General features: G+C 47.7%; 1 long non-coding RNA gene across 1 annotated transcript; it reads left to right on the top strand.

The window, feature by feature from the left end:
• The first annotated feature begins 31,713 nt into the window (after window positions 1-31,713).
• Window positions 31,714-42,554, top strand: LOC144230542 (uncharacterized). The gene is made up of 3 exons (XR_013334785.1): window positions 31,714-31,902; window positions 37,024-37,169; window positions 42,248-42,554. It is a non-coding gene; the product is annotated as an uncharacterized LOC144230542 (long non-coding RNA).
• Window positions 42,555-72,089: the final 29,535 nt, after the last annotated feature.

Raw genomic sequence — 72,089 nt, 5'->3', positions numbered from 1 at the left:
GTGCTAGCTGAGCAGGCAGAAGATGGCTGAGATGTGGTTTCTTCCTGAAAGAACGTGGGATCAGCCGTGGAGAGTGCCCCTCGTGAGTCCAGCATCACTGGCTCGGTGACAAAGGGCCTGAGAGAGGGACTTCGGGGCTCAACACCGCCCAGAGCGGCGGACTCTAAGTTAGACTGCCCCTTCTCCTAGGGACAAGGAGCCAGCTGAGGCTGGACTTTGAAGATCCCAGGCCCCTCTGGGTTCAGGTTCGGTTTAATCCCGTGAGAGGCGCCTACCCTCTTACCCACATTACCGCTGGGACTTCCTCCAGCTCTGGGTTGGCTCAGAACATGTCAACCATGAGTCCTCTGTTTGGACTTTCATAGAAACCTAAGCCCAGTGATTCTTGAGCTTTGACAGACATTATAGTCTTTGGGGGAAAGTGTTAAAAGTCATGTTTAAAGTCTGGATTTCACCCTTAAGAGATTCTAATTCAGGAGGTCTTAGGAGACTGGGGTTAGGAGGATTGACCCTCTCGATTTGCCCTTGACCAGGGGGGGTTCCAGGGATGTGAGACTTTTCCATTCGAAAACCAGGATTGGCAGGGGGAGCACCTGGGTGGCTCAGTCGGTTGAGCATCCAACTTCAGCTCAGGTCACAATCTCGAGGTTTGTGGGTTCGAGCCCCATGTTGGGCTCCAGCTCAGAGCCTGTTGCCTGCTTCAGATTCTGTGTCTGCCTCTCTCTCTGTCCCTCCCCTACTCTTGCTCTCTAAATTAATTAATTAATTAATTAATTAATTAAAAAAACATTTTTAAAGGCTTAAAAATAAATGTAAAAATAATAATAATAAAAGTGATGGTCCCAGTAAATCTGAGACAAGTCATGCTAGCTGGGCCAGAGACTGTTAGTCTCTGCCCAATAACATTCCTTTGTTCCTGGGGTCACAGAACTTTATTTATTTTGTTTTTAAGTTTTTACATTTATTTTATTACTGAGAAAGAGAGACAGAGAGACAGAGCACACAAGAGCGGGGAAGGGGCAGAGAGAGCAGGGACAGAAGATCCAAAGAAGGCTCAGCGTTGACAGCACAGAGCCCAATGCGGGGCTCGAACCCACAAACTGTGAGATCGTGACCTGAGCTGAAGTTGGATACTTAACCGACTGAGCCACCCAGGTGCCCCCACAGAATTTTATTTTGATAGGCAGTGATATACTTGGGGAAGGTGAGCCATCACTCAGCTTGAGGTGGTAACCCGGGACTCATTCAGTAATTCCATTTCCCCTTGCTACTGCCTCTGACCCACTTCATACCGATGAGTTGTAAAGAGAAGACTTATGGGAAAATATTATATTTGATGTAAAAGAATGAGACCCGGAAAGAGGCAGGGGGAGGTCCTGCTGCTTTTTCTACCCTGGATGTCCTTATATGAGAACACGATGGTTGGAACTGTGGCAGCTATTTTGCAGTCATGAGGCAACAAACCTAAGGATGAACAACTAGAGAAGAAACCCCCCCCCCATTTCTTATAACATAAAGCACCAAACCTCAGATGATCTACCTCCAGTCTACTTCATATGTGATTAAACCTCTTTCTTGCTCAAACAACTGTCATCTGGCATTGTGTTCATTGCAGCCAAATGCATCATAACTGTTACAGAGGGCCTCGAAATTAATATTTTTAACAAGAGTGCCCAGATCATTCTGATGCTCTCCATCAGTCTAGTTAATCCAGTGGTTCTCAAAGTGTGGGCTTTGGATAGGCAGCAATCAGCAGCACCAGGGAGCTCGTTAGCAATGCAAATTCTCAGGGCCAACCCAGACTTTCAGAATCAGACATTCTGGGAGGCACGACCCAGAAGTCTGTGTTTTAACAAGGCCTCCAGAGGGTTCTGACAATTGCTAGTTTAAAAACCATTGAGCTGGGGCGCTTGGGTGGCTCTGTTGGTTAAGCGTCCAACTTCGGCTCAAGTCATGATCTCACAGTTTGTGGGTTTGAACCCCACGTTGGGCTCTGTGCTGACAGCTAGCTCAGAGCCTGCAGGCTGCTTCAGATTCTGTGTCTCTTTCTCTTTCTGACCCTCCCCTGCTCACGCTGTCTCTCTCTCTCTCTCTCTCAGAAATAAAACGTTAAAAAAAAAATCATTGAGTTAATCACTATCTGTGACTCCCTAATACTAGACCCCCCCAAAAACAACATCTAGATGAGGCTTTTAAAAATTCTTTTAATGTTTTATTTATTTTTGAGAGAGAGACTGTGAGTGGGAATAGGGCAGAGAGAGAGGGAGACACAGAATCCGAAGCTGGTTCCAGGCTCTGAGCTGTCAGCACAGAGCCCGATGCGGGGCTTGAACTCACGAGCTGTGAGATCATGACCTGAGCCACAGTCAGATGCTTAACCGACTGAGCCACCCAGAGTCCCCTGGATGAGGCTTTTAAACTTAACCCATGTCCCACCTGCTTCCTTATTTGTAAAATAACATGTTATATCTTCTCAAGAGCCTTCTGTGGTTCTCCTCCTCCCTCCCTAGTCCCTTCTCCAAAATCTTGCACCAGTTGAACGCTTTGGTTCGGATTTACTGACCGATGTGGTGACGGGAGGGAGGGCAGTCTTTGTGGTCAGAGCTGGCCGGGGCGGGAACGAGCCAGCAGACCCAGCTTCCTGAGGGAGAGCAGGCGCCCGTGTCCCTGACCCAGCGATCGCGGCTGAGCGTGTCCACCCACCAAGAATGCCCACTCGTCAGACGCGGCATTGCACAGTGGTGGCCCAGGGGACGGGGATGGAGGGTGGCCCTTCTCTCCCTTCCCCAGGGAGGCTCTGCTTCAGCCGGCCCTTTATACTCCAGGGGGTCCCCCACTCTCCACAAAATGAATTCCTCAAACCCCAGCGAGAGCCCAACAGGCAGCAATGAACAATGGCCTTCGTGTTGCGGGGGAAGTCCATTCTCAAGGAGCTAAAGAAGAAATTATAAACTCCCTAATTACACTTCCATGTTATTGTGCTTTTTTCAGCATGTCGCATATGCTCCTGAATTTTGTTATTCTTCTTCACGACCAAGTACGGTCAAACGATGATCCTATAAGCATTACGCTATTAATGGTAATCTACTAAAAATAAAAATAATAATGATTCTTACCATTAATTTGGTGCTTGTTGTGGGCCAGGGCCAGGGTTCTCTCATGCGCTGTCCCTTTGAGGTCAGACAGCCAGCCACCCACCCAGCAATGTTATCCAAGGCTCATCTTCGTCCCGGTCGGGTTAGGCGTGAGTCCTACAGCGGTAGCTTCCTTTTGTCCAGCTTCCACTCATATGTACCAAATAAGGCTGAAATGCCATAAAATATTTAAGCACTTGCACCACCTCTGCGCCAGGGGCCAGGCTGGTGGCACTGTCGACACCGACCTGCTGGCCAGCAGCCCCCTGGGATGGCTGAGAGCGCCAGTCATCAGCTGAGGCTCTAAAAACGAAAACCAGGGGCACCTGGGCGGCTCAGTTGGTGAAGCGTCTGGCTCTTGATCTCAGCTCAAGTCCTGATGTCACGGCTCGTGTCAGGCTCTGTGCTGACAACGTGGAGACTGCTTGGGATTCCCTCTCTCTGCCCCTCCCCTGCTCACTCTCTCACTCTCTCTGTCACAATAAGTAAACTTTAGAGGAAATGCAAACATAAAAATAAGAACCACATCCAGCACGTGGAAGGCATCCGGTGGTCCTGGAATGTGTTGTCAGAAAGTGACAAATGTGTCAAGTCCTGCCTGGCCCGTCTCCGGTCGGGGGTCCTGGAGTCTCTGCTCCCACTCCCATCAGTCCTGTGTCGGGCTCCCCCAAACCCCACCACTCCCCGTTTTCAGGCCACCAACATCTAGGGACGCTTCTGAGAGGAGTGGGGCTCTAGTAGTGCTCGGGTTCCGTTCACACCCACAAGCAGACACACTTGCATCTCACAGTGGCCACTGACCTGCCCCGTCCTCAGCTGGTCTCACGGTTAACAGGCTTCGACCTGGACGCCCAGTGGCACCCCTCAGTAGGACAATGACATGCCGACTACTAAGGACACGGCAGTTGGCATAAGCGGGAAGGCCAGAAAAGGCCGATGGCCAGAAAGGAGCATCTCAGGCTATCTCAGGGCCCTCCTGCTAGGGGGAGGTGATTCAGAACGGGAGCCCGCACAGCTAAGCAAAGGAGACTCTCAAACACCAGATTTGAGGCTGTCCTTGCAGCCAAGGCCTGGGCATCGAGCAGGCTGTCCGCTCTGGCACCCTGGGTCAACTGACAGCAGCTAGGAGCCTCCCTCCCCCAGCACCCCCTTTCCTTCCACTTGCTCTCCGGGGCACCTCAGCTGCTCCCCTCCCCACCAGCTGCAGAAACACTTCATTGCCAGAAGCCTGGTAGCTCTAAGCCATCCATTGCCCATCCAGGGAATAGAGTAGAAAACCCAGAAGAAGGCGTCTAGGTCTGGCTTTTAAAGCCCCCTCAATGTGCCTCCTGGCACTCAGGTTGGGATGGGGTCAGAATGATCTCACGGGTTAGGGGACACAGCTCAGCAGAGGTTGGCCAAGCCTTCAGAGGGAGTTGCTTTTGAGACACGGGGTTCTGGGCACAATTAAAAGACCACTCTGTGGGAGAGGTGCTAGAGCCCAGGATGGGCAGAGAGGGCCCCGCCCCCCCACAGAGTAACAAAGCCTTCAGGAATCAATCACCTTTTGCAGGACGCACAGCCTGTCTGAACAGCAGCCTTCTCTCCCTCTGTTCTTGCCAGGGAAGGTCAGAGTTCACATCAAATGTCATTAATCATCTTCCTGGGGGCTGGGGGCTCATTGGACAGTCCTATTAATCAGAGGCCTATCACACCCACAGCCTGGCTGGGTCGCCATTGTCCTGTTCCTCACCTATCATCAGAAGATTAGATTATCAGTGACAACTGAGACACCCTTTGAGTCACAGGGAAGCCAGGGAATGAGGTGGCTTTTATTTTTTTATTTATCCTCCCGATTTGAGGATGAGCTGTTTCTTGTCACACTGCATCCTTTTCTTCACAGAATCAGCTTTAAGAATCCAATTTGTCAAACTGGACAATCATTGGCAAACCCATAAAAAAAAAAAACCTCAGCGACTTTATTAAAAAAGGTAAAATAAAGCAGAGGGTTTTCAATGGAGCCTGAAAGGATTAGAAAGTAAGTTGCATTTGACAACAATTAATCTCTGGAAAGCAGGGGCTTTGTGGACACAGGAACGGGCAAGATGTGTCCAAAAAGAGAGTGTGGAAATCCACACGGGAGTCTATCCATTGCCCGGACACGACCCTCTTCCGGAGGGGCATGAAGGTGAGGCCTGGTGCTGAAAGAGAGCAAGAAGGATGCCCTGCGTGTTTTCTCCTGACTTCCTGCCACCGCCTACAATAGCAGCAATAAGACAACACGCAACAGCAGGACGCAGTGGCACAAAGCACGCAGCCCCCCAATTCTCCCAGGGCTGTGACAGTCCCAGTCACTGGGTAACTTCGAGCCCACCCTGGTGGCGGCTGCGCAGGGTCGTCCAGGAAGGGGGCACTTTCCAGCTCTTTCGAAGCGTGGAAGTCAGGTTAGATGGGAATGACCTTGGTGACGGGGAGCCCAGGGTCTACAAAGCCGGATGCCTGTAGAGGCCAAGAGCAGGATGAACAGGGAAGTGGGCTTCGTGTGAACCCGAGGTGAGCCCACTGTGAAGCCGGGTCCGATACTCGAGGTCATGCTGTGGGACGGGGAGTTCAATTCCATCAGATCTTCCAGGTTTTTCTGGGACTCTAGACATCAGGTTTTGATGTGAACACTCTGAATTTTAAGTGTCGACCACTTACTGAAACAAAGAGAAAATCACTGCATCCTAAGCAAAACCTTAGGATGGGTCCATCTCGGACCCCACACCTGGGATTTGTGAAAGTGATCTAATCTACCTGCCTTGGTACAAATAAGGACTGCGGGGACCCAGGGAGGCTAGAAACTGGAGAGCTGTTAAGCTGCACAGCTGGTTAGAAGCAAAGCCAGTTCGAGAGCCTGGTTCTCCAGACCCCATACTAGTGTTCTCTGGTCCCCACCTGAATATATGAACCTGCAAGTGACCAGTTAGCAGGTATAGTCATGTAAGTGCAATGAAAGTGACAGAAGTAAGAAGAGAGCCTAGATTCCACAACTTTGCCTTAAAAGCAGAAAAGGGACTGAGTTAGACAAATTGCAAGTGATTGTTGTACCTTTGATACTGCCTTCATTCAATTTTTCCACCTGATCGGGGAAGCGTCCAACTTCAGCTCGGGTCATGATTTCATGGTTTGTGATTTCGAGCCCCAGATTTCGAGCCCCGCATCAGGCTGTGTGCTGACGGCTCAGAGCCTGGAGCCTGCTTCAGATTCTGTGTCTCCCTCTCTGCTCCTCCCCTCACTTGCATTCTGTCTCTCTAATATGTAACCATTAAAAACTTTTTAGGCCTGACAAAAAAAATCGAGTGATTCTGAGGGTGCTGTAGAGGTCCAGGGGTGGGAGGCCAGGGCAGGCTGCAAGGTCTGTGTGGGGATATTAGCCACTTGACCACAGCTTGGGAGCCAAACTACCCAGTTCAAATCCTGATTCTGCCACTCACCAGCTGTGCGACCTCCGGCAAGTTACTCAATTTCTCTGATCTTCAGTTTACTCATTTTATTTATTTATTTAAAGTTTCTTTTTGGGGGGCACTTAGGTGGCTCAGTGATTAAGTGGCCGACTTCAGCTCAGGTCATGATCTCGCAGTTCGTGGGTTTGAGCCCCACATCTGGCTCTGTGCTGACAGCTCAGAGCTTGGAACCTGCTTCGGATTCTCTGTCTCCCTCTCTCTCTGCCCCTCCTCCACTCCTGCTCTGTCACTGTCTCTCAAAATTAAATAAAACATTGTTAAAAAATTTTTAATTTTAAAAAAGTTCCTTTTTTTTTTCTTTGTTTAAAGTAAACTCTACCCCCAACATGGGGCTTAAACTCGCAACCCTGAGATCAAGAGTCACATGCTCTACCGACTGAACTCACCAGGTGCCCCTCTGTTTCCTCATTTTAAAAACAGGAATGAGGGCACCTGGGTGGCTCAGTCAGTTAAGCACCTGACTCTTGATTTCAGCTCAGGTCATGATCTTACGGTTTCGTGGGTTCAAGCCCCACATCAGGCTCTGCTTGGGTCTCTTCCTCTCTCTCTCTCTCTGACCCTCCCCCACTATAGCTCTCCTCGTCTCTCTCAAATAAGTACACTTAAAAATAAATAAATAATATCATAACAAATAAACAATAATATCTGCCTCAGGAAATTGTTGTGAAGATTCAAAGTGGCAGAAGACAAGGCCCACCAGGTAGCAAGCGCTCACTATATCGATGGTGTTGTTATATTACGTAATCATAATTCATTTCATCCTCCGTGGTGCCTGATATTGAGACACAGCATCATAGGATGTTGCATCTGGAAGGAACCTTCTAGTGCGACCATCTAATCTTGGAAAAGACAACAGTGGCACACAGATGGAAAGGAGTTTATTTTCTGCAATGGGCATGTTCAAAAACTTATGCATTCCTACAGACATAGTTCATTTTTTGACCACGTCCACAGGCCTGTGCCAGCCATTTCATTTTTCTACTGTGGCCTCGCTGGAAATAAGAAAGTTCTACTATAAATGGGTTTAAAGTAAAGCCATGCAAGCCTTGAGGCCCCCAAATATTTCATCAGCGTCAGCCCGGTCAACACCGCACGCGTCCCCACTCCAGTGCTCATTTCAGAAAGATTTGTGAGACAACTCGGGGCCGCGTTTGTCCACAGCAAGTACGTGGCCAGCTTCATTTTTGAAAGGATTGTTCTCCAAGGCGGTTTGTGAGGGAAGGATGAGCCTCAGAGTAATTTTGGTGTTCGGGGCAAGACGTTGTAGTTTTGTGGCTTAGTCGGTTCATTGTTTGTGAAGACGGACCATGCGCACGTGTGAACCGTCGATGACACTCCACAGGTAGCATGTCTGTCTTTATTGGGTGATTTCATAAAGACGTCTGGTGGGGGTGGGGGGTCTGGTATGGAGTGGAGGGCCTAGATTTGGTACTGGATAGATCTGGGGACGGATCTTGACTTCTCACTTGACTGTAAGGCCGTGAGTTGTTTTCTTAAACTCTCTGAGTCACTCGTGTGTGAAATAAAGGAAATAAGACCTACTTCATAGGATTTTGTGACAATCCAACAGAAAAGGTATGCACTCAGGAGCTGTGAGCTCCCTTCCATCACCCTGCACTCCCCTGAGAGACAGAACCTCGCTCACAGGAGGATAAGGTGGGTGTTATCCGTGGGACAGGCATTCACTGCATGAGGCGTGACCCTTGTTAAGTGCTGGGATAAGTCAGCTCGGAGCCAAATTCAGGTTAGTGTCTAATGAAAGGAGAGAACAATGGACACATTCATGCTTTATGCTTCTGTTGAGGCTTGTAATCTAAAAGCCATTTGTCCACTTGTTTAAATAAGAGTTTTACACCCTCCTCAGAGCTCATGTGGAATCTGAAGCTGAGTTTTGGTTCAGGCAGGCTATTTTCGATGCGTTGACCTTTCTATACAACCTTCCGCCAGCAGGAACAGGAGGGGAAAGAGCATGAGGTGCCTTGCCAAGCACCGGGCATAGGGGGAGGTGCTGGCCCTTAGGGCATTCCAGAGGGGATGTAACATGCAGCCTGCTGGGGTCTCGAGGCTTACTCTTCCTGCTCTGGGGAAGGGCCCCCACGAGTGACAGTCCACCCGAGGAGTAAGAAGATGAATGATTCCACTGCCACGTAGGAATCCAGATAGGATGGGCCCGAGTCTGCAGCCTGAATGAGAGATAATCATGACGGTCTGGATGTGTTGAACATTCACTATGAGCTAAGTGCAACGCTTACTGCTTCACACCGGCGTCTACTTCAATCCCACAGCAGTCTCAGGTCCTAATGACAACCATCATGGCTGAGAACAATGAGAAATTAGGCCTCTTGCCCAAGGCCACGTGGCTCCCACGAGACGGAGCCCCAGATGTGACAACACGGCACCCAACTCTCACCTGCTGGCCACACGACTTCCCCAGATGTATGGGATTCCTCCAGTGCCCTAACGGGTACGTCTGGGAGCCATGTCTGCACCAGGTCCCACCTTAGGGCAAAACCTACCTTCTTCCTGGCATAGACACCCTTCTAAGCAGAGGCCTCTGTGCCCCTTCTCCGCACATTGAGATGTCAGAGGTCACCCAGGCTTGTGTCTGAACCCTGCAATACCAACACGGCCATCCCAAAGCGGAGGTGTAGTTCCTGGTGCCCTGCCCCGTTGGAGGAAGGGGCGGTGGCCTCTCTTCCCGTCCAGCCACCCCAGGCCTGCACAAATCTGCTCCCTGCTGGGCTGTTGGAGCCAAGGAGGGCCAAGTTCACTTCCCATTTGCTTCTGGACCTCGTCCTTCCCTGCCATGTCCTTTACAAAGGCTCTTCCCTTATGTGCTGCTTAGGTTCGGGGCCAAGCAGAAAGGAAAAGAGGACCAGCTATGGCCTAAAATAAGTATATTCGTGACCTGGAGAGAAACTCCGGGCTCATGGAACCCAGAGAAGAATCTATAAGTGTTCAGCCTCCTGAAATTGTGGCACTTCCCCCGCCCCGCCCCACATGCTTAATACAAGCTGACAGCGGCATTGTTCTGCCAAGACAAGGTAGCCGTATCCCAGTGATAGGGTGAGGAGAGCAGAGGGACAAAGGCACAGGAGCTGAGGAGGGGCGGAGGCAGGGGNGGCTTTTTGTCTCGATGCAATAAAAAATATAATCTGACAGGCCCCGGGATGGGGCTCGGGAAACAAAAGTCTGCGGGGCGGGGAGCAGGAGTGGGATTGGGCAGAGTTAAAGGTAGCGAGTCTGAGAAAGACAAAAAGAAGCCACTGTCTCTTGGAGCAATTATAGGCTTTGCAAATGACATGTAATTCCAGAGGTGCACGCCGGGACAAAGCCAGTTGTTTTCTGGTCTTGGCAAGAGGAGACGGATGGGAAATGCACTGGACATTTGGCCCCCGAAGGAAGGTGATAACTTTGCCAATTAACCACGACGTGGGCTCTCTGTACCCACGCCACCCCCCTAAGTCATTAGGGGATGATATAAAGATACAGGGCTTCCTGGTGCCATTTAATTGCTCATAGACGGGAAAGTGATGAGCTCTGTCATACTGTGCAGACGCCCTAGAGGAGACCAGATGCCGTATTAATGTGTCTTCTCAGAGGGGGACACACCCCCACCTGCTTCACCCGGAACATACAGACGCCCAGGGAAACAGTGGCACCTCTGTGGCCTCTGGTGGAGCCGTCGATTTTTATTAAGTGATCTCTGCCTTTCAAATCACTGCATGTTTTCTTTCCAAAAGTCGTGGCTGCTGTGCGGACCTGGCACACCACAGGCTCCTCATAAATATTAAACAATGGGTGTAGGTGATATCTCCAGATTTCATTGTAGGGGACAACTTCTCCAGGGAGCAGAGCCCACTGTAGGACCGTGGCATTGTCACCGTGGCGGAATAGCAGGAAATTTAAGGTGTGAAGTTTTAAGGATTCTGAGGCAAGGAAATGGGGCAGGAGGGTCAGTGGCTATTCGCAAGAGCCTATGAGTAAGATGAAATGACAAAGCCAGGAGAGGCATAGTTCCGGTGAAGATGTGAGGAAGCAGATACTCTCATGTGCTGGGAGGGGCAGTAAAGGCTTTTTCAAAAATAGTGTGTCCACACCCCGTGACCCGGCAAGCCCACAAATCCACCCTATGGCTGCATGACAGATGCGTGCAAGACAGTAGGCACGGGGTGTTCATGGCAACTCGGTCACAGGTTTTAAAAAAGGAGAAACAATCTTAAATATTCATCATTAGGGAAATCGTGGGGTGTGTGTGTGTGTGTGTGTGTATTCTGCAGTTGTTAAAACAGTAATGAAGGGAATCTGCACCTACTAATGTGGAAAGACCTTGAAAACATATCATTAAGAGGGAAAAAAAATTAGTCTATAAACAATATACACGGCATATTAGCATGTATATTAAAAAAAATAAAAACTAGGGCTCCTGGGGGACTCAGTCGATTAAGTGTCTGACTTTGCCTCAGGTCATGATCTCACAGTTTGTGGGTTCAAGCCCCACATCGGGCTCTGTGCTGATAGCTAGCTCAGAGCCTGGAGCCTGCTTTGGATTCTGTGTCTCCCTCTCTCTCTGCCCCTCCCCCACTTGTGCTCTGTCTCTCTCAAAAATAAATTTACATTAAAATTTTTAAAATAAAACAATTAAATACCTCTATATGGGTGCGTGAGCAAATATATGTGCATAAATGCACCATGGTGGTTACCTTTGGAGGGTTTAAGCAAAAGGAATGGTGAGGGGAAGCTTGTGAAGGACCTCTTTAATGTTTCATGCTTAATTTTTGTAAGGCAAGTACCTGTGCATCACACAATTAAACATTTTAAATATACATTTGACAAACATCAATCTTTTTAAAAGACTTTTTTAATGTTTTGTATTTATTTTGAGAGAGAGAGAGAAAGAACATGAGTGGGAGAGGGGCAAAGAGAGAGAGAGAGAGAGAGAGAGAGAGAGAATCCCAAGCAGGCTCCATGCTGCCAGCACAGAGCCCAGCGCAGGGCTTGGTCTCCTGGACTGTGAGATCACGACCTGAGTCAAAATCACGAGTCAGACGTTCGACCAACTGAGCCACCGAGGCACCCCAACATCCAAGTTTTTAAACCATATTTTAAGACTGCCCAGGACGCGAGTCCCAGCTGTGTGTCTCTCTTGGTCTATGATTCCATTGAGCCTCAGCTCCTGCACAGTGGGTCGGGGTAGTAATGGGACCTGTGCGTAGTGCTGTTGTGAGGGCTAGGTGAACACAGAAGGGCTCAGAGCCTGACACATACTCGCCCCTCGGTCACCAGTAACGGTCAGTGTGGTTACAGGGAGGGACAGCAACAGAGGAGCCCAAATGCCTGTTGAGCAAAGGTTTTGTTTTTTCTAAGTAGGCTCCACACCCGATGTGGGACTTGAACTCACAACTCTGGGATCAAGAATCACATGATCTACCAATGGAGCAAGGCAGGTGCTCCAGTTTATTTCTCATTTCAAGGAACACCCCCCTCCCCCGCCCAACCTGGGCAAAGGCTTTTTATGGCAACAAAGGTCCTTGGGCCATCATAGGGCTTTGCTCTCATTAGGCATGACTTTCCGTCCCCGAAGAATATTATGTTTGGAAAACCCAACACCTGAGCTATCAACTGAGCAGACAGAGGCACTGACTCTCACAGTTTGTGCTTGTTAAATATATGTTCCAGGACAGAGTGAAAAATAGAGAGGAAAGAGAGAGAGAGAGAGAGAAAGCAGAGTGTGCCCCTGGCTCTCCTCACAGCGAGGCCCTTCAGAGGGGACTGGGAGGGACTGTAGGACAGCTCATTGGGTCTCTATTTTATTCAGAGGAAACTGACCCCAGAAAAGGCAATCATTCTTCTAGAGATGGTTCTGGGTCTCTAGACCAGGGCTGTGCAAGAGAAGGACAATGAGAAGCATTTATGTAATTTAAAATCACTTAAGAAGGGAGGCGCCTGTGTAGCTCAGTCTCTTATATCTGACTTTGGCTCAGATCATGACCTCATGGATCATTGGTTCAAGCCCCGCATCGGGCTCTGTGCTGACAGCTCAGAGCCTGGAATCTGCTTCGGATTCTGTGTCTCCCTCCCTCTCTCTGCCCCTCCCCAACTTGTGCTCGCTCACTCTCTCTCTCCCTCCCTCTCTCTCTCAAAAATAAATAAACTTAAAAAAATCATTTGAAAAGAGAAACGAGGGGCACCTGAGTGGCTCAGTCAGTGAGTTTGAGCCCCACCTCAGGCTCTGTGCTGACAGTGCAGAGCCTGCATGGGATTCTCTCTCCCTCTGTCGCTGCCCCTTCCCCACTTGCGTGCTTTGTGTCTCAAAATAAATAAATAAAAATATTTTTTAAAAAAAGGGAAATGAGACAGGTGAAATTAACTCAATAATATATTATATTTAGCTCAATATATCTAAAATATTATTTCAACATATTATCTATACATGGTGACTAGTTAACAATACTGTATGGTGTATTTAAAGTTGCTAAGAAAATCGATCTTTTTCTAAAAAAAAATCTTATTTATTTATTTTGAGAGAGAGTGAGAGTGCGCACATGAGCAGGGGATGGGCAGAAAGAGAGGGAGAGACAGAATCCCAAGCAGGCGCCACGCTGCCAGCACAGAGCCCGATGTGAGGCTCAAACCCACAAACTGTTGAGATTATGACCTGAACCGAAACCAAGAGCCAGACACAACAGACTGGGCCCCTAGGCGCCCCACTAAGAGAGTAAATCTTAAAAGTTCTCATCGCCAGAAAAAGAACTGTAACTATGTGTGGTGATGGACGTTAAATGAACTTCTTGTGGCCATCATTTCACTATATATACAAATATCGAAGCGTTAGGTTTCACACCTAAAACTGATACCATGTTCTATGTCAACTGTATCTCAATTTTTAAAATAACATTAAAGGTTTTTAAAATTATGGAGTTATTTTATAGTATTCTTTTTCAAACCAAGTCTTTAAAACTCCGCTGCATACCTCATCTAACAGCACATCTCAGCTAGGATGAAGCATACTCCGAGGACCCTGTGGTTAGGGGCTGGTGGCTACCACCTCGGGCATGGCAGCTCTCGAATTCGGGTCAGCTCCGTTTCCTTCAAGGGTATGACTGCAATCCCAGTGCGGGTGTGTTAGGGTGGGGATCAGTGGGGGCAGCCCGGGAAGGGTCCTAAACAAAAATTTGTGACTGGGTGTGTGGAAGGCATATCTGGAAGCTGCAGCCAACAGCAGGCCAACACCAGCCAAGGGGTGTGACTGCAGCTTTAGAAACTGATGCAAATAAGCCCTAAAGAGCTGCAGCCACACCACGGGACAGAGGGAACGCAGGGGCTGAGCAGAGAAACAACCCAGGGGCGTTGAAGCTATGTGAACCCCGAAGAAGGCCTGGCCAACACACAAGGCTTCCAGACACCAGGGAGGGGCCTCTTCCTTAAATCAGAGGCCCCCCGCCCTGGGGGTTCTGGGGGATTCCAGAGAAAGACACTGTTGCATTTGCTGCTTTTCCTGTGGCTAGGCCACCACCCCCTCACAAGCCTTTACTTGTTCAGTCCAAGCCAGAGAGAGCAATGCAAGCTTGAGACAGTGATGCAAAATGTAATCGCACTGAGGCACAGGACACCTGATCAGGATTTGGCATCAGGGAGCCTGGGTACAGGTCCCCGCCCGTCCCACCCCTTACAAGCATGTACTCAGGGAAAGTGACTTTCTGAGCCTCCACTTCCCTAGCTAATCATGAGGATGCTTATCATATCAACACCCCTGCTGACCCCACAGGGCACAGGGCAGCGGGAAGGGATGGGGTGTACATCAAGCCCTCTACAAAGTGCCCAGCACAGGGGACGTCTTTCCCTAGTGGCTGCTCCATGTGGGCAATCCACACTTTCCTGCATTATCTCACTTGACCTTGGGGCTGCAGGCAGCCTTTGCAGTCATCTGGCTGAGAAACAGGAAGAAGCGAGCCCAATGACTTGCCCAGAGTCCAGCAGCCGATCCCTGGCTTCGTGACTGCCACCCCCTGCTCTTCCCATGCTGTTTCTGTTTAGTGTGAAAGGTGGGATCCCTTTTGCTTTCTCTTTGGTTCTTGTAGTCTTGGCTCTTGCTATTTGTTTTTGCTTCTAACAGGAGATAGGGCAGAGCTTCGAGAAGCTGATAGCTCTCCATCACCTCTGTTGGTCAAGGTCATCCTCAGAGGGACTCAGACTGTAGAAGGAGGCCTGCGGGGACCCAGGGTGCTGCCCGAGCAGCTCAAAAGCCAGGACTGCACAAAGGGGTACAGGACAGTGGGGCTCAGGTAGGTGGCGATCGAGGGAGAAAGACGGGATGTCTGGGGGACGCGAGCCGGGCAGGGCTGGGCTCAGGGCCCAGGTCCCGATGTCTTGCTTGGAGGACCCTGTGTGAGCCCAGAAGACCCGGCTCCTCGTGCCACCCTGTCCAGATGAGGGCAGGCTTCTCGTTTGCAGGGCAGGGAGCAGGCAGGCCACAGGGAGGGAGGCCACCACAGCAGACCCTTGTGTTATATTCCCTCTTAATCTGTGTCCTGGAAGCCACCTTGGAAGTCATCTTGTCCAAACACTCTGTTTTGCAGGAGGCAAAAACTGAAAAGAAGAGGGTAGGAAACATGCTCCTAGAGTGACTGAGNGGGTTCCAGGAGGTGGTGGGTGGATGGGCCTGGCGGAGGGTGGGGGGGCGGGGCCCAAGGCCGAGGGCAGAAGGGACGGGAAGAAGATGCTTCTGCAGAAGAAGGAGCTGCATGGCCCGCTCATGCCATGTGCACAGAGACAGTGGCCCAAGCCCTTGTTCGGCTCACTTGGAGAAGCCAGGGTGTCGTCAGGATGAATAACGGCCGGAGAGACATGGAGCAGATCTGACACGGGGCAGCCACCCTGGGAGACTCCACAGGACCATCCTCAATAAAAGCAATCCTACAGTTGCCGACTATGAGCCGGTAACTTTGGGGAAATGCAGGAGGAGCACCACACCCTTTCTTGGGGGATGACTTACAGCCGAAGTCAGCTGGGGAGAACAGACCGAGTCCAAATAAGGCTGCAGTGGTGGAACTTGACTGGAAAAGAAGAAGACAGGCTCAGATGTCCCACTGAAGAGGCCAGAGGATGCAGAGAATCGGAGGTGTGTTTCTCCGGGGCTTGAAGGACAGGGCAGGCGACCATCTTCATTGAAAGTTTGGAGGCTACAGACCAAGAGATAGATCTGGGGGCCTCGAAGGGTCTCTCCGACCCTGGAGAGAGTGTGTGGAACCACTGACCAATTTAGTTACTAGAAGACCATCTCATTAGCATCACAGAACCCGGCACCGCCTGTCCCTGGCACCGCAGGTCCCTCGAAACTTGGAGCTTGCCTGGGCACAGGAGGCAGGGCGGTGGGATTCCACAACCTCTTCCCAGCTCTGGTGTGAGCGCTCTGAGCAACCCTCGCCCCCTTACAGCGAGAGGATTAATGAATGTGACCAACATGCTCAGAGAGTTCTAAACGGGGGCGTTAGCCAAGCGCTGACATCATTAGAGCAATGAGGGCTATTAGTATTACACTATTGTTATTATGTTTGCTCTCTCAACCCTTAAATCACACTCCATCTCGCGATGGCTCACATTTTATGTAATTATAGCTTATATAGGTAACAAATGGATATTTCTGCAAGCCGAGGAGAGAGCCTTCTGCATACATTAATTTGCTTGATTAGTTCTCTATTTGGTATGCTTTGTTCTTCCAAACTCCCCTTTCCTGTCCAGCTTCAACAGAAAATTAATGAGTTTTAACACCTTGCAAAAGTGGGCTATGCCATGGGAATACCTCGGGTGTACTCTGGGTTTTAAATCCACACATTCAGAGGCTTCCTAAAGGTTATGCAAAGGTTAACAAACAATTAATATGTTGAATCAGTGTGCTAAATCTGTTTACTCAATCTTTGCAATCTAAAGGCCATTAGCCAGCAGCCTCAACATTTTAGATTGATCTCTCTCTTTCCTAACCCGCCCTTACTCTGTCCCCTGGATAATCTGGGTGAGAAAGAGAAAGGAAAAAAATCTGAACTGAGAGTAGTGAATATCTCTGGAAAGTTGGGGTGTTCTTGCTACCTGAGGCTCAAAGCTTTGGGAAGGTAGACTTGATCAAGTGAGTTGGAAGTTTTGAGAAGACAATGCAAGATGAGATGCATTCCCGCCTTTTTAATGATGAGCAAAATGTGATTTAGGCTCATCCACCGATGCCACGTCGAGTTTGTGTTGATCTCCTCCCTTGTTTACAGGGAGAAGGGGGTAGAGAAGAGGTCTGAGGTAAGTCCCACCTTGGGGGACTAACAGGAAAGAGGCCTCCTACCGCGTGGTCTTCTAAGGAGAACATATTGCAGAGTAGTGGGGTGCCAGAATGTTCTTTTCCTTAGCAGGCAGAGGAAGAGGATAAGAAATAGTCACATGTAATCCTGGTGGCCCCCCTAGGGGTCTCCTAATTCCACGAAGAAACTCACCCTTCCCCACCTCTTAGGATGCTGTTGCTGATGACAGTCTTGGCAGCAACGAAGGAAATGACTTCGACAAGATGGAAACAGGCCATCCTTGCCAGCCTGGCCCCTTTAACAGAAGCTGTGCTATCCACTCAATCCACCTCCAGCCCAGGCCCACCAGAAACAATCTTCCACTTTGACCCGGACCCCCCTCTCCTTTGGCTGTTTCCACCTTTTGTAACTTGCCAATCACCTTGTCTCCCTACCTAAGACTCGCTTTTCGGATGACCATTCCCGCACACACCTGCTTTCTTAGACATCATTTGACATTTGCTTTGAGACTCTGGTCTCTGGGGAGTTAGTGTCTACAAAGAACCTGAAAGAGAATCACAACCCAGAGGACACCAGGTGACAACTGTTCCCATCAACCAAGTCCTCGCCAGTCCCTCAACCCCCTGCCCCATTCTTCCACACTGGCCAAGGCAGAGACAGCCCTGCAAGTCGGGGAGGGAGGGGAGAGTAGGGAGAAACCAGGGAAGGATCTGACCACACCCTACACCCACAGCCCAAGCTCAGGGAGGGGAGAAGCGATGCACTGCACAAGACCTTGACCAGAGACAGGACTCGATTGACATTTTATTGCACGAAGAGATAAGACTCTTCATTAATACCTGGGGGTATCCACAGAGCAAGAGCAAGGGGAAATCGTTTCATAGGGTCAGTGGTGGAAAGAAGAACATTGCTTTCTGCTCACCTACTTACCAAGTCCACTCGTTCAATCCCCTGATCACTCCATATTGCCCCTTTTTTATACTGAAGTGTGTGATTTACATAGAGAATGGAAAGTAAACTCTATCTTTTGAAAAGAAAGAAAAGAGCGCTGTCCTCTGAATTCCAAAGTGTGCGGATTGACAGAAAGGGTCCTGGCAAGAGCCTGGACTGACCGGGAGAGGAAGGAGATGAGGTGTACTCTGGGGACTTGGGACGGAGGCTTCTTCAAGGCTTTGTGTCTAAATGAGACTCGAGATTGCAGTGAAAACAAGTTCGGTGATGGGCTCTGGGCATACGTTTGCCACCTGGACCCTGGGATCCAGGTGCATATCGGGGTAGCTGGCACCTTCAGAGAGTGAAAGTATTCAAACTCAGCATAAACACATTCTTTCTCGCAGATTCCTGACAAATGCATGCTCAGTCTGCTCCCCGGTGGTACAGGAGAAACGGGTTGAGGAAAGCACTGTTTGCAGCCAGCGTGTTTCTTCCCGGAGACCCCGAGGGAGCCCTGGATCTTCTGATCACAAGGCAAGGTCTCTGGCTGTGTGTCTAAACACGTGTAAAGAAAGAAAACAGTTTCATTGTTTCAAGAAATGCCAAGTGGAGGATATGAAGGAAAAAGTAGATAAGCTACCCTACGCCCTCTGAATCATTCAGGCGTTTGATGCATAGATTTTTATCCTTAAAAGCAGAGAGGGTAATTAGGGTATGTTTGGGAAGGCTAAAACTACCACATCCGGTGTGCCTGGCGATAAGTGTATTGACCAACCAGGTGGCCGTGAGGGGGACAGACACTGGGAAGACTGGTCCCCAGCTCTGTCCCAGTCGCCTGTGCCCAACAGTTGGCTCCCGTGTAACCTGCAGTGACTGCCCTGAGGAAGAGCAGGCCGGCCCAGAGCCGATGGAGGCCTGGCGGATGGGACCACCCAGCCGCCCCCCTGCCGGTGCAAGAGGCCCCCCTCACCCCCAACTGCAAGGGGTGGTCCGTGTTCTGTGGCCTTCACTCCCCTGCTGAGCCAGAAAGCCCAGTCCGGAGGTACAGTTCGCCCTGTTGGGTGCCCGTGGTCTAATCTACATGCTTCCGAGCCAGGCTTGGCTCTAGGTTCGGGAGGATCAGGGAAGGAGACTCTCTGCAGAAATGTGTCCCATTCCTGATAAGTGGAAAGGAAGATTCTGGGCTCCTGCAGGCCAGGCTGGTGCCAGGATGGGGGTGGGAAGGGAGATGGGGGAGGATGCCGCCACACCTTCCCCTGGTGCCTTTGCCGCCAGACCAGGCGTGTCCCAGAGAGGAATAGCCTAAGCTCGTCCACCCGGCCATGCCTGCCTGAGGGAGGAAGTCCGGGCCCCAGGCCGATGGTTCGCCTTCACCAGACTGCCGCCCGCCAGCACCCAGCCTGCTTGAGGGGTGCCACATTCCAGCCTGAGCCTCGGGACACGGAATGTGCCTTCTCTGTGCTCCCCTTCCCTCTCCCTGCAGCAGCCCAGCCTCACCGCTGTGGACAAAACCAAGGCCTGGTGGCAGGAACCCAGGTCCCTCTGACTATGTGGAAGGCTCGTCTTGGACTGTGACATAAGAGAGAAGTAAATGCCTATTTTCTATAAGCTACTCAAGCACCTCTGGCCCTCTCAGCTATAGAGCCTCACCTCTTACCCATACACTCCTTGTGCCTCGTACCAAGAACGCCCAGCACTCACCTCCTTCTCGAACCTTCCGAGAGGGAGGGCCAGAGAAAGGCCACTTGAAGGCTCAGCCATAACCCAGGGAAGCCTTCTCTCTGAGACATAACCTAGGCGAGACCAGAGGCGAGGAATCAAACCCCAAGCCCCTCTTATTTCTCCTCCTTTCTTAATTATAATCCCATTTGTAAACCAAACCCTGTCATTCTGTCTCCCTTAATGGCTAGTTTCTATTCTGAGATTCTCTCCACCCTATTATCTTTTGCAATATTTAGGAGCTCAGGCGCGAGGAAGGGGTAAGGCCGCTCCTTTAACATGCCTGTCCTTCTCTATCTTTTTAAATATTTCAGTCACTCCCAATACTTATTTTTGCATTTCGATTTCCTGTGGTACAGTCCATTTATCTCGGTCACTCAATCAAGTTTTCCCTGGCTCTCCCCGCCTTATCTTTCCTGCTCCGGGCTGACTGAAAATACCTACGTTATCTTTGCAGCCAATATGCCGACTGGAGAGAAATCTACAGATTGTCCTGATAGGCAGACGTCTGAGGGAAAACCGGGAAGGGCTGTGCTCACTCGTCAGAGGACAAAGTGAAGTGTGTGACCTCGGCAGCAACTTTCTTTCAAGGTGAACCACACAGTGCGGGCCTCTTCCAAAGGCGTTTTGTAAGGATTCTCCTCTTTGTTTGTGGTGAGAACCAAACCTTCCATGGTGTCTTCGTCTTCCCGTGGGATGGATTCACCAATATCCTTGCGTCACCCCCCCAGCCCCGGCCCGCCACCCCGGCCTGGCCTCACATGGCCTTGACCACTGAGTACCTGAGCCCCAGACTCCCCACTGAGGACACCCACATGCCATTTTCATTTTCAGGTTGATGGGAGATGAGTCCATAGCTGCCAGTGGAATCCTAAAACCACAATTTGGGAGGAAAGTTCTATCTTTACTCTCTGGAATGCTGAGGGAGTCCCTCCTTTGACTGTGCTGTTTCGCCTCATGGAGACCAGAGCATGGAGATGAAAACAGATGCAAATCTGTGCTTTCAAAGGTGAGAGCTAGATCTTGTCCCAGATCTCCGCGTGGCAGGCCTCGCTGAATAACCCTAAGCCCCCACGGGCTTGGTGACAGATGGACCAGACGATAGTCTTACTATTAACCCACCGGACAGTGGAGAGGAGGGACGGGCAGGTCATTGTTAAACAGTCTTTCTGATGGTCAGTCAACCCACATGGACGGGGAACACGTAAACAATGGTCCTTTGTCTCAGGCTCATGGCGTCTCATCACATCTGTTCAGCATCCACAGGTAACTTGGGGTCCTGCTCCTCAAAGGACACAAGGCCTTCAGCCTCAACTCTTGGCCTTATGTGGTCACCGCCTCAAAGTCAGGAAGGAAAGCCCTTCCCTCCCCCTAGGGCCTCTTTCTTCTCCTTGTAGCCAGCCCACTTCCTTCCCTACCCCGGGTTCCATTTCTGTTTAATCCCTGACACATATTTTTATCCTTTCATTCCAATGCACGTGATGGCTCTGGAAATGAGGACGGGGTAAGAGACTAGTGTCTGGAGCATGCCAGGTGGGCTCCTTTTAACAAATTTCTTGTGTGTTATAAGACCTGCAAGCTACAGACCTTCTCTGAGGCTTTAATAGTTAGGAATTGCATTTATCTTCCTGTAAGAGAGACCTGATCAATGTAGCCTAAACAAGATAGAGATTTATCTCTCTCATGTTACAGAGGGGAAAAAAAGAAGAAGACAGAATAAGGCAGCCCAGAGCTGACCTGGTAGTTGCCAGGCTCCTTCCATGCTTCTGTCCCACCATCAGCATGTGGCTTCCGTCTGTGGGGTGCCTTCACTGTGGCTGCCGGAGCCCCAGGCACCACGTTTCCTTCCAACAGTGGGAAAGAGAAATAACCAAAGAGCTCCACTTTTGTCTCAGGGACCATATGTAGCTGAAAGGGAGACTGCAAACTAGTTTGTCAGTTGGACATGTTACCAAGTGCTGTCACGAAGGAAAAAAGAGTAGAATGGATGTTGAACAGGCCAATGGGAAGGTCTGCCACAGAGGTGGTCAGAGCAATGGTCAAGGCACTGGGGTGCCTGCGTGGTTCAGTTGGTTGATCATCTGACTTTGGCTCAGGTCATGATCACACAGTTTATGAGTTCGAGCCCCTCATTGAGCTCTGTGCTGACAGCTCAAAGCCTGGAGCCTGCTTCAGATCCTGTGGCTCCCTCTCTCTCTCTGCCCCTCCCCTGCTTGTACTCTGTCTCTCTCTCTCTCTCTCTCTCTCTGAAAAATAAACATTGAAAAACATTAAATTTTTTTAAAAAGGTGAGGCACTGACATCAGATGCATAGGTTCAGATGCTTCACTCCACTAGTCAGCATCTGGAAGAGCCTGGGCGAGTTACCTAATCTCTCCCCATTCTTATCTATGTCGTGGGAATGGCACTGACCTCATTGTGCAATACTATTATTATTTGATTACTGGGAATCTACAGAGCTCTTGTGCATGGCAAATGCTTGTCAAATGCTGTTATTGCTATTCTTCTGCTTAAAGTCACGTTATTGATGCCCTAACTATTACCCCTGCCTGGTAGGCACCTTTCCCGCCTGACCACAGAGGGAGAGCTGGGCTTGGTGCCAGCTGAGAGACAGGGGGGTGGAGAAAGGTTGCAGTGCATCTCTATAATGTCCCAGTCCAAGGGCCAAAGGAACCCAAGTCACTTTAGAATGTCCCTTCGTTTTCCTCTCTCTCTTTCCCCAAGGAGGGCCGAGGTGCAGGGAGTACAGAGGTCATGCAGAACGACGCGTCCCCATCCTATCTATCCTCTCCAGCCCTAAGTTCAATGTTGAAAATGTCAGCCCTCCACCTAGGCATCCTCAGGCCCCTAGTAACCCCGTGCCAGGGGCCTGGGGCACCCACTTGACACTCGTTCCAAGAAATGTATTATCTGGAACAGGGGGCAGCACACTCCAGACAAATCCAGCCCACTGGCTATTTGGGTAAACAGTTTTATTGGCACACAGCCACATTCATTTGCTTACACATTGTCTGTAACTACAACACACTGAGGCCCTTACGCCTAAAATACTATGTGGCCCTTTACGGAAAAAAGGTGCCAACCTGGACTCCAAGTGGAGAAAAAGGAATCTGTTTCTGAGGATACCAACGAGTGTACATAATCAAATAGGACACTGAGTCGGTGTGAGTAAAGATACAGAAAAGGGCCCGGGAGAACTTCCAGCCCACGGAGAGCCCTGCGTACCTCCGTGAACGTGAGAAGAACAGGTGAGGATGTGGTCAGGATATTAGCCTGCTCTGTAACATTTGGTTTTACAAAGAGGAGAGACTTGGGTGGTTAAAACCTAATTTTTAACAGAGTGTGTATTGATTGCTGGAAAGTATGACATGTTTAACACTTTTATAGACTCCTAATAAAGTGTAAATTAATATGACCCTTTTGGAAAGCAATTTGGAAAATATATCAAGAGCCTTAAACATGTTCGTACTCCTGGCCTCATAATTCCACTTCTGGGAATTCATCCTAAGGCTATAAACTAAAATGTCGAAAATATTTATGCACAAATATGTCCACTGTGATATGACTTATTGTAGCAAAAAGCTAGTACCGCTCCGATAGTTAGTCATATCAGAGCTAAATGAATTATGACACAGTCGTATGATAGAACCTTATATAGTAATTAAAATGACGCTCACAAAAACTTTATAAATAATTTGGAGAAAATTTAAGGGAATGAATAGGATACAAAGTTGAGTGTAGTTTCATCAAAACTGTATTTAAAAAAATATAACATTACCACCTGGGCATACCAAAATGTCACAGTGTTACCATCGGAGGAATGGATGATTCATGCCTATAGATATGTAATTTTTTTTCCTGGAATATGTTGGTTTTATTTTCATCATGGGGAACATGGATATCATGTTAAACCATAGGGGCTTCTAGAAGGTTTATCAAGAGCCAAGTGGAACAGATTCCATGGCCGCCAGGAGTAGGAGACGGGAGTAATCACTGCTCTCCTAGAGAGTCAGGGGAGCAAAGTGGAGGGAAGGGAGAGATTTACACACTACTCTGCCAAACTAGCGGGTCAGGGCATGCCCTGCGTACCCAGCTGGACCAGGTGCCACCTTCCCCTGCCCCATTGTCCGCTGCTAAAGACTGGGGGTGGGGGGCCGGGGACCTCCAAGGGCTGAGGTTTCTATTTCCTCCAGGAGCTGGAGTCAAGCTCATCAGCTTCACCTCCATGGGTATCAGAAGAGGGAGGGAAGAGAGTATAATGGATGGAAGAGGAGAAGCCTGGGGTGGGGGTGGGGCGAGTCCATTCATTTTCTCTGAGGGCCTCTGAGTCACACAGATCTTTGCCCTCTGTAAGTTTTCCTTTGGCTCAGACCCCCTGCCCAGTTCCGAAACCTCCAGGCACACTCCTCCCTAGTGCTGTGTTTTCTCTTCGCAGTAACAATATCTGTTTGGACTTCTCTTCCCCTATCCTAAAAAAAAGACAAAAAAATAATAGCAAAGCTGGGTCCTCAATCCCTGTAGTGTTTTGGGGGGGCTCCAAGAGATCAGGTCCCGAAGGAAGGCATTTAGATCGGAAAATGCTCAGGAAACAGTTATGGACCTGGGCCTTTCAAATCCAAAGCCCCTTGGTTTTGGAATCAGAACGGTCCTCAAATCCTGGCTGTGCTCTGACTTAGCTCCTTGACCTTGGGCAAGATATCTACACTCTCTGAGCCCCATCTGCTTCATCTGTAGATTAGAGTAGGGGATGATCGTCCAATAATTGTCACAAATATCAGAAATAATTTTTTAACGTGCCCCATGCAGTGACTGGCACATAGCAGGTGCTCATAAAAGGTCATTCTTATTTATCAAATTACATTTCCCGGGGACCCTGAAGACGTGAGGGGCAGTGCCCTGGAATCAGGCACTAAGCTAGAAAGGACAGTTAGTCCTTTTCCAAAGCCCAAAAGCAAAAAAGAACTATGAATTCTTGGAATAATATCTGATGTCAGCCTTCCAGAAGCAACTCAGATCCAGGCCTCCCCTTCACTCCCCCCTTGCCACTCCTTCTCCCCTCAACCCTGCCCCAGGTTGGCCCTTCCTGAGCACGTGGGCCTGGAGCACCCCCTCTCTCTCCTGGCCAGGAGAGCAATTACTGTAGGAGCCATTCATTTGGTAATTAGTCACGTAGGGACCTGTGACATCCCTTCTGCTGTGGTTGAAACCGTTACTTACACGGTCCCTGGCACCGCACTTCCCATGTTTGCATCTCATCGCTTCAGCTAGATTACAAGGCCCCGGAGGGCGAGGCTGCTTCCTCTATTTCTTGCTCTATTTCTCTCTTCAGTGGGCGATTGATCCTTACTTGTCGCACATTGGATTTTTGTGTTTCTGCAGGTCTAGCCCACAGAAAGCACAGCTCTGCTCGGCCGAAGCCGGGGGGAATATTTGTAGCTCTAAACACATCAGAACAGCTCTGGGACGGGCTGGTTCCAAAGGGGCAATGCAACGCGTCTCCATCAGGAGGGGCTTTTCTGTACCCCTCAGAGGGTGGCTCCTCTGGTTCTGAGCAGATGGGGTGGGGGGGAAGGCAAAAGCCATGCTGCCAGACCAGGGCTAGATGAGTGTCTGGGGCAACGCCAGGCCACTGGTTGCTTCCTGTCACCCACAGCCGCTTCTGGGAGTCCCGGGGTAGGCGGACTGCATCAGCAAGCATGGGGGCCAAGGGGCCGCACAGCCAAGCCAAATCTGGAATCATTTAGAAAAGGGAGGGCATCCGGTTCTTCTTCTCCTCCCTCTCATCTTTGCTCCTTGGTCTGGGGCTGTGGATCCCAGAGAGGACTCAGAAGTGCACGTTCCCAGCCCAGCGGGAGCAGCTGTGCCCCAGCCCTCCCTCCGCGGGCCTGGGGCGCCTCTGGGCAGGGGGCAGGAGCAGGCAAGCAGCTGACAGCTGTGGTGGCGCCAGGGCTCAGGCGCCCACCACATGGCTTCCTTTGTGATTCTGGCCCTCCCCGGGGCTAGCTGCTCCTCCCCTGCCAGCACAGCGGCACATGGCCAGTGGGGTCCTCAGAGAAGGGGTTCAGGACAACGGGGAGCACCTGCTCCCTCCACACCCTTCTTCCTGTGACATTCACTTCAAAGTCACAGGACGGTGCCTCCCTTTCTTTGCGGCGCCCCGGCAGAAGGGAATCTGTTTTGCCCAACTGGGAATTCGTTATTTCAGCGGTTCGCGTGGTTGGGATCGCCAGAAGGAACTTGGGGAAGAAAACCAGTATTTGGCGAGTGCCTGCTAAGTGTCACATGCACACCGTCCCAGGGGCTGGGCTACATACCTATCACTGGAGTCCAGGGCAGACCTAAGGGCCTCAGTTTACGGGTGCCTCTGCCCTGTGCCCCCTATCTTGACATCAACACCCCCTAGCCAAGGGCTAGTACCTCCCACCTCTGTCCCACCCCTACCCCAGGACCTTCATGAGAGCCTAGGTTTTTCATGAATCTCCCTGAAGAGGTTCTTTCTGCTCCTGTGAAATAGCCTGGCCGACAGCAGCAGCAATAAGGTCTGATGCAGAACGAGCCGCAGAGGGGGATAGCCCTGCTGCTTGGGGGGCTGGAGCGAGGGGTCCCTGTTTTCCTCTCCCATCTCTGCAGCCTGGAGCTGTGGCCTGGTCTGTCTGCCTCTCGTGACAGGAGAGCGCCCCCTGCTGCCCGAGATGCGCCGATGTCGCCCAGCCCAGAGGCTGGGAGCTCATCCTCTCTGAGAAGAGCTGCGTCTGGCAAGCAGGTCGTGGGGACCTGCGCAGCCACCTGGTGGGACCCACCTTGCAGCTCAGCCTGGCCCAAAGAGAATGCCACCCCTCTGTGCTGCCATCTGCTTCCGGCCGCCAGGGAGAACTGCCTCTTGGGGGGCAGTTCTCTAGGGCGCTGTGGTTAAGAATATGGCATCTGGGGATGCTTGGCTGGCTCAGTCGGTAGAACAACAGACTCTTGACCTCTCGGTCGTAAGTTCAGGCCCGACGTTTGGTGTAGAGATGACCTAAAAATAAAATCTTAAAAAATTATATATAGGATCTGGTTCAGAACCCAGCTCCACGATGCCCTGGGCATACAGATGGTTTACTTTCTGAAGCTCCAGTTCCTTTATCACTTTACTGAGATAATCAATATTACATATACCACAGAGATATTTTAAGGAGAGAACTCATGTAAAGCACACAGTAAGCTTTCAATAACAGTAACTATTACTATGGACTCAGCAGGACACCTGCACAGGTCAAGGGACAGCATCTCATGGACCAAAAGTCAGGGATTTGTTTTTTCGAAGCATTTTCGTCATTAAATGGATCTGATCTAGTTCCATGGGCGTATTTGAGGGAAATAACTTTGCCCAAAGGGGAAATGAATGCCAGAGACAGCCACAGAAGCGTCAACCACAGACAATGACTAAACACATCGATCAGTGCTCCAAGCTGTGCAATAAATAAAAGGGGAGAAAAGTTACATTTGGGGAGAGTCTGACCTGCATTATCAATTGTTACCATTTTGCNTTTTAAACAGGGGCACCTCGGTGGCTCAGTCGGTTAAGCATCCAACTCTTGATTTCAGCTCAGGTCATAGTCTTGTGGTTTGTGGGATTGGGCCCCGCATCATGTCCAGCTTTCAGTGGGCACGAGCCCTGCTTCAGGATTTTCTCTCTCTCTCTCCCTCTCTCTCTGCCCCTCTCCTACTTGTGCTCTCTTCCTCTCTCTCTCAAAATAAATAAATAAACTTAAAAAAATTGTTCTCAAAAGCTAACTTGACCTCACATGGCCCCCACCCCAAATTTCTTGAACCAGGCTCAGCAGCTCTGCTTCCTGTGCTTCTGTGATCTCTTGAACCCACTCACTCAGTGTTTGTGCCAACAACATAGGCCACTGTACTGCCCTGTCCTGGTCACCAGTGGCCTCCACACGGTGCTTCGTTCTCAGGCCTCCTCCCTCTGCTCATTAGCAGTGGTGACATCATCGATGCCCCTCGGAACACGTGTTCTTCCTTCCACGCTTTAACTACCACCCACTGATGAGGCCCACGTTTGCCTCAAGCTCCCCTCTCCCCGATCTCCAGACACGCACACCCAGCAGCCTCCTCACCAACCCCACTTGGAGCTCCTCTCGTCCTCTAACTTGAACACGTCCGAATGGAGCCCCTGAATTCCTCTTCTCCCTCTTTCCCGTCAAATAAATGGAAACGTTATACTTCTCTGCCTCTCTTTCTTTCACGCTCTACATCAGTCCATCAGCAAATCCAGTCAGCTTGTCCTTCAGGATGTATCCAGGATCTGACGGCTTCTTGAATTCTCCACTACCACCTCCAGTCCAGGCCATGAGCACCTTGTGTCTGGCCTCCCAGCTTCGACCCATGTTCCCCTGTAGAAATTTCCACAAAGAAGCAGAGAATCTTCTAAACCAGAAGGCAAATCATGTCACTCCTCTGCTGAGACCCCTGCAAAGGTTTCTCTCCTCACTAAGACTAGGATACCATGAGGGACGCATGGGGGTCTCAGCTGGTTGATGGACTCTTGATTTCAGCTCAGGTCATGATCTCACAGTCCTGAGATCGAGCCCAATATTGGGCTCCAAGCTGAGCATGGAGCCTGCTTAAGATTCTCTCTCTCTCTCTCTCAAAAATTAATTAATTAATTAATTTTTGAGAGAGAGAGAGAGAGAATCTTAAGCAGGCTCCATGCTCAGCTTGGAGCCCAATATTGGGCTCCAAGCTGAGCATGGAGCCTGCTTAAGATTCTCTCTCTCTCTCTCTCTCTCTCAAAAATTAATTAATTAATTAATCGATTTTTAAAAAGATTGTCTCTTAAAAAAAAAAAGAATAGAATAGAATGGTCTACAGGGCCTTATACAACCTTACCCCAAGCTTCTAGTCCAACTTCATCTCCTACCCCCACATTCACTTCACTCAGGCCACCTGGCCCCCTTGCTATTGCTGCAGTGCACTGAGCATGATTCTGCCCCAGAGCCTTTACATTTACTGTTCTCCCTTCCTGAAATGCCCTGACCCCAGGCCATCACAGAGCTCTTACCCTCACTTCAGTCTGCCTCAGCAGAGAGGACTTTCCTGACCACTCTTATGAGACAGACCTTTTCCTGACCACTCTCTGTGTAAGTAATCTGAAGGTGGCTCATCAGTGGGGAAGTGAACACAACCATCTAGAAAAGACACGGGCAGCGCAATGGTGGGTGTTTTCATCCGATGGACTGGACAGCAGGAGAATTCGAGGGATAATGGGAGGGGAAGGAGAGGCAAGGTCCCGGGAGACTCTCAGATCTGAGGGCTGGATGACTGGATACCCAGAAAGATCCCCGCCATCCCTTCCTCCTCTGTCTTCCATGCCTTCAGGCTCCAATTCATCTAATTCTCCCCCATTTATCCAGAGACCCAATCTATCAGCCGCATCACACACTCTCTCTGTGCCTCAGTTATCCATAAATTGGGGCGAAAGTAGTCATTTCTGCATAGGCCTGCAGTGAAGAGTAAACAGGTAATCTACATAAAGCGTTTCGGACGATGCCTGGGACATAACAACCACTTGAGAATGTTGGCCATGGTCATTACCAACATGTCTGTCACTCCCATCGTCATCATCAGTGTCATTTATTTCCCAGCCTCCTACCCTGACCCACTGTGCTCCCTCAAGGAGCTAAGGCAGTGTGGTGGGGCCCGCGTGCACCCTGGTCTCTCCCAGCTTCAATTTTCTAGTGTTTTCAAGACTTCCCACATTACTGCCCCAGAAGAACTTTCTGCCACAAGACTTTAACTCACTCTTAAAGTAAGCCGAGTTAAAATCGAGGATCCCTCCCTCAGCCCCACATGAGTCCTGCATCCACAGCCCTGCCCCTCTCCCCTGCCCCTCTCCTGACGCCAGAACTCACGATACCATCAGGACAGAAACTCCATCCCCCTCAGCGGGCGCTGCCGACCACCTGACGCGCTCCGGCTGAAACCTGCTTGTTTCTTTTTCCGGCCCCTAAATGCTCACAGATGTCTGTATGCTTTTCTCTATTACGTGCCTCTCACAGAGGAGGGAAGATCAGATACTTGTAAATATTTTAATCTCTCTTTTCTCTTTCTCTCTCAGTATCAAAAGAAGCAGGGGGTGGGTGAGAGGCTGTGTCCCTCCTTCCAGGTGGAGTTGAACTTGGCCAAACCTGAAAACAACTTCATCTCCTCTCCTAGGGGGATCAGGATGGTGAATTAGCCACCCCGGGAACTAGAGCGAGCTCTTAACCCCTTACTCAGTGCTAATCCCCCCAGGTCCACCAGACTCTGACAAGTGTTAGAAAGAACTTGAACATGGCCACAGGCTGAAGCCGGGATCTCGCAGGGTCCATCATGGGCAGTTGGTTTCTGAATTGTTGTAGGACCGTTAGACAGGTCCCTGGGAAGAAAGACAGGAATTACAACTGATGGCCTTAGGCCAGATTGGAAGAACAAGGGCAGACTACAGACATTTACTGCGGCACAAGACTGCTTTATGTCACTCAGAAAGAAACCAGAACATGTGAATTGGGGGGTGGGGGGTGGGGGGTAGATATTGTCGCAGGCGTCCGAATCTTTAAAGTTTATATCTGGGCAGGAAAATATTTACTCTAGAAAGTGTGGTGCATGGGACAATGTCACTCAAAATTTAAAGACTCAGTCAGGACTCCTGTGGGAGTGTAAATTCATGCAAAATCTTTGAAAAGCAAATTGGCTCAGTGAGTCAAGAGCCATAAAAATATCCATCATCTTTGACTCAGAAATCTCATTTCTGGGGCTGGGGCCTAAAACAATTGCTCCAAATACAGGAAAAGATGTTTGCTCTGGTGTTATTTATAATAGCAAAAACAAAACAGGAGAAATGGAAACATCCCTTCTGCCCGTTTACAGGAGAAGAGAGAGAGATGAGGGGCATCTTCTAGGACCCATCTGGCAGTGTGCCTCTTATGAAGAGCACAGGGTAGCATAGAAGCATTTACAACAAGGCTAGAAATGATAGTTACATAGAAATTTATAGACACTAGACTTTCAACCACCAGCACAAGATGATGGGGACCGTGGTTTTAAAAATCGAGTGGCATATGGGGCGCCTGGGTGGCTCAGATCATTAAGTGTCCAACTTCAGCTCACATCATGATCTCGCAGTTCAGGAGTTCAAGCCCCACGTCAGGCTCTGTGCTGACAGCTCAGAGCCTGGAGCCTGCTTCAGATTCTGTGTCTCCCTCTCTCTCTGCCCCTCCCCCACTTGTACTCTGTCTCTCTCTCTCTCAAAAATAAATACACATTAAAAAAAATTTTTCAAACTAGTGGAATAAAACAGACAAAAATGTATTTATGCTTGTGTTTGGGCGATGGGATCCAAAAAAGCCATGGCTAGGCTTTGGGGGGTTTGTTTTTTGCGTGTGTGTGTGTGTGTGTGTGTATTTTTCAACAGTTTGTAAATGGAGTGTTTCATTTTTACAATGGAAAATAATTATTGGCCTTCAAATCAGAAACCCCATCATGAGTTTTTGCTTTAACATCTAAGTGAAAAGTTTTAATGGAAATCATTTTTCCAGAATTTTTTTCATTTGTATCGTTTACTCTAGTGGTGTTAAAATTCTGCTACTCCAGGCACATTAACACATCTTTGCTCCCTCAAAATGCCCACATCTTCTTAGCTTTCACCTCCATACAAGGAGGATATGGGGGGGCGGGGAGAACAGAAGCAATTATGATATACACAGCTAAATATAGACTGCTGTTTACACAGGAGGACCCAGAGGAAGTTAAGATAAAATTTTCCACTGGATGACCTCATTTGCCTAAAACACTGAGTTGTCCTGGTCAGATCTTAGAGACACCAGCCTTCTGTGTTCTGGGCCAGCAGCCCGCAGAAAACGGATACGTGGGTACTGCCGAAATGGGGAAGACGGAGGGTCTGAGCCTGAGAAATCACTCCCTCCAGGCTGGCATCGAGGCGAGTGAGCTGAGAACAGTGGGCGGGGCCTCAGTGGGGCCTCGGTGGGTGGGGCTTAGGTGGGAGGGGCCGAGTGGGGCCTCAGTAGCTTCTCAGAAGTTCCCTCCCAGCAGCCCTTGCGAAAAGGAGAAACACCAATCAGAAAGGACTGGCGTTCACATCTTGAATCCTAAAAACGGTCAGGGAGTATCTAGGTAAGTAAGAGACCAGAAGCTCCTATGGTGCCCCCTGAGTGCCTGCTCTGAGCTCCTGTTTCAAATTGCAGACACACTGTGTCAAAGAAGAATCATCAAGTCATCTGGGAGCCCGGCCTGAGTAAACGCAGGGCAGCGAGGATTGTTGCGAAAGGGCATCTTTTTGCAGTCTGTTTGAGTTAGCCTGTAAGTATGGCCGCTCTGTTTAGGAGAATGAAGGGGACGGTTAACAAATACACAAGGAAGCAAACAGAACGGGCACTGCCTTCAGAAGTCACTCACTGTGTCAGAGACACCCCTGGTTTGGCAGCCTCTGGGTGGCTTGGAAGGGTCCTGGGTCTTTGAACCCTCTGACTTTCTCCCAACCCAGAGCCCTCCCATCCTGAATACCCTTCCCACCTCTGTCCATGGACCTTTTGTTCAGCCAGTCAGACTGCTGATATTTTTTAAAGTTTATTATTTTCAGAGAGAGAGGAGCAAGTCTGAGCAGAAGAGGAACAGACAGAGAGGGTAAGAGAGAATCCCAAACAGGCTCCACGATGTCAATACAGAGCCCTTTGTGGAGCCGGGTCCTACCAACCGTGAGATCATGACCTGAGCCAAAATCAAGAGTCAGATGCTCAACCAACTGAGCCACCCAGGCAACCCTGGATTTTTTTAAATAAACTTTTAAAAGGGGACATTTTGGAGTATAATAAACCCTATATAGGAGCGCCTGGGTGGCTCAGTCAGTTAAGCATCCGACTTCGGCTCAGGTCATGATCACACCATTCGTGGGTTCAAGCCCTGTGTCAGACTCTGTGCTGACGGCCAGCTCAGAACCTGGAGCCGGTTTCGGATTCTGTATCTCCCTCTCTCTCTGACCCTCCCCTGCTCACGCTGTCTCTCTCTCCCTCTCTCTCTCTCTCTCTCTCTCTCTCTCTCTCAGAAATAAATAAAACATTAAAAAAATTTAATAAACCCTATACATCCTTTTTCTAGGTTCAACAATGATTAACTCATGGCCAATCTTGTTTCATCTTCAGTCCCATCATTTCCTCCTTCCCTACCAATTATTTTGAAGCAAATCCAAACATTGCACAATTTCATCCATATATATATCATATATATATGATAAAATCCTTCTAAAGTCATTGTCACTATAGGGTGCCTGGATGGCACAGTCAATTGAGCATCTGACTCTCAATTTTGGCTCAGATCATGATCCCAAAATCATGATTGATCCCCACATCCTGCTCTGCACTGGGTGTGGAGCCTGCTTAAGACCTAAGACCATCTCTCCCACACCCTCTGCCTTTCTCCCACCCACTCTCACTCTCTCTCTCTAAAAAAAAAAAAAAAAAATTGTCACTACGCCATGCTCAACCTCGAAAAAACTAATAATAATTCCTCAATATGATCAAGTATCCAGGCAAGGTCTAACTTTTCCTGATTATCTCATACATATTTTTGTTTGTTTACTTGAATCAGGATCCAAATAAGGTTTTTATACTTGTGACCAATTGTCATGTCTCAAGACAAAGAGCTAAATTCTGAAACTACAAAATCCAAATTTAGAGCAGGTAGCAGAGTGGCAGTCTTAACAGGTGCCAATCATTAAACCCAAACACTCATTCACTGATTCATCAACAAATATTTATCCAGGAGCTCTGGTGCCCAAGGCCTATGTGCTATACTGGTATATATTGGTGGCTGGGATTATTCCCAGAGCCACATGTATCATAGAGGGAGTCTGGTGAAGATGGCAGAATTGATCAAATGATCACACAAGTGAATGTGGCAATTAAAAGGTTGTGAAGTGCAATGAAGAAAGGTGCTACATACACCAATAACATGGAGTTTACATAACTCTAAAAAACAAAATTAGGATCAACAGGTTGAAGTGTTGGGGAATCACATTTGGTCCCAGTAGAGGGAAGAACTCAAAAATAGCCAGACATGAAAAGAAGCAGGACCATAGGATCCATAACCAAAAGAAACACCAAGCACCAGAAACAGATCCATAAATGACACAACTGATAGTAGACAGTATTAAAAATAACCATCACTTGCATGGAGGAGGACACTTGTGGGAATGAGCACTGAGTGTTATGTGGAAACTAATTTGACAATAAACTATTTGTAAAAAAATAAATAAATAAATAACCATCACTTCATATGTCCAAAAAAGAAAATGTGATCATGATAAGAATAGACATGAACAATATTTAATAAGACCCCAGGTGGACTTCTAGAGATGAAAAATAAATCTGGGTGGACTTACTGCAGAAGAAAACAAGTAATGAACTTGATGATATAATAACAAAAACCATTTCGGTGCCCTGTGACATAACATCAAACATATGTTTAATTGGAATTCAAGAAGAGGAGAAAGAGAGGGACAAAACAGAAGAAATAATAAGATTTTTCCAAATTTGATGAAAATTATAAACCCACAGATACAAACCCAAGAACAAGGAGCATGAAGAAAACTGCATTAAGCCATATCATAATCACAATACTTAAAACCAGCAATTTTTTGGGTTTTTTAAAAAATATTTTTATTTATTTCTAGGAGAGAGAGAGAGAGACAGCGTGAGCAGGGGAGGGTCAGAGAGAGAAGGCGTCACAGACCGAAACAGGCTCCAGGCTCTGAGCTGGCAGTCAGCACAGAGCCCAACACGGGGCTCGAACCCACAAACCGTGAGATCATGACCTAAGCGAAAGTCGGACGCTTAACCGACTAAGCCACCCAGGTGCCCCAATTTTTTGTTTTTTTGAGAAAAATCTTAAAAGCAGCCAGAGAAAAAAAGACATACAGAAAAACGTTAAGAATGACTGCAGACTTCTCATCATAAGCAATGCAAATGAGAAGATAGTGGAGTGACAACTGGGAAAAAAACTACCAGCGTAAATTTCTACACACAGAAAATCTCTCAAAAATGAAAAAAAAAAAAAAGGACCATTTCAGACATGAAAGCTGAGAGAAGCCATCGCCAGCAAACCACTAGTACAATGAAATCTTCAAGTAGGTTTTTCAGGCAGAATGAAAATTACGTCAAAAGAAAATTTGGAGGGGTGCCTGGGTGGCTCAGTTGGTTAAGCATCTGACTCTAGATCTCAGCTCAGGTCTTGATCCCAGCGTTGTGAGTTCAATCCACACAATGGGCTTCATGCTGGATGTGAAGCCTACTTAAAAAAAGAAAGGAAGGAAGAAAGGAAGGAATGAACGAACGAAAAGAAAGAAAAGAAAATTTGAATTTATATAAAGGAAGAGCCCCAGAAATAGTAAATAGTTGGGTAAACATAAAGCCTAATTTTATTAAATTATTTAAATCTCCTTAAAATGTAATTGATAGTTTAAAGTAAATGTATAGAGGGGCGCCTGGGTGGCTCAGTCGGTTGGGTGTCTGACTTCAGCTCAGGTCATGATCTCACAGCTCGTGGGTTCGAGCCCCGCATCAGGCTCTGTGCTGACAGCTAGCTCAGAGCCTGGAGCCTGCTTCAGATTCTGTGTCTCCCTCTCTCTCTGACCCTCCCCTGCTCACACTGTCTCTCTCTGTCTCTCAAAAATAAATAACATTTTTAAAAATTGTAATAAAAAATAAATAAATAAATAAAGTAAATGTATAGAAGTAAAATGTATGACAGCAATAGCACAAAGGCCAGGAGGGGAGAAGTGGAAGGCTAGTGGTATAAGGGTCTCACACCATATGTGAAGTGGTAAAATATTTCTTGAAGACAGACTGTGATAAGTTAAATGTCTACATTATAAATCCTAAAGCGATCACTAAAAGAACAAAAAGGTTCAGCTAATAAGTAAATAGCAGTGATAAAATGAAATCATAAAAAGAACACAAAAAGAGGAGGGGGGAGGAACAAAGAATAGATGGCACAAATAGAAACCAAATAACAAAGTGATATTTTTAAATCTAACCATATCAGGGGCGCCTGGGTGGCTTAGTCGGTTAAGCGTCCGACTTTCGCTTAGGTCATGATCTCGCAGTTCGTGGGTTCGAGCCCCGCGTCGGGCTCTGTGCTGACTGCCAGCTCAGAGCCTGGAGCCTGTTTCAGCCTGTGACTCCCTCTCTCTCTGACCCTCCCCTGTTCACGCTGTCTCTCTCTCTCTCTCCTAGAAATAAATAAAACATTAAAAAAAAAAATTTAAATCTAACCACATCAGTAGGTGCCCCAACCAAGAGGTAGAGATGATCAGATTGGATAAGAAAGCAAGACACAGCAATATACTCTCTACAAGGAATCCACTTCAAGTGTAAAGAATACGGGGTGCCTGGGTGGCTCAGTCGGTTAAGCATCCAACTCTTGGTCTTGGCTCAAGTCATGATTTCATGGTTTGTGAGTTTGAGCCCCATGTCGGGCTTTGTGCTGTCTGTACAGAGCCTCCTTGGGATTCTGTCTCTCCCTCTCACTGCCCCTCCCCAGCTCATGTGTGCTCGCTCTCTCTCAAAATGAATGAATGAATGAATGAATGAATGAATGAATGAAACAAATGTGTTGAGGCATCTGGTTGGCTCAGTTGGTTGAACGTCTGACTTCGGCTCAGGTCATGATCTCACGATTTGTGAGTTGGAGCCCTGCATTGGGCTCTCTGCTGTCAGCGCAGAGCCTGCTTCAGATCCTCTGTCTCCCTCTCTCTGTGCCCCTCCCCCACTGTGCTCTCTCTCCCTCTCTCAAAAATAAATAAACATTTAAAAAATTTTAAAGGACAAGTGGGTCAGAAGTAAAAACATGGAAAAAGATCTATCTCACCAACAAGAACGCGGGAGTTGCTATAAAACGTCAGACAAATTTTAGAGCAGGAATATTACCTGGGGTAAGGGTCATTTCATAATAATAAAGGAGCAAATGCATAATCATAAATATTGGTCCAGCTAACAACAGAGCTTCAAAATACATAAAGCACGCTGCCATTATTCACAGACAGCATAATTGGGTACATAGAAACCCCAAACATAGGGAGAAGCACTATTAGGATGAATAAGTAATTTACCAAAGTCACTGGATATATAGTCGATATAGGATCTCTTCCATTTAAGCCATTCTGGTGGGTGTATAATAGTATCACATTGTAGTTTAATTTATATTCCCAGGATGACATTTTAATATACTTATTGACTACTGAGAAATGTTCTTTTGTAATGTACTGGTACAAGTCTTTTGCCTATTTTTCTGTTGGCTTGTCCGTCTTTTTCCTGTATTGATTTGTAGGAGTGCCTTAAATATTCTGTATAGGACTCCTTTGACAGCAGACCTATGACGAATACTCTCTTCCACTCTCTGTGGTTTGCCTTTTCACTTTCGTTCCAGCTGTAAATCTACCACCTTTGTGATTGCTTTGCTCTGCTTCGTGATTCTGCAGCCGGACTCTGAGGATGGCATTTCTCCTTTGCCAGCTGGCTTGATGCTGTGTTTTGTCAGGCAGAAGATACCGAGGCTCACAATGAGGCTGGAAGGTGAAGAGTTACTTTTTTTCTTCTGCTGTTACATTTTTGCATGGAACACCCAATGGAGCAGTGTGCCGGGGCCCTGGCTTGTTTACCACAGTGGCCAGTACTTTCCAGCCTTTGTTATTGCTGTAGCGGACAGGATGTTCTTGAAGCGGCCATGCCCCCCGCCCTCCAGAGACCTGATTCTTGGCCTTACAGGGCTCTCCTTCTAAGTTTTTTTTTTTTTTTTTAAGATTTTATTTTTAAATAATCTCTACACCCAGTGTGGGGCTTGACCCCACAACCCCATGATCGAGAGTCACACACTCCCCTGACTAAGCCAGCGAGGTGCCCCTAGGTTTTTAAGCTCCTTCCTTGTTCACTTTTCCCTCAGCCTTGGGATAGATGCCACTTCCTGAAATTACTACCTTTATTATATCTTAGCACTTTCCTCTACCTTTTTAAACCTTAAATCACCTTCTTCTTTTTCTTTATATTGTATTTCTTTATATTAAATGTTCCTGATCATACTATTGGTATAATAATTCTGGATTCTGACTTACACTCTCTTGCTGGTGGCATTTAGTGGACAAAAAGTTCTTATTCTTAAGAGGCTTTGACAGCTCCTCTGAGAATCAGTTGGTCCAATATGTGATGGTCTAGTTCGGAGCTTTCTATTTGGTTCCATTGAACTGGATAGTTATCTTCACACCAGTACCACACTGTCTCGATTCATGTAGCTGTGTAACAAAGTCTTGAAATCAGGTAGGATAAGTTTTCCAACTTTGCCCTTTTCCTCTGTTGTTTTGGCCCTGCTAGGTCCTTTGAATCTTCATGTAAATGTTAGAAACGGCTTGCCAATTTCAATAAAAATGTCTTCTGGTACTTTAATTGGAACTGTGTTGAATCTCTAGGTGGATCTAAGTTGAACTGACATTTTTTTTAAGCAGTCTCCACACCCAACATGGGGCTTGAACTTATGACCCTGAAATGGAGAGTTGCATGCTCTACTGACTAAGCCAGCCAGGCGCACCAAACTGACAGCTCAACACTGTGGAGTCTTCTGATCCATGAACATTGTGTTAGTCTGCTCAGGCCGCCATAACAAAGCACCACAGATGGTGTGGCTTAAACACCAGGCATTTATTTCTCACAGTTCTGGAGGCTGCAAAGCCCAAAGTCAAGGCGCCGGCAAGGCAGGTTTCATCCTGAGGCTTTTCCTCTGCTACATCTCACTATGCTCACGTGACTTCTTTGTGTGCACACGGGAGAGAAGGAGAGAGGGAGACACAGAAAGAGAGCTCTCTGGGGGCGCCTCTCATAGGGATACTAATCCTATTGAATCAGATCTCCACCCTCTTGACCTCATTTAATTTTAGCTGCTTCCTCGGAGGCCACAAATACAGTCACATTGGGAGTTAGGACTTCAACACATGAATGGGGGCGAGGTAGGGGAGGAGTATACAATTTAGTCCATAGCAAACATCATATATCTCCTATTATTTAAGCCTTCTTTGATCTCTCTCAACTACTTAAAAATCTTTTCCGTGTGTTGCATGTTTTTCATCAAATATATCTCCACGTATTTAATATTTTAATGCTATTATTGGTGATGTCTTTAAGAATTTCAGTTTCCAGTTGTTTATTGCTAGCGTGGAGAAATAGAACTGATTTTTGTTCATAATAGACTTTGTATCCTAAAACTTCTCTACACTCACTTCTCTGTTCTTGTAGCTTTCTTTAGGATTTTCTACTTTTAAAAAACCATGTCATCTGTGAACCAAGATGGCTTTGTTTCTACTTTTCTGTCTGTTTACATGTTTTTCCTTTTGTTTGTTGGTTGGTTTTGCCTTATTGCACCTGTTAGAATCTCCAGCTGTGACATGGTGAGAGCATTCACTTGCCTTTTTCCCAATCTTGGGGAGGAAATAGTCAATATTTCACCATTAAGTATGATGTTAACTATAGGGTTGGGGTTTTTATAAGCTTTTACTCATTTTAAGACAGAGAGTGAGAGAACGCTTGCGTGCAAGCTGCAGAGGGGCAGAAAGAGAGGGAGACAGAGAATCCCAAGCCAGCTCTGTGCCTTCAGTGAAGAGCCCAACAGAGGGCTCGATCCCACACACTATGAGACCATGTCCTGAGCAGAAATCAAGAGTCAGATGCTTAACCAACTGAGCCACCCAGGTGCCCCAGCTGTAGGATTTTCCTTACATGACTTTGGTCAAGTTGAGGAAGTTTCCTTCTATTCATTGTTTCCTGAGAGTAACTATCATAAATGGGGAAATAACTGTCATATACGTTTTTCCATTGAGCTGACCGTGTAGTTTTTCTCTTTCACTCTATTAATAAAATTAATTACACTAATTGATTTTTTAATATTAAACCAACCATGCTTTCCTGGAATTAGCCCCATTAGGGACATGATGCATTATCCTTTTTACATATTTCTGGACTTGATTTCTTAAAGTTTTGTTAAGACTGTTTGCATCTCTGTTCATAAGGGATGCTATTCTATGGTTTTCTTCGCTTATAATGTCTTTGGTTTGGGTATCACGTAACACTCTCTTCACAAAGTGAGCTGTGAAATCTTCTCTATTTTTGGAAAACATTTGTATAAGATTGGTATTATTTCTTCCTTGCTGTTTGATATAATTCACCAATGATATCATGTGGGCCTTGATTTTTCTTTGTTTTTTTAATGTTTATTACTTTGAAAGAGAGAGACACAGGAGAAAGAATCTGAAGCAGGCACCATGCTCAGTGCAGAGCCTGACATGGGACTCAATCTCACAACTGTGAGATCATAACCTGAGGACCTGAGCCGAAATCAGGAGTCGGATGCTTAACTGACTGAGCCACCCAGGCACTCCCTTGAGTTTTCTTTATAAGAAGGCTTTTCAAATTATAAATTTAACTTCTTTAATAAAAATAAGGTTATTTGGGTTTTCTATTTCTTTTTGAGTCAGTTCCAGTCATTTGCCTCTTTGAAGAAATTTGTAAATCTCTTAAGTTGTTGAATTTGTTGGCATAAAGTTGTTTATATTATTTCCTTAATATCTCTTTAATGTCTGTAGGCTATATAGTGAGATCTCCACATTTATTCTCGATATTGGTAATTTGGTTCTTTTTCATTTTTTTCTTGATTATCCTAGCGCTGGGTTTATTACTTATTCATTTTTTTTACTTATTCATTATTTTTTAAAGTATCTTTTGTTTCCACTAATTCTACTCTTTGTTTTCTATTGCATTTATTTCTGCAGTAATCTTTATAGTTTCTTCCTTTTATTATTTTGAGTTTATTTGGCTTTTCTGTTTCTTCCTAAAGTGGAGATTTAAGTCATTCATTTTAAACCTTTCTTCTTTTCTAATATAAGCATTTAAAGCTCTAGATGTTTCTCTAAGCTCTGTTTTAGTTGCATCCTTGATAGTCTGATATGTTGCTTTCATTATCACCCACTTCAAAATATTTGTGATTTCTTCTTTGACTTGAGGATTCTATTGTTGTTGCTTAATTATCAAATATTAAGGTGATAATTTATTTTACTTTAAGATTTTATTTTTTTAAGTAATCTCAACACCCAACATAGGGCTTAAACTCACAACACTGAAATCATGAGTCATAGGTTCCACCCATGGACCAGCCCACCGCCCCTAGGGCGATATTTTAGAAACTTCCTTATTATTGAAATCTACTTTAATCCTACTGTGCTCAGAGGACATATTCTATATTGCCAATTCTTTTAGCTATTGATTCTTGTTTTATTACTTAGTATATGGTCTATCTCTGTGAAGACCCCTGTGCAATTGAAAAGAAAATCTATTCTGCCAGTGTTCGTGATAACGTTCTGCAAATAACAGTTAGGTTGATTTGGCTGACAGTGTTGTTCAGATTTCTAGAGCCTTACTGATTTTCTGTGTTTTTTCTATCAACTACTGATCATTGCCACTTATCGTTCTATAAGTTTTTCATTCATGTGTTTTGCAACTCTGTTACTAGATATATTCAGATTTAGAGTTGTTAACGCCTTCTGTATTTCAGCTATGTTTACCCCATGTGGCTAAAGCAAAAAAACACAAAGACACCAACCAAAGCTACCTGTGACTGCTTTTTTTCATAAATTCCAATTTTAAATAAGTAGTAATAGAGAAGAGCAAAATCAGAAGAATAAAAATCAAGCACCATGCCACCTCTAGAGAGATAAGCAGCATCAGCATTTTAGAACATCTTTCAAAATGCTTTCCGTGAATATTGCAACATCCTTTTATAACTGAATAATCACAAACATGTTTATGTCATGGTTATTATTCTCCATTATTCTTAGTGGCCATGTAATATTCCATGGTATGAATAACCATAATAAAATTCACTTCACATGACATTTACATTTATCTGTTTAATTTTTATAGAAAGGTATCCATTCAGTGGGGTCTTCCTTTTCAACTTTTTCCCTCTGTTCTAGTACCTTTCCTCTCAGTTTCCGGTAAACCTTTAGTAATTCGGGCCCCAGGAGGAGCCCTGTGAGCCTCTGGGGCTACTCCTCCAAATAACAGCCATCCGTTCCCTGTTCTTCTGAAATGTTTGTTCCACTGACTCCGCGTCTACCTAAGCGTACTATCTATCATCTTTCCCCTCTAACATCGTTCTAAATACGTGGTTGTGGGAAGCGAATTCAATTCACTGATTTCTTGTAAAGGTTGAGCCTTTACGGAGCCATTTGTATACCACGCTTGGCATTTGCAGTGCACTCCGCTGGAACCCCTCCTGGGTCCTCTGGGATCCCTTTCACCAGCTCTGCATGCCCACTCCCACACTGGGTACTTCGCAGCGAACAGCTTCCACTGAAGACTTTCAGAGAATTGACCTTGGGCACCAACGCTGCTTCCCTCTGGGAATTTCACACTTTCCCCTCGGCAGCCGATACCCAATAACTGACTGATTTGGGAGCATAAACACCTGGTAATTTTGATTCTAGGCAGCAAAGCTCTGAAGAGTAATTGGTGCACCTCAGCTCCCCACGGGATCAGGCTGAGTCTGGAACCGGAAACCTCACCTTTGCTTGGTTTCTTCTCTTCCCTATCCTGCCTCTCCCCTTCCCCTCCAGGTTTCTTCTGACAGCAGACTTAAAATCACTGGCACCCGAATCTTTGGCCCAGGCTCTTCTTTTGGTAGAGGGCATCAAAGCACCCCCTAAGGCATCACTCAGAGAAGGCTTCTGCCCAACTCTCACCCACACGACGATCCAAAAACCCAAGGAAAGTGGTGTGTCCGCCTTCAAAGCAACTTGAATCTGAACATCTATGCTCGCACCAAAAGAATAATAGGTGTTTTTATTCACCTTACAAAAGACTTTACAACAAGGTTCTAAATACAGGGGACTCCGCTCGCGCGCTCAAAATAAAATTACAAAATGTTACCCAAAAAATTGACCCAGAGCGACTTTTCCAGAAATAATGTATCCTATATAAAGCAGTGCCCTGTATAGCAGCCCAATAATTGAGACTTTGAAATCTCTGGCGAAAGTGGCCTTCTCCTGCGGCCCCCTGGTAAGTTTCGGACTCTTCTCCTCCGCCCCCTCCCTCGCCCCCCCCCCGGGAGTTGCCATGGTGACCGTGGGACTTTGACCTCTGGAGTAGCTCAGACTCAGAAGAAAGGCTTTCCGCTGGCCTAGAAGCGGGAAGCTGAGATGCAAATGGCATTCTCCCTGGTCATTCGGGCAGATAGTCGACTAGTTTTAGGCTCGGAGACGTGAGCGAAGTACCCAACGACTTCAGATGCGGGGGGGCTGACACGGGGCTCCCCCTGCCGCTCCCGAGTAGAAGCCATAACAATACACGTCGCCCTGAGCCCCATTCAGACAGAGGCCCGCACGCAAAGAAAGGCCATCCTCAGGGAGGCGGGTTCGGGCTGAATGGTTCTAATTAATTTATTATTGGAGTTCACGGATATAAAGAGAGGGTCACTACAAATGTAAATGACGCTGTTTTTATCCCAGGATCTAAGGCACTTAACCAAGGAAATGAAAGCTAGCTCACATTTGTTTAATTAGCTCATTTGAATAGAAGAGAGGCCAGGGAGGGACAAAAGGCTTGTGCTCAGGAACTTGCCCGCGCGAATCCTCCCTCACCCCCCCCTTCACCGGGAGGCCCCCGCTGAGCTCCTGCCGAAGTACTTTTTTTTTTTAAGGTTATTAATGTTTGCAATTATAAAAATAGTTGGTGCTCACCGTCACAAGTCAAACAATACAAAATGTATTTGAAGTTACTGCCTCCCCTCCCATTCCAGTCACTGGAGGTCATCAGTGCTGACATCCCCGAGAATACAGTCTTCCATAGCTTCCTCGGCGCTCACTTCAGCCAACATAACCACTGCCCTTGATGGGCCCTCCCTCTGCCCCCCTGCTCAGCGCTGCTCCTGCGACTTAACGTGATCTCATGGCATCATGGAGATTTCTCCTCATAATACCTCCATAGTACTCTGTAATTACTATCATTTATGTAATGATTATCAATATAATTTTATCTAATTTTTGTCCCATGTTTGCTACACCTGTCTTTCAAGATTCACCTCCTTCCCTCACTGGCTAAGGGGAAAGGGAAAAACACCAAAGTGAACAAATAGAGGGTCATTGAGCTAAATCGCCTGAGGGTCTGCCCTCAAAAATAAAAAGTATAAAGCAAGGGCGCCTGGATGGCTCAGTTGGTTAAGCATCCGACTCGGGCTCAGGTCACGATATTAGGGTTCCTGAGCTCGAGCCCCGCTTGAGCTGGAGCCCTGAGGGCTCCGTGATGACAGCACGGAGGCTGCCTGGAATTTTCTCTCTCCCCCTCTCTCTCTCCACCTCTTTCTCTCCCCTTCTCTCTCCATCTCTCTCTCTGTCTGTGTCTCTCTCTGTCTCTGTTCCTCACTCACTCGTTCCCTCTCTCTCCCTCTGTCTCTCTCAAATAAATAAATAAATACAATAATTTATCCAACATTCCTCTATTGATGGACAGTTCTTTTTTTTTTTTTACATAAACCGGTATTTATATTGAAACTGTTCTACGATCATGATCATAGCATTCAAAAAAAGACATGAGCAACTACTTTCATTTAAATGATGCCTTTGTTTGATGGACAATTCTGATTATACCCAGCTTTTGCTACTATAAATAGGGTCAATCTTTTGTGTGCATATATATATATATATATATATACACCTTATTGTACGTATACAATATTGTATGTTTTATTATATATTGTATATACCTTTTATATCTTCACACTGATGTTATTATTTCTGTAAAATACATTCTCAAAATTGGAGCCAAATGATGTGCTTGCTCATTTTTACTTCTAAAAGTCATCCTGAGATTACTTTTTCAAAAAGGTTTAGCAATTCACGCTGCTAAACCCATCAGCAGTCTCTGTTTACCCACGCACTTGACAAGACTGAATGTTATCAGTCTAATTTCTGCCGATCTGATGAGTGAAACCAGAACTAATTGTTGTTTTGTTTTCCGTTTCCCTGACTACAAATAGAGTTGCATGTCTTTTCAAATGCTTGTCGGTCATCTGTATTCTCTCATCTGTTGAACGTCTGCTCATATCCTTTGTCTGGTTTTTTTTTTTTTTTTTTAAGTTTTGCCTTTTCCTTATCAGGTTATACATTCACAATATTATTTATTGTCTGTCACAGGTATTATCATTGTTAGTTTTTTGACTTAGTACGACTCAATCATTTTTGTCCATTCTCTGTTGGTTTCACTTGCGAATATCAGCTTTCACCGTTTTTTTCCAAGTTAATGGACGAAGGTGCAAGGCTGGGGGAAAGCACGCCATGACTATGGACCAGAACAGAGGAGGTTCAAGTGATCAGAGCAGTGAGTTTGTGTCAGGAGGCTGGGAAAGCCAAGTTGACAGAATTTAGCATCATTAATACTCTTATATCTGGCGGAGGGTGAGTAACTTTTCCAGAATTCAGTAAGTCTCTTTGTTCAGCTTTTCCTTAAGATTTTATTTTTAAATATTCTCTGCACTAAATGTGGGGCTCAAACTCACAACCCTGAGATCAAGAGTCATGTGCTCTACCAATTGAGCCTGCCAGGTGAGATGCCCCTCTTTGTTCTGCTTTGAATGTTCCTCTCCCTCTCGGAATAGAGCCTTTCTCCCACATCCCTTTATCTAGCTCACTCCTACTCATTTCTCCAAACTCAGCTCAAACATCACCTCCTCTGAAAAGCCTTCCTTGATCCACCCACCAGCTGACCTTGATGCCCCTCCTAAGCGTAGTTCTATTCCAGCTCTCGTCATATCATACCATAAGGCACTCGTCAGCTGGTCAGTACCCTGAGCAGGACCCCCAGGGCTGCCTGGGGGCTCAGTCAGCAAAGCGTCTGACTCTTGATTTCGGCTCAAGTCATGATCTTGCAGTTCGTGAGTTTGAGCCCCACATCGGGCTCTGCACTGACAGTACAGAGCCTGCTTTGGATTCTCTGTCTCCCTCTCTCTCTCTGCCCCTTCCTTGCTGGTGCTCCCTGTGTCAAAAATAAATAAACATAAAAAAAAAAAAATAGAGCAGGACTCTCTTTGGATCGCAAGTCCATTCCCAGGGTCCAGTACCTTCGTGAGTTCCATTTGTTCAGGTAGCTTGAACAACTTTGGCAAACTTTTCCTTGGCACCACAATGCCAGGTGCCATGAGGGTGATAGAAGAATTACAACACATGCCCTGGTATCAGAGTGGTTAAAAGCTAGCTGAGGCATAATAAAACACTAAAATGGAGATAGTAGTGCCTGAGAGTGATTACACTTCGGTAGCGTATCATGTAATTGAAAATATAAATGCGATAGAAGCCCTGGGTGAGGGCGCACACGGACAAGTCATGGAGGATGTGGAATCTGATCTGGGCTGTGAAGGGTGGGTGGGATTTGGGCAGGGAGTCAGAAGAAACAAGGGTAGCCAGGTAGGGGCAGCAATGGGCACGTGGGAGTGGGAAAGGGCACGTGGTGATTATGTGACAGCAGGGAGACCCAAGTGAGTGATGGGAGAGCTTTTGCAAGGAAGAGAAGGAAACCGGAGTTGGACAGCATCTAGCTCCAGCCAGGAATTTCTGGATTACACACACACACACACACACACACACACACACACACACACACACACAGATGTCCATATCCGAATCCCCAGAGCCTGTGACTCTTCTGCATTATGTGGCAAAAGGGAATTAAGGCTGCTCGTCAGCTGACCTGAAACCAGATTATCCTGAATTATCTGGGAGGGTCCAGCATAATCACATGGGTCCTCAAAAATGGAACAGAGAAGCAGAAGGGAGTCTGAGGGAGCTGTGACCACTGGAAAAGGTCAGAGTGACGCAGTGTGAGAAGGATTCTGCTCACCGTTGCTGGCTGTGAAGGTGGAGGAAGGAATCAACGAGCCTAGGAACACGGGCAGGCTCTGCATGCTGGAAAGGACAAGGACACAGATTCTCCCCTAAAGCTTCCAGAGAGGAAAACAGCCATGCAGGCATCTTGCTTTTAGCCCACAGAGACCCTTTCAGGCTTCTGACGTACTGGGCTGTAAGATGATAAATATGTATTGGTTAAGCCACTAAGTTGGATGTACTATGTTACAGCAGCAGTAGGACATGGACACGGGATGGACTCAATCGAATTTGCATCCACACATAACTCAGCTCTGTCTATTCTGGTGCTCAATAAATGCTTCCTTTTTTAAAAAAAATTTTTTAATGTTTATTTATGTTTTACAGAGAGACAGACAGACAGAGTGTGAGCAGGGGAGAGGCAGAGAGAGAGGGAGACACAGAATCCGAAGCAGGCTCCAGGCTCCGAGCTGTCAGAACAGAGCCTGATGTGGGGCTCGAACTCACAAACTGCGCGATCATGACCTGAGCTGAAGTCGGACGCTCACCCGACTGAGCCACCCAGGCACCCCAATAAATGTTTCCCTGATGCACCTGCAAAGGACTACTGACTCGACACCCCTCCCCGAGAACATAAAGCAAACTCCATCAGCATCCACGGGCTTAGAGCCACGCGGTCCAGGTCAGTTTGCTCTCGGCACAGATTTTGCCTTTCCTGTTATAAAATAACACCAAGGCAAGCACTATCCTTCTGTTTTTGAAACAGTTTGCTTGTCCTAAGCAGATTTCCCAAGTCAAAGGTGATGGACAATTTTTATGGCTCTGGACCCATCTAGCCCAACTTACATTCCAGAGAGCTAGAGCTAATTGGGGCCCTTGCTTGTAATCGAGCCCCACCCAGCGAGGCTTTCACGCACAGCCTCCTCCCTGTGCCTTAAAGGTTTTCCTGCTCTGGGGCGCCTGGGTGGCTCAGTTGGTTAAGCGTCTGACTTTGGCTCAGGTCATGATCTCACGGTCTGGGGGTTCGAGCCCCGCATCAGGCTCTGTGCTGGCGGCTCGGAGCCTAGAGCCTGCTTCGGATTCTGTGTCTCCCTCTCCCTCTCTCTCCATCCCTCCCCCACTCACGTTCTGTCTCCGTCTCTCAAAAATGAATAAACATTAAAAAAATATATTTTTTAAGGTTTTCCTGCTCTGCTATCAGCTGTATAAGCTTTGGCCCCGGACATTCAATGGGGGCCTCCCACCCTGAACATTTGGCTATGGTGGCCTTCCTGGTGACAAGAGCGACTTCTCCACAGCCATGGGGAACATTCCTTAGGAACAATGCTGGTCTAGGAGGGAGCAACCTGACAGATCCCTCGTTTATTTTTAGTCAGCAATTACAATGAGAGATTTCTTTTTTTTTTTTTTTTTTTAAGTTGCAAGAACTGATCTGCCTATGTTCAGGAAGCTGGTAATTTTCCAATGTCCCCAAAGAGGTAGCCTGAGAATTGGAGCCGACTGGCCCCAGAGGGAAAAGCTGGTTGCTTTAACAGGCTGATCCTTTTTTCCCCTTCGCCACCTGGGGGGTGGGGTGGTTTTCTGTGTTTGTTTGGTTTTGGTTTTTTGGTTTTGCCTTTGTTTTTAATGCATCTTTTGTTTACTATGCTAATAAGAGCATCGTGGAAACAAGAACAAGAGTTGGTCATTTTCCATCTGCTCTCAGCCCACAGGACACAGACCTGCAGGCTCATCTTCCCTTAGGAATGATTAGAAAGCAAATCCATGATTCAGACTTTGCCTGCCTCTACCTGGTCACTCACGAAAGTCGTCCTGTGCTTGGGTGTGGGGGATGTCGCTCCAGGCATGGGGAGGGAGCCAGGCAGGGACGGGCTAACGGGACCCCCGAAGCACTGGGAATCGGAGGCTCTCGGGGGGACATGGACAGTTCCGTTCTCGGGCTTTCTACGTGGGCAGGCGGCCTGCTGGCTTTTTCCTCCCTTTTCTCTTTGGCCTCCCTTCTCTTCCCACCGCCAAGCCTCCACCTCTGATATGTCCATATAAATATGGCCCTTGAAGCCTAGCCTTTAGGAGGCCAGAGCTCTGTCCTGCTGCCCCAGAGAGCCATTCTGGGACTCCGTCAGGCCAAAGGTACCTTGGTTTGGCCTGCCTGTACTCAATCTGAAAAACGAAAAGAGCCTTTGGACTCCAGAAACCTTCACTGTCGTCCTGCTCCTTCTCAGACTTCCCTTGCGACTTTGAGTCTCCAGTCCCCAGGGCCTCAGGGTCCCCTCTCTGTGAAACGGCCCAACGATCTCGCTTTCCCAGGGAGCCAGCACACGGTGTGCCTTGGTAGAAAAGAGCAACAAATATTTATGACTCCGTCCCTGAGGTGGCATCTGAAACAGCTGACAGAGCAAAGCCCAGCCCAGTCAGGCCCCGGCCCTCCACGGGGCCTGCTTCTTCCTGCTGCCGCCCAGCAGCACCCTGACAGAGCAGGGCTGACCTCCAGCCCCTCAGGGGCCGCGGGGAGGGGGGGGCGGGCGGGGGGAGGCCCCTTCCCAGCCCATGAATCTCCTTTGGTACTTGGAGGCTCCCTCAGGAGGATTCGTGAGGCCGCAGCAGGAAATGAGGAACATATTTTTAAATCAGAAGGGGAAGCAATGTCTTTGTGTCAGATGAGTGGCCTGGATCCAGGGCTGAGAGACTGTGGCGCATTTCTCTTCACAGACAGCAGGTGCTCTTCTAGATGTGGTTTCGGCAACAAAATAAATGATGGATAATTGCTTTTGTGACAACTTGCCAATTAAATTAGACTCAGCAGAATAACATAATGACAATTTGTTATGCTCCGGTGGGCACTAACATACCAATCATAATTAAATGCTATGACTGAAATAGAATACCGCTCGACGCAGGAATATATAACCCCAATTCCCTCTCCGTGAAACATTATAGGTTGAGGCTTGATTTTAATTTCGGAAAGATAATGGCATTAGTGCATATCCAAGTGGGCTTGTGGAGAGGCCTGTGGCGAGGGAGACGGGCCTGAGTGGGAAGACTGGGCCTGTGAGGAAAAGCCCTGGAGGCTGAACTCCAAGGTCGTGGGGAAGAGCCAAGGAGCCCCTGGATGTGAAGACGGAGCTTCACAGGCTGGGGACGTGCCTGGTCCTGTCAGCCCAGCCAGGGAAGGAAAGGAAGAGGCCTTTGCCAATGGCTTCTGTGGGAACAGGGCCTGTGCTGTGGCAACTCCAAGGGCTCCACAGCAGAATGTTCCAGAAGCAGGCACAGCCTTGAATGAGAAGCCCAAGCTCATACTTCATGATGAAGGCGCATCGAAGGCCTACTTCATACCAGGCGTGTATCCAGTACTCTTCGTCCATAAGGCAACTTCTCCTCACAGCCCTTAACTACAGTGAGGAACCAGCCTCGGAGATGAGGAACCTCTTCAAAATCACAGTCAATTCAAACCCAGATCATTTGCCTTCGAAGCCACTTCCCCCATTTCCATGATGTTCTTCCTGGCTGGATGAGGTAGTTTGTCAATAAACGCAGGGAAGGAGACGCGGGAGAGAAATGTAGAAGCAGGCCCAGTGGAAGCAAAATGTCCACCCAGGTCACACCACCCTGCCTGTACACCCCCAACCTTGCCGCTCACAGCTGACCGGGCCGGGAGGGGACAGCTGACCCAATGTGAACCGATTGGATTCTCCCGCTGGGAACTTTGCAACGGAGCTACTGCAATTCCAAGAAACGGTAAGGAATGTACACATCTGTCTCAATCTGTTTGAGCTGCTAGAACAGAAAACCATAGACCGGGTGGTTTACAAACAACAGAAATGTATTTCTCACAGTTCTGGGGTCTGGGAAGTCCAAGATCAAAGTGCTTGTAGATTCAGCGTCTGGTGAAAACCACTTCCCTGTTCATAGACAGCTGTGTCCTTGCCATGTCCTCACAGGTGGGGCAAAGGGCAATGTTCTGGGGTCTCTTTTATAAGGGCACTAATCCCATTCATGAGGGCTCCACCCTCATGACCTAACCAGCTCCCAAAGGCCCTACTTCCACATTCCATCTCACTGGGGATTAGGATTTCAATAGATGAATTTGCAAGGCACACACACTTTCAGTTCATAGTGGCATTGATTTTAAAAGAGCTTCTCTGGGGCACCTGGGTAGCTCAGGTAGTTAAACATCTGGCTTCAACACAGGTCATGATCTCACAGTTCGTGGGTTCAAGCCCCACATCGGGGTCTGTGCTGACAGCTAGCTCAGAGCCTGGAGCCTGCTTCAGATGCTGTGTCTCCCTCTCTCTCTGCCCCTCCCCTGCTCTCTCTCTCTCTCTCAGAAATAAATAAAACATTAAAAAAATTTTTAAAGAAAAAAATACACTGGATACTCCAATAATAATAAGAATTAATTATACACTCAAGTTTTAATATCTTTATTGATGCATTAATACCAAGCCAATTGCATAAAAGATTTGAGGCAGCTTTTAAAAAATCAAATAACTGGGGTGCCTGGATGGCTTAGTCGGTTAAGCGTCCGACTTTTGCTTAGGTCATGATCTCGCGGTTCGTGGGTTCGGGCCCCGCGTCGGGCTCCGTGCTGACTGCCAGCTCAGAGCCTGGAGCCTGTTTCAGTCTGTGACTCCCTCTCTCTCTAACCCTCCCCTGCTCACGCTGTCTCTCTCTCTCGAAATAAATAAAAAATATTTTTAAAAAAATTAAAAAAATAAAAATAAAAATAAAAAATCAAATAACTGAGCCTGGCTGGCTTGGTTGGTAGAACGTGCTTGATCTTGGGACTGTAAATTCAAGCCCCATGTTCAGCCTAGAGTTTCCTTTTTAAAAAAAATCATTGCAATTATTTGTTAGCTTTTTTTAAAATTTAGAAGGTTGGGGCACCGGGGTGGCTCAGTCCATTGAGCGTCTGACTCTTGATTTCAGTTTAGGTCATGGGATTGAGCCTCATGTCAAGCTCTGTGCTGAGCGTGGCTGCTTGAGGTTCTCTCTCTCTCTCTCTCTCTCTCCTTCTGTCCCTTCCCCCCTCATGCTCTCTCTGTATATATAATTTAAAATAATAAAATAAAATAAGATAAAATTTAGAAAGGGGTTATGTAGAGATAAAAGGGATGATTGAGATTTCTCTCTTCAAAACTTTACTGAGCTTATCTCACAAATAACTAATGCAAAAACAAATCCTATAATACTGAAATGTTTATAATAAAAATCAACCCCCATCAGTCCCATTTGCCTACAATGACCACTGACAACAACTCAGTGTGATTTCCTTGAGCCTTGCTTCCTTACTGGCACCGCCCTCCGAGTGTGAAAGTGGGCCTCAGTATTTATGAATACAATGACAGGATACTTGGGAATTGCTTCAAAGAATCCACAGGATGAGGAAGCAAGTGAAAGGGATAGAAAAAGAATAACCAAGAGTTAAAATTGTTGCAACAAGGAGAAGGGGCTGTAGGGGTTCATTACTCTATTTCTCTTCACTTCTTAGGAACTTGATAATTTCTACCATGAGAACTTCCATTTTTAAATGCTGCTTTTTGACTGTTTAGAAAATGGACTCCTCTGGGGCGCCTGGGTGGCTCAGTCAGTTAAGCGTCTGACTTCGTCTCAGGTCATGATCTCACGGTTCGTGGGTTCAAGCCCCATGTCAGGCTCTGTGCTGACAGCTCAGAGCCTGGAGCCTGCTTCGGATTATGCGTCTCCCTCTCTCTCTCTCTACCCCTCCCCCACTCATGCTCTTTCTCTCTCTGTCTCAAAAATAAATAAACTAAAAAAAAATTTTTTTTAAGAAAATGGATTCATCCTTTCGTGTAATATTCAATTTGCTTTTTTCTTTAACTAACAGCTTCTTGTGGACCTTCTTCCAAATCTGTACATAGATCAGCCCTGTTCTTTCTAATGGCTTTCTATTGCATGGATATCACGTCATTTATCCAACCTCTCTTACCTTGATGTATTGCTTGCAATGTTTTGCTATAACCAATTATGCTAAGTAAATATACTTGGGCTGGCATACATCTCTTCTCTCGCTCTCTTTTTAAATGTTTATTTATTTATTGGGGGGAGGAGGTGGGGAGGGGCAGAGACAGAAAGAATCCCAACCCAGCACTTGATCTCAGGAATCATACATCTCTTCTCCCTTGACGGCAGGTTTCTGTATGATAAATTCCTAAAAGTACAATTGCTGGGTCAAAGAGAAAATGTGTTTTAAATGTGGCTCTTTCTTGTTGTTGTTGTTTTGTCTTGTTTTGTTCTTTTAGAGAGAGAGAGAGCACGAGTGGAGCAAGGGGCAGAGGGAAAGAAAGAGAGTCTTAAGTAGTCTCCATGCTCAGCACGGAGCCTGACACAGGGCTCCATCCCTTGACCCTGGGATCGTGATCTAAGCTGAAATCAAGAGTTGATCACTCAACCCCCTGAGCCACCCAGGCGCCCCTTGGGCAGATGTGTTTTAAATTTGACTGATATAGCCAAATTATTCTTCAAAAAAATAGTGCAAGTTTCCGTTTCAACTATGTATACCTTTTTATCTGTATTCTTCCAAACCGTTGGTTGTACCAATCTGGCGAACCTTTGCCAAGATTGACAGGCAAATACACCTCATTTTGTGTTCATGTTTTTACTGTTGATAAGGTTGCTCATCTTTTCACGCTTTGTCTGCCATGTGCCTTTCTTCCTCGGCGAATTAACCTGCTCATCGCCCTTGCTCATTTGTCTATGGGATTTCTCTTTCTTACTGATTCATAGCAGCAGCCCTCTGGATGTCACCAACATTCATCTTTTGTCTGGTATCCATGTTTAAAATATTTTCTTCCAGGGGCACCTGGGTGGCTCAGTTGGTTAAGTATCTAACTCGACTTCAGCTCAGGTCATGATCTCACAGTTCCTGGGTTCGAGCCCCGTGCCGGGCTCCATGCTGAAAGCACAGAGCCTGCTTGGGATCCTCTCTATCCCTTTCTTTCTGTCCCTCCCCTGCTCACGCTCTCTCTTGCTCTTGCTCCGTCTCTCGCTCTCAAAATAAATAATAAAATACACTTAAAAAACATTTTCTTCCATTCTTTACCTGTTGTCTGTGAGTTTTGTCATCATACAGAAGGTGCTGTTTGTTCATGTAGTCAGGACTCCAACCCTCTCGTTATCTTCTGCCTTTTGTGTCGTGCTCAAAAAGGGCCTATATTTTCTTCTAGTACTTTCATAGTTTTACTTTTTATTTTTACTTATTTTTTAAAGAACAAATCTAAGCTTTAAAAAAATTTTTTTAAATGTTTATTTATTTTTGAGAGAGAGAGACAGAGCGTGAGTGGGGGAAGGGCAAAGAGAGAGGGAGGCACAGAATCTGAAGACAGGCTCCAGGCTCCAAGCTGCCAGCACAGAGCCCGATGTGGGGCTCGAACTCACGAACCGTGAGATCATGACCTGAGCCACCTGAGTCGGATGCTTAACTGACTGAGCCACCCAGGGGCCCCTACTTTCTATTTTTAGACCCTTAGTTCACTTGGGTTTATTTGGAGCATGGAACCAGATAGAGAATTAAACTGTCCCTGAAATTCACAACCCATTCCCAAAGGTTTATTTAACAACCCATCCTGTTCTCGGTGATGTGAAGTGCTATCTTCGTCATACACTTAATGCCCACATATATACCAATTTTTTTCTAGATTCTCTGTTGTACTCCCCTGGCCTAATAGCCTATGCTTATACCTATATCATGCTGTTTTAATCATTGTTGCTTTGTAATACATTTGATAGTGAGTAGGTAATACTATGTTCTGATATTTCAAAATTTGATTAGCCATTCTCATGCATTTATCCTTCCAGATGGATTTACTATCAACTTGTAAAGTTAAAAATTGAAAACTGCAGTGGGATCTGATTAGAATTGCCCTGTCTGTATAGATTAAGTTGGGAAGGATGGTCCAAGACTCTTTGTTTGAACGGGAAAAATAAAAGCTATGCGTAGATTTCTCACATACCCAGGATGCCATGGCCAGAATCCAACAGGCTCCGAATCAGTTCTAGAATGATCCTCCTCCAGATCCAGCTCTGGAATGTCACCCCCCACTCAGCATGCTCAGTGGTCAATTCCTGTGTTTTCTTCCAGTTGGGCTCCAACTTTGATTCCTACCTGCGGATGAGTTACCTATTTCTCTGGCCTTTCTGATGCCTCTTAGTCTCCTAGAGTGGCACGGCAGATGTCTACAGTGTGCTCCCTCATGCAGGGGAGAAGACTCCCCTGCCGACGCGGGCCAGTAGGGTCAGCATTGGACAATATCCTCAATGCCACGGTAGTGGAAGGAAACTTAGGCATCTTCTAGCTCAAATTCCCTCCTCGGACTTCATAGCCATAACACAGAGGTCATGCGGAAATGACCATGGGCTTAGACAAAATTATAGAATAATTGGCTGGTTAGGAAAGGATTTTTTTTAAAAAAATTTTAACAGTAGTAACAAGTAATACCTTTCCCTTGTGTCCACCTTTCCAGTCCCTGAAGAGAAATGGAAAGGAAATATTCTAGGACTCTGTTGCCCAAGATTCCACCAGTTCCAGAAAGAGGTTGCCTTCATGGTAACTGGGATATTTATGTGGGTCAACCTGAGATTTCCACCATTTCTGATATTAGATTCCCATGAGTGTCTGCCAGGGCCAGGACTAAGGTGAGGCAAGCACCAAATGTACATTTGTATGACCTTGAGAATGAGTGACTCCTTAAATTTGGGACCTACTCTGGCCCCAGCCCTGGATTTTGATCCTCTGAGTGGATACTGTGGTCTCTGTCCAGACCCTCTCTGTACCCATTCTAGCTACTGAGACTATCAGCTGATGATGGCTTGTGGCTAACATCCCTCACTGGGGGTCACGCTAGCCCGGGGAACTTCCTCACCCAAAATTACAACCTTTCCAGGGGGCAGCCTATGGCCAAGGACTGACTAAGGTGGGAATACAAACTCTCGGCCTCCTTTTTTTTAATTTTAGGTTTATTTATTTTGAGAGAGAGAGAGAGCAGGGGAGGGGCAGAGAGAGAGGAGAGAGAGAATCCCAAGCAAGCTCTGCACTGTCAGCATAGCCCCGTGTGGGGCTTGAACTCACAAACTGTGAGATTATAACCTGAGTCAAAGTCGGACACTTAACCGATTGGACCGCCCAGGTGCCCCATTGGCCTCCTTTCCTCAGTTGGAAGAGTTCTGAGAGCTGGCCCAGCTCCAGAGTGCCAGGGCCTCAGCTCCTGCCAACAACCAAGAAGTACAATTCCAGCGGTGTAGTGTGAGTGCAGAACCTGCTTGGGATGCTCTCTCTCTCTCTCTCCCTCTCTCTCTGCCCCTCCCCTGTTCTCTCTCTCCTCTCTCCATCCGTCTCTCTCAAAATAAATAAATAAACGTAAAAAAAGAAAGAAGCACAGTGCCACACACACACAAAGGCTCATCAGTTCCTGCAGCTCCCGGCCCGCACTTTGGACGTCTCCATAGAGATGCAGCTAACTTCCTGGACGAAGCAATCGAACCTGAACAGCTCAAAGAACAGCCTGTCCTGGGTTCCGTCTGCTGAGTGGGCCCCTGTTCAGGGCCACCCATCTACCCTCAGGCTGCTGGAAGCATGGGCTACTGAGGCCTCAAAGCTTCATCCTGGAAACTGCTTTCCCCAAAGGTGCATCCTCTCCCGGGGACGGCCCTAGCCGCGACCAGTTGAGGGGGTTGGGGGTACAAAGGCCCAGCCCCATTCCCTGGGGAGGGCTTTGAAGGGCCGCCCCACTTGCAGAGCCCTTGTCCAATGAGCTGAGGTCTCCGTGACAACCACAATGGGGGCCCTCTTCTCCCTCTGCCTTGATCCTGCCTTCCACACCCCCTTACACGTGTAGCTCCAGAGGGCCCCCCTAATTAAGGTTTTACATGTAGCTCTTCATCTCAGAGCTGCCTCCAGGGAACCCAGCCTAAAACATCCTCAAACTCAGGCCGAGATGTTAGGAGACTCTGAGGAGGCTGACTCAGCTCCTTGACACAAGGAACCCCAACAGTTGTGAAGCAACCTACTGATAGACAGTTAATGTGGGAGTCCGGCTCCGGCAGGTCCAGGGGTCCCTGAAGGATGGACGGTGTCGGCAAGAGAGAGAGTGAGAGAGCCCTGAGATTCTTTCTGGTCACCAGGCAGGCATCTCTGCTCTGACTGGAGCTCAACTTTATTTTATCATTAAGTGTTTGGGGGACAGCACAGAAGTGGCATTTGCCTTAGACAATGATTTCTGATAACAAACTTCTTTGATATGTAAGAGTTTCCCAGAACATAGAGATGTAGAAGACTCATGCATAACGTTTACAAAAGTGATTGAGGTAGGGGATTTAGATGCCTATCCTATGGGGAAGAAAGGCGTCTTTAGCATACCAGAGAAAGTTTTCAGCATAAAAAGGGTGAAGTTACTTCTCTGTGAGCAGGGGTCAACAGTTTGTTTGTTTAAGGTGGAAGTATCAAGAAAAACAGGTCTTTCAGGGAACACCTCTGCTCTCATAATCACAAAAGAAGTTCCTCAATAGGTTCCCTCACAGGGAGCAATCAGCATATACAAGGCCAGAAAATGCTCTAAGCAGAAACAAATGGGTGGGGGTGGATATTTGCCCTTAACTCTAAGTTAGGCTCTTCGTCTCAGGGCCAGGCTCAAGCCCCTTTTATTATGTAAGTTTTGGATCTTCAAGGCCCTTAAGGAAGAGCCTTTTGACAATCATCCACAGTGCTTTCATCTGAAGTCTCTTTGGAAAAGGCAGGGATATGCTTTTCCTTATGAGCAATCTGTGTGGGGAATATCGGTCTGATCAGGAATATTGTGAGGCCTGGTCAATACCCGCAGGCTTATTTCCAACATGAGCCAGTAGTAGCAGAAGGAGATACCAGTTTTCATTTCTCATGGCAGAAGCTGTGCAAACGCTACCATATCCTTGCTGTGACTGTCATCCAGCGAGGCCAGTGCGGCTCCCAGCAAGTTAAGCCTTAGCTCAACCTTCAGGTTGGCTGTTTCCACCCTGTCCCCTCTCCCCGGGGTTCAAGGAAGCTACCGAAAAAAAGGAGAACGCAGTCTAAACCACAGTTCACTGGTGACTTTCACTCATGTGCTCTTTTTCCTCACTTTGAATCATTAAGACTCCAGAAAACTCTCCGTATTAATAGGAAAGCCTTCGGCAACCAAGGACAAATGCAGGGACATCTGCTGGGGACACAACCAAGCTTGTCCTTCTGAAAGGAAGGGAAGTGAGCTCAGCCATTATGATGTCTACAGGGGGTTCACTGTTGGACAGAATATTTTTAGTAAATGACAGAGAAAACCGTAGAAAACAGGCTGATTGATTGACAGACAACCCAATTTTTTAATCTGGACATCTTTAATAAATTCTGCAATGCACGGTTATCAATCTTATCTTCCCTGGATTTCTACCTTCGCAAGGAGATGCCCTTGATTTTAGAAGCCAGAGTAAGTAGCTCTCTCTATGAAAAGGTTCCCTGTAAACGGCCGAGCCTCAGCAACCCTGAGCCAGCCCCCAGGAGCCAAATCTCATCATCCATTCGTGGTAAAAGAGTTTTTCTGGGGCGCCTGGGTGGCTTAGTCGGTTAAGCGTCCGACTTTCGCTTAGGTCATGATCTCGCGGTTCGTGGGTTCGAGCCCCGCGTCGGGCTCTGTGCTGCCTGCCAGCTCAGAGCCTGGAGCCTGTTTCAGTCTGTGACTCCTTCTCTCTCTGACCCTCCCCTGCTCGCGCTGTCTCTCTCTCTCTCCTAGAAATAAAAAAATAAATAAAAAATAAAAAAAATTAAAAACAAGACAAAACAAATTTTCAACAAAGCATCTTTAATTGCACTCACCGAGGCCCGCAGTTCACAGACGCGCTGGTTTGGGGTCCTCATGGAAGGGCGTCTGGAGGTAGGAAAGGAAGGCTGTGGGAGGCCCCCACAACACCAGGTTCACTGGATCTGCCACTGAGCCGCTGTGCAACCTTGGCCAGTGATGCCTGCTCTTAGCTCGTTTTCGCAACTGGAAAATGAGAAGAAGAGTAATGTGTGTCTGACAGTGTTGTCGAACGGACTAAGTGAGATTAAATAATACACGCAAAGCCTTTAGCACAAAGTTAAGTGTCTGATAAACATGATGATTATTATTATCCCTAAGATGCTAATGTCCTCACACGCACATGCACACACACGCACACAGACCCTCACCAGGCTGCCCCCCTATTCCTCACACGTGCACAGAGATCTAGTCGAGAAGCACTGCCTTAGTTAATGATGATTTGAATAAATCACTCAATTCCAGTGGTCTGGTTGCTAAGGACATCATTCTGAAGGCCTTAAAGGTAGACCTCCTGGATTTTATCTCCCGTAACTCATCTTGTGACCTACAAATTGAAAGGACGATGATAACCCAGACTCGGAAAGGGCCCGTAGACCCCCCGATGAAAGGTACCCCTGCAACCATGTGGCAGGGTGTGCTGTTGTGATAAAGCAGAAGGGCTGTTTGAAAATAATCAAAAATTCTCTCAGGAAGCCCAATTATATTTTTACATCAAGAATCAAAATGCCAGCGCCGCAGACTTCAGCCTATCATTCACAAACCTTTTATCCTGTAATTAAGCCCGATCTGCTGCTGGGCTAATTCTTCCCTGAATGACAGCACCCTTTGAGCCAGCCCGTGTGCCGGCAGAAGACTGCACTCTGATGATCTATTACCCCAATACATCGCCGTGGTGATGAGCTGCCTCCTTAATGATTTATCCATAACACATCATCGGACTGAGCCGCACTCATAATATATGGCTCAATAAGTCTGCAGTGGCCAAGAGGGAAAGCCACGAACAGCAGCCGAGTCTGTGACCTTACATGGTTGGTGTCGGCACGTGGGGCCCACGCTGGGCTCCCCTTTCCTCAACAAATGTTTATATAGGTGGGAGGGCTCTCGTGCCGAAAGGCTTTTTTTTTTTATGTTTTATTTATTTCTAGGAGAGAGAGAGACAGCATGAGCAGGGGAGGGTCAGAGAGAGAGGGAGTCACAGACTGAAACAGGCTCCAGGCTCTGAGCTGGCAGGCAGCACAGAGCCCGACACGGGGCTCGAACCCACGAACCGCGAGATCATGACCTGAGCCGAAGTCGGACGCTTAACCGAGTAAGCCACCCAGGCGCCCCCCGAAAGGCTTTTAAAACATGAAGCACCACGACCTTAAGAAAGTCTTATAAATTCTGAGCAGAAAAGGCCCTCAGTGGGTAGTGGGGGCTACCCTTCTAAGCCTGCCAAGTAAGTAGAAAGCATTTTCTTTAAGCTCTTACTTGGAAGGCCAGGACCACTGCACTGCACAAATCCAAGGGGTGCCATTCGCATCGCAGTCTGTGCAAAATGGTGCCCCCCAGAGTTGTGCAGTGTGCAGCCTGAGCCACCTCACATGACAGCCCTGTAGGAGGTCCTGATTAAGAGCCTAGCTTCTGGCATCAGATGGCCTCATCTGAGTCAGGGTTCTGGGAATAGTGGTGCTACTCGTGGGGTTGCTAGGAGATTGAACAGGATAATGTATGCAGAGCCCTAGGACATAGTAAGCACTCAGCCAGCGTTAGCACAACTGCTAACCCACATTAGCAACCTTAATGAATCTTGAGAGCCTGGAAGCCTGTAGGTCCAGGCTGGGGCAGCAGTCAGCCCCCAGGTATCGGGCTCTTCATTCTGTGGGGCCTTGTCTAATTGTTATGTATTTATATCCTGCATCATTCAAAAGAAAAAGGGCTAATTCCTACCTCTGGGCAAGAGAATACTTACAGGAATACATACTAGGATACAAATAAGTAAATGGGAGGGTGCCTGGTGGCTCAGTTGGCTAAGCATCCGACACTTGGTTTCAGCTCAGGTCATGAGCTCACAGTTTCATGAGTTCGAGCCCCACGTGGGGTTCTGTACTGACAGCATGGAGCCTGCTTGGGATTCTCTGTCTTCCTCTCTCTCTGCCCTTCCCCCACCCACACTGTCTCTGTCTCTCTCAAAATAAATAAACTAAAAAAAATAAATAGGGGCACCTGGGTGGCTCAGTCACTTAAGCATCTGACTTTGGCTCAGGTCATGATCTCATGGTTTGTGAGTTTGAGCTCCGCATCAGGCTCTGTGCTGACAGCTCAGAGCCTGGAGCCTGCTTAGGATTCTGTGTCCTTCTCTCTCTGCCCCTCTCCTGCTCACACTCTATCTCTTTCTCTCAAAGTAAATAAACACTTAAAAAATAAATAAATAAATAAACATTATTTAAGATAGATAGATAGATAGATAGATAGATAGATAGATAGATAGATAGATAGGGACATTCAGGCAAAGAAAGGGAAAGAAAGATTTAGCAAAGTTTAAGCAAAAATAGTGCACCAAAACAACACAGAGAATGGGCCGGGTAGGAGGAACGGGCACCCTCATGCTGTCAGGCAAGAGTGAGATTCAGCACAGCCACTCTCAGGAGCTCCAGCGTTGCCCAGGAAACCAAAGATGGGCACACCCGACAGCCCAGCAATCCACTCCCAGGGGTGTGCCCTGGCTCGGAGGGACTCTCTCTTGCACACATGCACAAAGGGACTGATATAACAATGTTCCCTGCTACATCCCTGAGACAGGAAAAAACTAGACATGCCCACCAATAGGAAAATAAGTGTGTAACGGTGCTGGCCAGCTCTTACATAGTGCACGCTGGGTGCCAGCCCTATTTTTAATGCTTCACGTCTGTTACATCATGTCATCTTCACATCAGCTCTCTGAGGTAGGTACTATCATCTGCCCATTTTATAGTCAGGGAAACTGACACATAGAGAGGTTAATTCGCCCAAGGTCGCAGAACTAGTCAAGTGGCAGAGCTAGGAGTTGAACCTTGGCATTGTGCCCCAGGGCAAAACTCTGAGACACCACAAAATGGTTTGTCTTCTCTTCCAGTGGAATACTATGCAGTTGTGAGAAATGAATTAACTAGAGCTACATGTGTCAGCACAGTTAGATTTCAAAACATAATCCTTGGAGCGCCTGGGTGGCTCGGTCAGTTAAGCATCCAACTCTTGATTTCAGGTCTGGCCATGATCTCATGGTTTGTGAGTTCGAACCCCATGTCGGCTCTGCTCTGACAGTGCTGAGCCTGCTTGGGATTCTCTCTCCTCTCTCTCTCTGCCCCTCCTCTGCTCGCACTCTCTCTCTCTCAAAATAAATAAATAAACTTAAAAACAAAAACATAATCCTCAAGTTAAAAGAAAAAACAAATTACAGAGCAATACATATACTGTGAAACCGCTTATAGAATGTCTTTAAATATGTAAAACAATGCCATATGTTTGTTACAGAAGCATATGTTTGGAGGAAAATTATTCTTTTTTAAATAGGAACGGATAAAGCAAGTCCAAGAGGAGCCCTCCCACAGGGCTGGGAGGAGGGGGAATGGGGCCAGGTGCTCAGAAGGCTGCGTTTGTCTTTGCTAAGCTCTGCGTCCAAAGCTGGGTGGGGGGACATTTGTTACGTGCTCTCTGTAATTTTTGTGCGCCTGATATTTTGTAATTATCTTTTTTTAATTTTTTTTTAATTTATTTCTGAGAGAGAGACAGCATGAACAGGGGAGGGTCAGAGAGAGAGGGAGACACAGAATCTGAAACAGGCTCCAGGCTCTGAGCTAGCTGTCAGCACAGAGCCCGACATGGGGCTCAAACCCACAAACCGTGAGATCATGACCTGAGCCGAAGTCGGATGCTTAACCAACTGAGCCACCCAGGCACCCCAAGATATTTTGTAATTATCTAAGCGCCTATGCCATCATAGGTTCCTGTGTGACTGTAGCTGCATGTGACTGTAAATTCAGCTCTGAATTTACTCATGGCCAAAGCAAGAGGGACACTAAGGCACCAGATTGGCCAAGACCACGACAATAAACTATCTCCGTTTCTCAGAAGCAACATGGGTTTTCTTTGAATCAAGATGTGACAGGAATTTCGTCCATGGGTCTTCACGGTGCAAAAGATGGTTAGTAACAACATTCCTACAGGAATAAAAGTGGGGAAGGGACATCACACAGCCATTTTCTGGCCTCTCCCAACGGCTTAACGTCACGGCGGGACTCAGAAGGAGCTGCTGTGTGAGGGGACAGTCTCTCCTGACAGCGTCTGGGACATTTCCAGAGGAAGGGGCCTGGGTGAGGCAGCAGGGAAGCAGGCAGACCCTAGAAGCTGGTGTCTGGAGGGGAATGAAATCACCTTGACTCTGGGCAGTTCTCTCCCTCAAATGTCTGCTCCTCTCTGGGACACGGAGCTGTGGACACGGCATCCAGGCAGCCAGTGTCTCTGCAGGCTGAGAAGATGGAGCCATGGCAGCCCTGGGATCAGAAGGCTTCCACCCTTTTTTTTTATGCTTTATTTATTTTTGAGAGAGAGACAGTACAAACAGGAGAGGGACAGAGAGAGAGGAAGACACAGAATCTGAAGACAGCCTCCAGGCTCTGAGCTAACTGTCTGCATAGAGCCTGACACGGGGCTCAAAACTCATGAACCGCGAGATCATGACCTGAGCTAAAGTCAGACACTCAACCGACTGAGCCACCCAGGTGCCCCCATCCACCCTCTGCCTAGTGCTACTCATGATCACTTTGACTTCTCCACCCTGGAGTCATCCAGCTGAGCACCTGGTCCCGACCCTGTTCCCCCTCCTCCTCCTCCCCCTCTCTTTACCCTCATCGTACAAGCAGGGAGTCAAGAGGTCATGGAAGGAACCAGATATAGTAAGTACTTTATGTGATTTGTAATTAGGTGTACATCCTGGTCTCTGCCCCCAGCTCCTGAAACCTGTGTAATTTCCTGTGTGATAGGAATGTCCTTTGTTCTAATGAGGTGACCCTGGGTGGCTCCTGGATGCGGGCTGGTCACTGGAAAATACAAGCCGTAATTAGAAGCTTGGAGTTTCCAGCCCTGACGCCCATTCTCTTGAGAGAAGGGAGAAGAGCAGAAAGTGGGGCCAGTGATCAGTCACGCCTACATGATGAAGCCTCCATATAACCCCAAAAGCACAGGCTTCTGAGAGCCTCCAGCATGGTGACCACATGGAGGGAGGTGCTGGGAAAGTGGAGCACCCAGAGAGGGCATGGGGGCCCGCACCCCTTCCCCCATACCTCGTCCCATGCATCTCTTCCATCTGGACATTCCGCTGTCTCCTATCCTTTAATAACCCACTAAATGTAAGTGTTTCCCCGATTTCTGTGAGTTGCTCTAGCAAATCAATCGAACCCAAGGAGAAGGTCGTTGGAACTTGCAATCTATAGCCGGGCGGTGAGAAGTGTAGGTGATAATCTAGACTTTCAACTGACATCTGTAGTGGGGGGGTGGAGTTGAGAGGCAGTTTTGTGGGATTGAGCCCTTAACCTGTGGGCTCTGACACCATGTCTGGGAAGTGTCAGAATGAAATTAAACTGTAAGCCACCGAGCTGGTGTAGCAGACGATTGCTGGTTGTGGGGACACCCCCTCCCACCTCGCCCCGCCACATTTGGTGACCAGACATAAAGTGTTTTATGTGGGTGGTAAAGGAGAGTCATGGGGAAGAACGCAGCAGGGAGGACGAGCTGGAAGGTGGAAAGCCAAGGGATCCCTTACATTAATACTCCAAGCGTAGACGGACCATGTCAGTTTCCTAGTGGTGCCAGAACTCGTCGTCACAAATGGAGTGGCTTCACACAGCAGTAGTTTCACTCGCACTGTCTGGAGGTCAGGGGTCTGAAATCGAGGTGTCCGCAGGGCTGTGCTCTCTCGGGGGGCCCTAGAGAGATTCCTGCCTCGCTCTCCCAGCAACCGGCCCCCCATGGCAGCTAGCAACCCTCTGCTCCTTGGCTCGTGGCTGCACCGCTCCGATCTCTGTCTCGGCCTCAGTAGGCTGACTTCCCGATTTGTGAGTGTCTGTTTGCGAAGCTCTCTCTCCTGATAAGATGCCAGTCATTGGATTTAGGGCCTGCTCTACTCCACCATGACCTCATTTTCACTTGATTACATCTGCAAAGACCCTACTGCCAAATAAGGTCACACTCGCAGGTACCAGCAGTTAGAACTTCAACATCTCTTTTTGAGGGGAGAGGGAGTACTCACTTCAACCCAAAACAGAACCTTAATTAACACTTAATTAATTAACACTTAATAAGTGTTAATACGCAGAGGAACTAAAGGGGGTGGGGGAACCACAGTGGAAAGAAGAGAGAATCTAAGTTACCTCGCCCTCCTCCATCATGGAAGAGAGCCCACACACAGGGACTGCGGTAGGGGTGTCAACTGATGTGCGACGGTAATCACTAGAAGCCCCTTAACTGAAAAATAGTGAACCCTGGTTGGCCCCAGGGACAGGAGGAGGTAGGAGGAGGCAGAGAGAGTTTGTTCAGGGGACCGTGGGGAAATCTGAATGTGGACTGGCGATTAGGTAACATTACAGAATTACTGTTAATTACCATTTTGTCAGGCTTCATAATGGCAATGGTCTTGACATAAGAAAAGGTCTTATTTTTCAGAGAAGAAGGCTGAAGCCTCGAGTGAGAGAGGTTATGTCTGGACTTGCTTTAAAATAGAGATGAGGCACCTGGGTGGCTCAGACCCTTGATTTTGGCTCAGGTCATGAACCCAGGGTTGTAGGGTCAAGCCCCACATCGAGCTCCACTGCTGAGTGTGGAGCCTGCTTGGGATTCTCAATCTCTCTCTCTCTCTCTCTGCCCCTCTCCCCAACTCATGTGCTCTCTCTCTCTCTCTCTCTCTAAAAATAAAATAAAAAACTGGGGCACCTGGTTGGCTTAGTCAGTTAAGCATGCATCTGACTTCAGCTCAAGTCATGATCTCATGGTTGGTGGGTTCAAGCCCCACATCAGGCTCTGTGCTGACAGCTCAGAGCCTGGAGGCTGTTTTGGTTTCTGTGTCTCCCTTTCTCTCTGCCCCTCCCCTGCTGGGTNGACACAGATATGGAGGATTATACCATTCTCTCTACTATTGCGAGTGTTTCCATAATCAAAATTTTAAAGTGACAGGAGTTGAAACGAGTATTTGGTAAGTCTTGGGATGTGCCTGCCTTTCCACTGCAGCTCTTCTCGGATCCACAGACCCAAAGAACAGGGCTCCCAATGTCTTGTAGTTCAACCACATTTCACAAATGGCTAAAAAGGTTGAAGGACTTTGCAAAGTCACACAGCCAAGTGTGGCTGAGTTGGGACCGGCCAAGGGCCCCACCCAGGGCCCCGGCTGCTGTCCCACACCGTCCCCTGCCTCAGCNTAAGGCGGACATTGCCTACGGGTCACTGGGTTCTCATATATAAGAAATCTTGATTATACCTGAAAGCTCTATTCTCTTCAACACAACGGTAAAGCACGTTTGGGTCCTTTAGATCTTAAAGTAACCCCTTGGGGACCTAACGACGTGTATGTCAGTTGAGCCACAAGTATCTGTCATCTATCTTCCACTAACGTTAATTAACTTCATTAATATTATTATATAATAACAATGATAATCAATTATATTGTAATAATATTATAACACAATTATTAATTATAAGTGAACCATGCAGGGGAATTAAGTCCTGCCAGTGAGATTTTCCTAAATTTGACCTTTTTGACTTTTACAGGTATTCGAAGTGGTTCTTTTTAAAAAAAGTCACGGTAGGTGTGTCAATCAATAATCAAAACGGAAGGAATAAACAGCTCCAACCTTGAGAACACGCTGCATTGGAGGACAGGAAAAGTAGGAGGGACTGCAGCGGAACTGTGGAATGTTCTAGTGCCCTCTACCTGCCAGACCCCTCCTACTCTTCTGGCTTGTCTCCCACGGCCCCTTCCTCTTCTCTCACAACCAAAAGTCGGGAAGTTAGGGATGAGGCAGGGTGGCCAAAGACCAGCTTCTCCTTCTTAGGATTTATTTCCATTGAAAACTTTCAGGGATTAAGNGGGGGGGGGGGGGGGGGGGGCGGCAGGCCCAGGACACCGGGGGCAAGGCTCTGGGGCACTCACCGAGGTGACCCAGGCACAGAGCGCCCCCCTTCCTGAGCCAAGGGTCTCTTAAGTTATACCTTGAAAGGGCCGGAAACCCTGAGGAGCCAAGGTGCCATATATAGGCGGGGGTGGAGAGTGGGTGGGTGGGGATCCCAGCAGGGGGCCAGCCGGAGGAAGGAGATGAATTCCAGGAGGGTGGGGGATCCTCCCTGAGATGGGGCAGGGCCGGTGAACCTCACCTGGCGGGAGCCAAGGGCGGCTGGTGATAAAGCCCAGGATCCAACTCTCTTTGGGCTTCATATTCAAGCGAGAATCCTGAGCATGCTTGGGATTAAAATAAAGCACCCAGGAAAGGGGCTGAGGAGCAACCTGGCATTTCCTGCCCAATTCCCCAGCAAGCAGAGACCAGACCAGTCATCACCCCCCCTCCCCGCCCCACCGAGTCCAGGACTCCTCCCGGGGGTGCCCAGCCCCAGCAGCTCCATAGCCATTTCCTTCTGCCCCACATCTTTATTTTGTGTAATTGCAGAAGGCTGAGTTTACAAAGTCCTGCAACAACCAGCATCTTCTTGGGGTTCTGCACCCCAAAGCATCCTTGGAGCAAGTACTAGTATCCCTACGTGTAGACGGGAAACTGTTCATTTGTCCACTCGTTCACTCAACAAGCACACTTTCAAGGATCCATTAGGCTCCAGCCCCTGTGCTGGAACCGAATGCAGCTCAGAAGGGTTAAATGACTTGACAAAGCCATCATCACGTGAGGAGTAGCAGTGGCACGACTGGAGCCCGGCTCTTTTGACTGAGACAGACCTAAAGAGGAGAGAGGCCAGAGCTCCGCCTCGGTAGGGCACCTCCGTGGCACCCTCAGCCCTGTGTCCTCTAACCTAGCATCCCAGGTGACGAGTGGCAGAGGGGACCCACAGCCCACCTACAGACAAACTCAAGTCAAACAGAGGGACAGGGACACGGGACAGTGGGAAGGACATAAATAGATCTCTCTGGCTCTCCAGACCTCACTGCCATCCCATCCACCATTGCAACCCAGGCATCCCCCCTGCTCTTCGCTGGGAGGAGGACCAGAGGGAGTTCCAGAAACTCCTGCCCAAACTGTTAGCAGCACTGGGCCCCAGAAACAATGTTTTCTGAGGTTGGAGCCATTTTCTTCTGTTGGACCTCTAGGCAGTGACCCTCTGGCTTCCCTCCACAGTCTGGGGGGACAGGAGGGAGGAAGAAAGGAGCAAAGTTTACTGCAAGGAGGACGGGGATGGGGGGTGGGCGGCAGCAACAATGAGGAAGGAAAGAAGAAACAGAAGGCATGCCATTAAGACATTGGTTTCTTCTCTCCCACCACCACCCCCGCCTCCGCCTTAAAAATAATTAAATAAAAGCAAGTTTTCCGGTGAAACCTACCAGCACTGGGTTAAGCTCCAATAGTGGAAGAGTTCCCAGGCTGTTCTTTAGTTTCCTCCTTTGTCTTTTTCTTTTATAATTGTTTGATTGATTGGCCGATTGATTGGTTTGGTGCTGGAAGGTTGGAAGGAGATAAAAGAGATAGCAACTGCTGTGGGGAGGGACCGAGGAAAGAGAAGCGTTAGACAAGTAGCTGGTGAAAAGGTACACAGTCCTAGTCTTCTGTTCCTTCTCTGTTTTAATCTAATGCACATTCGCCTCCACCCAGTGGGAAGCAACAGTTGCTGAGAAGCTTCCAAGCACTGAGAGCAACGACCGACTCCGTGCCAAGAACTCTGTTTCTGTTCTTATTTAACCTGCAGAGCAACTTGATGAGGGAGAGGTCAGGACCCCTGCTTTACAGACAAGGGAACTGAGGGTCAAGTTATTCACCAGCTCCCCTAATGTCACAAGACAAAGCCATCCATCAGTGCTTCAGTCCCAGGTCTGACTCCAGAAGGCCTGGGATTTTTCCACTACTCCACGCTGCCTGCACTGCTCTCTGCAAATTCGCAGATTTTGTCATTGACCTGAGAAGGTTAGGAAACACTGATCTGAGCGGTTTCTCTCCTCCTCCCATGATGCCGCAAACAGTGTCGGTCCCCCCCACCCCACCCCGGCCCCCGCAGGCCTTTGTCATTTGTCCTGTGGCCTATGGCTCCCGTCTCTACCCTATCCCAGGCACCCCAGAGCGCCTAAATCTCAGCCAGAGTGGTATTTTACAAGGACACTCGCCAACCTTGAAAGGCAAGGTACCCCGAGGCAAGGTAATAAAATTACTGTGGTGAAGCAGCATGAGAGTGCAGCGCCACCTAGTGGTTCTTGGGCCAATGGTCCCGGGCAGTGACATTTTCAAACAATCAATATCTCATTATTAACCATAATCACAACCTGATGTTTACTTTTGGAGAAATGTTCAGCGGCAAGGGATGCACATGCACTTTTCTGCATGTTTCAGAGGCCTGCGATCCTAAATGCCACAATGACTATTAAACAGTGTCCTGCCCATGAGCAAACAGGAGGGAGCAGAGATTGATTGTATATCTTTTTCATCTAAGCTACTCACCAAAAACAAAGCATCCGTTGAAGCCACTGACCTTTCACTCACTGCTGGAAGGAAAATGCTTGATAAATAATAAATAGACCACTACTGGATATTGCTTAGAATCATCTTTTAATTAAAAGAACCAAACAACTAGAAGGTCAGGTGACTGACATTTTAAGTTCCAGTCCAAGAAAAGCATCAATTGAGAGTAAAACTATACCCAAAATGTAATCTCACTGTCAGCTACCATTCAAGAAAAGTCCTCTTCCTGTAACACATCTGGCTGGAGGGGTCGGCGCTGGTGACATTTTGGAGAAGACGTAGCACTCAACTTCTTGCCCCCTCCGCCTTCCCCTAGAGACCTTTTCATTTGAGTGCTGCAGCAAAAATGAAAACCAATGGTCGGGTTCAGCATTTCCCCAGAAACTGTGCCAGCACCAGACTCACCCAGTCACAGACAAACCCAAATGCCACACGGTGCACCACCCTAGGAGTGACACGGAAGCCATTTCCTGTCTTGCCCCCGGGAAGGCAGGTGCCCTTCCTCCACCATTCAAGGTGACCCCAACTAAGTTGCCCACTGAACCTGTCAGACATCCATCTCACTGAGTGCCATTAAAGGCTGAAAACACATGACTAAGGCCGCCAGTCAGCCCTCTACCTTTCGTCTGTTCTGGAAGAGAGCTCAGGCACATGGAGACCCAGAACAAAGTAATCATTGCATGCCCGGGACCATGCGCACGCACGCGTGCGTGCGCGCGCGCACACACACACACACACTCACTCACTTTTCCTCGTTCCCAGCTCCACATGCCTCTGAGGCAGTCCGCGCACTCCCACAATCAAAGCCCCATCATGTCATATGCCCCAGTGCCCATGCAGTCCAGAAAACTGCCAGCCCAGTTCAGTTAGGCTTGGTCATGGCTGCAGGCCTGTCTGGATTCCCAAGAGCAGACAGACATTGCAAGGCTCAGAGAAAATCTTACCATTCCACACAAATGACTTCATGTTTTATTTTAGTTTATATTTTTTATCTTTGAGAGAGAGAGAGCATGAGCAAGGGAGGGGCAGAGAGACAGAGACAGAATTGGAAGCAGGCTCCAGGCTCTGAGCCGTCAGCACAGAGCCTGATGGGGGGCTTGAACTCAAGAGCAGTGAGATCATGACCTGAGCCAAAGTCGGACGCTTACCCGACTGAGCCACAGAACCTGTAGAATGTTTTAGGTGGCAAGCCATCATTTATTTACAGGGAAGAGTTTAACAAAATCAGGGACCTGTGGGAGCAATGATTTTTCTGTAAACTACTTTCATTATCAGAAAACATGACACTAAATATTACACGAAATTACAAAAAGACTAGGGCTACGCCTTTTAAGGACGTACGATCAAGAATCAGGCCTGCTGAACAAAATGAAGAACTCTACAAAACCTTGTGAGTCCAGGGGTACCTGGGTGGCTCAGTCGGTTGGGCGGCCGACTTCGGCCTCAGGTCATGATCTCGCGGCTCATGGGTTCGAGTCCCACGTCAGGCTCTGTGCTGCCAGCCAGCTTGGAGCCTGGAGCCTGTTTTGGATTCTGTGTCTCCCTCTCTCTCTGACCCTCCCCTTCTCATGCTGTCTCTCTCTGTCTCTCTCAGAAATAAAACATTAAAAAAAAAAAAAAAAACACCTTGTGAATCCAGGACCAGGTTTAAGTCTTGCTATGTAGACGATGGCAGATTGGGACCTATGTCCTTTGTTGGCTTTCTTGTCCCTTCTGTCCCTTAACTGAGAGCACTCACCTGGGTCAGCCCCCCACACCCTGTACCTCTCTACACACCCCTTGGAGAGCTCATCCATTCTCCTGGCTCCAACNCCCACCCCCTTTCCTCCCCCGGCCCCCATCCGCAACTCACTGTTTGAGGACTGCCTCTTCCCAACCTTGCTGCCTGTTAGTGAGGCAGCTATTCCTCTGGTCACTCAGGTTTGTAACCTTGGAACCCGCCTCCAACTGGGATGGCTGCAGAGACCCAAGTCTGACGGGTCTCCTCTCCCCTCCCTCTCCCTTCCCTGCGCGCTCCGCCAACCCCGTTTTGGATCACATCTGAGCAAATCTTCCTTCCACCTGACACTGCTTTCACTACATTACTTCCTGCTCGAACTTTCTTATAGCCAACGGAACAACTCTGGGTAGTTATTGGGGCCACAGTGGTCTGAACCCAGCCCATCTGTTCAAACATTTTCCCACTACTCCTCAAGCGTAGTATTATAGGTGAGCTTTGCATTCTTTGTCTCAATTTTCACAATACTGTCTAAGAAGCCAAAGAGGCAAACATTACCCCTATTTTGTAGTCAGAGACCAGCATAGGCACAAGGTCACACCAGCAAAAACTAGAGTAACCAGAGCTAGTCCCAGATCTTCAAACTTGTCTTTGCAAGTAACCTGGACATAGGCCTTCCTTGGCTTTGGCTCAGCAAACCCACATGGAGGGTCTGCTCTAGAAAGCCTCTGTTTCCTGCTTTAGTGGGTACAAGTAAGAATTTCTACAGTTTATACTCTGGATAGAAAGAGGGACCCTGGGGCACCTGGGTGGCTCGGTTGGTTAAGTGTCTGACTCTTAATTTCCGCTCGGGTCATGATCTCACAGTTCGGGAGTTCATTGCTACGTAGGCAGGCTCTGCTCTGACAGCATGGTGACTGCCTGGGATCTTTCTCTCTCTTGCAAAAATAAATACACATTAAAAGAAGAAGAGGGACGCCTGGGTGGCTCCGTCGGTTAAGCGTCCGACTTCAGCTTGGGTCATGACCTCAGGGTTTGTGGTTCAAGCCCCACGTCGAGCTCTCAGAGCCTGGAGCCTGCTTCGGATTCTGTGTGTCTGTGTGTCTGTGTGTGTCTCTCTCTCTGCCCCTCCCCCATACATGTTCTCTCTCTCAAGAATGAATAAACGTTAAAAAAAAAATTTTTTTTAAAGAAGAAACTGCCTGAAAATAAAGGGGAGGGGAGGGGAGAGAAGGGGAGTGGGGGCGGGGTAGGGAAGATAGAGGAACCCTGGAATGGACGACCAGGGTAAGCAAGGAAGGACTGTAAGTAGCGGACCAGGTGCGCCAACTGAATGACGTGCCTGAGTGCGGCCTGGAAGGGCTCTGTAA

The sequence above is a fragment of the Crocuta crocuta genome, unplaced genomic scaffold, assembly GCF_008692635.1.
Source record: "Crocuta crocuta isolate KB4526 unplaced genomic scaffold, BGI_CrCroc_1.0 scaffold144, whole genome shotgun sequence".
Classification (NCBI taxonomy): domain Eukaryota; kingdom Metazoa; phylum Chordata; class Mammalia; order Carnivora; family Hyaenidae; genus Crocuta; species Crocuta crocuta.
This window is presented reverse-complemented; position numbering and strand designations above follow the sequence as displayed.